The sequence below is a fragment of the Ammospiza nelsoni genome, chromosome 2, assembly GCF_027579445.1.
Source record: "Ammospiza nelsoni isolate bAmmNel1 chromosome 2, bAmmNel1.pri, whole genome shotgun sequence".
NCBI classification, from domain to species: domain Eukaryota; kingdom Metazoa; phylum Chordata; class Aves; order Passeriformes; family Passerellidae; genus Ammospiza; species Ammospiza nelsoni.
The window spans coordinates 110,295,510-110,367,598 of NC_080634.1; positions in this window are offsets into that span (position 1 = coordinate 110,295,510).

The window sequence follows — 72,089 nt, forward strand, 5'->3', positions numbered from 1 at the left end:
GATAAAGCGAGGTGGGGGTCAGGCTCTGCTCCCAGGCAGCCTGGCAGGATGGCAGGAAAGGGACTCCAGCTGCACCAGGAAGGCTCAGGCTGGACTTCAGGAAGGATTTCTCCACTGGAAAGGAAGTTAAGCACTGGAACAGGCTGGCCAGGGAAGTGGTGGAGGCACCACCCCTGGAAGTGTTCAAGAAGCTACTGGAGATGGCACCTAGTGCTGTGGTTTGCTGGACATCATGGTGTTTGGTCACAAGTTGGGTTCAATAATCTTGAAGGTCTTTTCCAACCTATTATTTTGAAGACCTCATAAATAATGCCTCCATGAACCAAGGAGCATCACAAAAATTTCAGCCCAATGCAAAAGACATAATTCCATGCCATCTTTAACAGAATTGCTGACACAGACAAATGCTTATAAAAGAAATAAAAGAAAAAAGTAAATATATTACAACAAAAGGTCCTTTTGGAAAGACTAAGTGATTGAACACTGCTGCCTTGCTCTTCAGTGTGCAGAGCTCATTATATATTTCACACAATTTCAAACTACTTTTTCATTACAGACAACATAACAGATATGTGTTACAACAGCAGACTAATTATTCCTGATATACTAGATACTATTTGATTTGAATTAAAAATATTTAAAATTGCTTCATAACAAAATGTAACAGGGCCATGTACTTTTCTGCTCTTAATTGTTAACACATTTTTAACTCCAAGAAGTAACATTATAACACAATTTAAAATGTCTCTTAGAAAACTAAAATACAGTTTGGAAAATTTTTCAGATTCCTAAGCTACAATTTAAATGAGCTTTTATCATTGTGAACTGTAATATCCAAGTCATGAGATTCTTAATTCTATGAGCAGTTCTACTAAACTTAGTCAAATCTACTTGTGTGAATGGAAAAAATAGAGAGCTGGTCTCTTAAAGCTGTTTGCAATTTTTGTTCCGGCAGAATTTGAAATAGCTCTAGTTTAAAGGATGAGCATTTTTTTCTGCTGAACTGAATATAAAAGTTTAATTTAGACCATTAAACTCAGACATATAGAAATGAAAATGTGAATTTTGAACAAAAATTTACAATCAGAAACAAGATTTGGGTTTTGAAGAGTTGTGTTTAACTTTATAATACTAATTAGTGCAGATTCCTGGAACAAGAATTGGGAGTTCTTCAGTTGATTGCAAAATGGGGCTAGAAATGTCCAGGTAAACTTGGGCAGCTGGGAGTAGGATAAGTGCCAAATCTTTGTGATTCTTTGATTTTGCCTTTGCAATAATGAATGAATGGAGTTCCTGAGTAGTTTCTAAGTTTCTTTATGTAGATGTTAAAGTGAAACATTAATTTTGCAAAAGATCACCCAGTTAGGTAACAAGAAAGCAGTGATTTTAATGAATTACTTTTTCAATGCCACTTTTAGCTTGACCAGATCTATATGTGGAAAATTACAAATGAAGAAAATAAGATAATTCGAACTAAGGACAAACTTCTTTCTTTCTCTTTCCAAAAGAAATGTTGCAAGAACAGGTAGAGAGCTGCAACCAGAAAATAATTATATGCACTGTCATTTTTGGACCACTCAAAATTGTATCACAGCCTGAATACCTTTCACAGATGCCTCCTTCTTTTGACTTCCCTTAAAGCCATAGATCCATTAGCAAAATTTTGTCACTTTTCTTGTAATGCCATGGGAAGTGAAAGGTGTTTTCTCCCACTTGGATCTGACTGGGGCTGTGTCAGACCCAGTGCAGCCCCTGCTCCCATCCCACAGAGGCCACCCCTGCAGCTCCCCCTCTGCCCCCACCTTGCCACCTACACCTCACACACTCTTGTATTTTGGCTTTCTAAAACAACAAAACCTTTTTAAGAAAACTGAAGACATTCTCAACTCTGGCACCGCAGTATTATGTGATCAGGCAACGCAAATTGCAGAAAGATTAAAAGATTCTGGGAAACTAACAATACGTGATTCAATTATGTCCTTTCATCTTTTTTATGCTTATATTGTTGTTTTATTTTTTGTTTGGTTTCCTTTCTATAAACTTGTCATACAAAAAAATTAAATGCATAAAGCAATTCAATCTTTTATGGTGAATGCCTCAAGCAAGAAGAGATGTCCATCAGCAGCCATCCTATTTCAAGCCTATTTATACATATGAACAGGTTTCATGTTTAATTTCAATGTAAACTATTGAGCAAACACTTCTCCATGCATTTTCTCTTGTTTTCCTTCAACGGTCTGCCTGCAAAGTTTGTCTTTTTTTTTTTTTTTTCCATTGCTAAAGGCTCTACAACAAATCGAGTTCTTCCCTGAATCCTGACTCTGAACATGATAAACACCTCTCACCCCCTGCCAGTTCTCCACCCTTTGTAAACAACTTTGTGAACAAGCCAAAATTTCTGCTTTATCTTTATGTAGGATGTTAATTTTGTTAAGAAAGCCTCAGGACAGTGGCTGCAAATAAGGTTGCATTTCCCTCTCTCTGGGGAAATGCAGTTCCTACAGAACACAACACACCTGTGTGACCCAGCAGGGGCTGCAGCAAAGTCAGTGAGTCTTTGTTCTCTGGATTAAAGCTGCCTTTAGATGTGGGGGATTTGGGGAACTCCTTATTTAAATTCTGAGTGCTCACAACCAGCCCAATAATTGGTTGTATATATCCCTCAGTTAGCTAGCTTTCCAAAATGCTTAAAAAACCCCAAATTAAAACCATATAGGAGGGGAACTATGGCAGAGAGAGAAGATAGGTATCTGGTCTGCTGCCAGTTGTCTCTGGCAACAGTGTTCAGTGATAATACTGAAGTGCACAAAAGCTAGAAGTGAGCTAATGTAAAATTAACATAACTTCTGACATCAGTAAATATTATCAAAAGCCTGCAGGATTTGTATTTTCACTCTCACCTGTCTTATAAATAAAAATGCAAATATATCATGTTCCCCTACCAGTGGCTTTAAAAGTGCTGCTTACAGCCTGCAGAATTTTTAAGTCTTTACTTTCCTTAAAATGCATTTTCCCCTACTTGCACACACACCTACTTTAAAAACCCCCAACACATTCAAACATTCAAATTCTTGTTAAACCCATTCTGTCTTTTTGCTAAGCCTGAGATCAGTATCATCAGGTAAGTCAGGACATGTTTAAATACAAGGGTAAAAAGTTAAAACAGCAGAATCCAAATATAATACCAGAAGTCTGACATTTTCTCATTTCTTGGATTAGTACATGTTTTTGCACAGGAAGATTCCCTTACATTATTTCACTTACAAATTCTGTTTGTAGACAAGAATGCAAAACAGCACTGAGGACAGAAATACTGGTGATAGCCAACAATTGCTTTCCATAACAATTTACTCAGTGAAAACATTTCCTAGGAAGCTGTTGCATAATTAGATAGAATTACAAAAATAAGCAGGTATTTTAATGCATATGTCATAAGGGAATGGATAATGGAGTGGATGACACTAAACGACAAAGTTTTGGCTATTATCATGCCTTTGCTAGATTTTTATTTTGACACATTTTAAAAAGGACCACAACCTAGAGCTTTTTTTCTATTAAAATAAAGCTTTCTAAAAATATTTAGTGAAATACTTTTTGTTTTCCAAAGACAGGACTGAAAATCTTAGGATTTGTCATGAAATTGAAATGCCTACAATATTTTTGAAAACCTAACATATTGCCCAGAAAAGTAAGCAGTCTGTAAGAGTGCCTTAAACAGTTTGAGTGTTTTACATTATTATAAATAGTTCTGCCTAAACTATGCAGAAATTCTATAATTCCAGGGTAGGGAAGATAAAAAACTTTTTATGGAAAATATATGTTGGCTAAGCAGAGAAGGATCAGCTAAATAAAAAAATCCAGAAAAAGGAGGATTAGCCACCTGCATCAAAAAGAAAAAAAAATCCATATGCCCTGCTAATCCCTGCATTATGAGCTCCTTGTTTGTAAAATACATGAAATTATAATGGCAGCATCAGAATCCATCAGTGCTGAAGATATCAGTGTTTATCCAGGAAAGTGTACACAAGGCAGATGTTGGACTGACCCTTGCTCAGTGAAATCTGTCTGATGGCTTAATTGTTCTTCTCTACTCATTTGAAATGTCCATGATGGAGAAAAATGTCAGTGGTGCACCTTTAAATTTCAGGAAAAGAGCTGTCCACACCCCTCCTTGGGAGAACACCAGATCCAGTCTGAGACAATGCCATGGCAGCATTAGTTGAGAGCACGTCTCAGACTTCTGCAAAGAGTGCAGATAAAAGAAAAAGAATTTGAGGAAAGCGGGGTTATAACATTGTTTTCCAAACAGCTAGGGCTTACTGTTTCAGGCAGGGTTCAGGAGGAGAGAATGGGAGATCATATTATCCTACAGTTTTCCTTCTCAAACTGAAATCAGTGATGGCTAAATGAACAGTACAGTGAAGGAGGAAAGGAGAGTAAGGAAACAAAACTAAAAAAAGTCTCAAAATCTCTACTGCTGAAAAAAACAACACATACTCCCAAAGCACCACTGCTCCGTGTCACTTCAGGTATTACTGCTGAGAAAACAATGCTGGAGAATACCAGGCAGGCTATGGGAAGGGAAAAAGTGTGTCCAGAAAACAATCCAAAGACTAAAAACTCACCAGAAAGTGTTATAAAGGACAAGAAGAGGAGAAGGGTGGGTGAGGTTGGCCTCCTGAGTTTGATGTATCTGAGTGAATAGCACTGTGTGTGTTTGGAGCAGTGCACATAGCAAGCCTTGGGGCATTTCTAGGCTATCCATAGTTTGCCACAGCAATTAAATGTGGCATTCAAGAATAATCCTTGAGGCAAAAGCATCACTGTATGCCAGTTAAATTATCATGGGTCAGTGAGCAACAGACAACTGCCTATTAGTTTTCTATTCTTAACATGAAGGAAGCATTTAATTCTCTGGCAACTCTTATTTGCCTTATGTATAAGAAATACATCTTGTAATTGCCATTTATTAAACTTTGCCTCTGTAAGCATACACAACATAAGCAAGGTCCATAAATAAAAGTAGTGTGCCATATCTTCCACTTTGCCTGAGAAATTACCTTTCTCCAGAAGACAGGGAAAACATGCACCCAAAAAAATGGCAGATAGAGGCTATCTACCTCTGGTGAATTTCAAAACTGTGAGGGGAAATCCAGCAACACACAGATTCATTTTTATTTAAGTGACAAGAGAGAGGCAATGGGAGAATGACTGTGAGGTCTCTGGAGCAGCCAATTGTTGCATGGAATTATTATGGAAATAATTTTAAGGGGAAGCTGAAAGCATCAGAGAAACTGTTTGAAGACAAGCACAGCTACAGAATATGGTTTTTGTTTTCCAGATACAGTTTTGTTTCACTGCTCCATTTATGCTCTTAGCAGATGGTGTTTTCTTCTCAAAGCTCCAGAGAGCCAAAAGTAAAAATAATATCATACAGGAGTAGTGCTTCAAGGGAATTTTTAGAAGGTTGTCTTTTTCTTCACCTGTATATTTCCTCATTTGTCTGAATTCATTGTCAGATTCCAGCTTTTGCCAACACATTCCCATATTAACCCTAATGTTCATATGGTCACTTCTGACATGTTCACTGCCAGGTCTGGAGTGGGTTTTCAGAAGTTTAGGAAGAAACCTGACTTGAAACGTTAGAAAGCAATTTAATTTCTGCTACCTTCCTAACTTTCCCATTTTCTCACTGCAAAGCAACAGTTCCTTCCTATTTTTCCTTTTCATTTTGATGTAAAACTTGTTTATAAAATGTTTTATTGCCTACATATCTTGCCAATACATAGATGAGAGTGTGAGTTATATGAGTACCACTGAGTGGTGGTAGCTGAAACAAAAAAAAAATACAGAAAGAATAGAGGAAGTAAAACAAACATGGTACAAATACAGTTTATTTTCTTATATCTTTACAACAGAAAAACCTATGTCTTCCCCATCTATTTTAACATTGTGTAAAATAAAATATTGCCTGCAATATGAATTAATACAGACTGGAATGGTTATCCATTAAACACTAATTTAAAAATTCTATTGCATTATGTTTGTATTACTGCACCAGCACTATCATAGGAAAGACTTTATAAGTTTCCAATAATAAGAACTTACTAAATTTGGAAAATAGATCTCAGCAGAAAGAGACTAGCCAGTGACAGTCAGAGGAATGGTTAACAGAGGCATGAAGGGGGTTTTGAAGGCAATATTCTCAGCCAGAAGCATCCAAATAGCTGCCAGTCTCAGGTTTCTGCTTCACTTTTTTCACTCTACTCCTGAACAGGCACTAAAGAATTTAGTGGTGCAGGAAAGAGCTCTTTTACAGTCACAGAAATGTGATCCTTAGTTGAACACAACACTCTGCTCATTGCAGAAGTGGGATACAGCATTCTTTTCAGAGTTTGTTGTGTTGTTTCCCATTGTCTTTTCCAAGGAAAGCAGAGATTTCTTATTGACAATATAGAATGTAAGAGACCATAAGCAAAGCTATGCAAAATGGGGCTCTGTTAACTCTCCAAAATGTTCTCTTTGAACACCCTGCCCTTCATGGTACTGCAGTTTTTATGGGGAAAACACACATCTCCTCTCTCTTGCAGGAGCTCTGGAGGTCTCTGAAATCTTTATGTGCTTGGGGCTGCCTGTTCAGCAGCTGGGTCAGTAAAAATGTGCTCATTCCTGCAGTATATGGGAATGTTACCTCTGTGAATCTTGCTGAGATGCCAGACTTTTTCACTGGGGTTTTGTCTGGAGATTAATCAACATCACACAAGGTCTGAGACAACCTGGAGCTGGAGGGAGGGGTCAGAACTGTCCTGTAAAGCCAGAGACTTTTTCCATCCCTTTTCTTCTTAAGCTGATGAGTTGCCTGAAAAATTAAGATAAATGTTCACCTCAGTGCTATTTCCAAAGTTACATCTCCCGAAATTTCAAATAGGACAAGCCTTTGAGGAAACAAAAACCCATTCTTTAATCTGAAGTTTCTGTCAATGATGGAACATAATCAATTCTCTCTATTTTTTCGTACATACACAGACAGATGCATGGATTTGATAAATAAAAACTGCTAGATTTTTAGAAAATTCACAGGTGACATTCATAATGAAATTCCTAATGGAACATGGGCTAAATTCTCTATCTAGGTGATAGGCTTTGAGAGAGCTGTGCTGTTGGAAGGATGCTGGATTCTGGGATACTTCCAGGAGATGCTAGGATAGATGAGGGCTGCTCTACTTTCTAACTATAATTAGTTTGTTCCTTTAAATTAAGTGGAACTCCTTACCTTTCCAACATAACAGAGCAAGAAAAATTTGAAGGTAATAATGCTAGAAAATATTTTGATTTTCACACTGAATTTTCTGTTTTCATACTTGAAAAATATTTTTTTTCTCACACTTTTCTGCTTTTTGACCATGTCAACATAGACTTGTTTTAATAATATTACAAAAAGCAGAAAAAAAAAATATAGTAGCCAACAGTCCATCACATTAATCAATAAGCATCCTAACTCACTAAGACTTAAGGCATATTCACTATTTCAACTACATTGAACAATTGTGTTTTAAAGGATACCAGATATTATGATCATTTTCATACCTCTCCACTTGCCCAATACTCCCCTTGAAAAGTTAAGTCTTTTGAACCTGAAAGAGTTCAGGATCGAAGTGAGAGAAAAAAAAAATCCTCACATATAATATTTCCAGACTTTTAAGTTCTACTTTCTGCTAAGGTCTTAAGAAGATTTATATAAAGCCTACAAGTTGTTCCCAGTTCAGGTCCTTGGCAGCATGTTTTAATTTTAAATCTGCTCATTATTTTTTGGGAGTTTATCAGCTGGACTGGGAGGTGGGAAATGGTGACACACTTCTTAAACTCCTGCTTCTGCCCTTCCCTGTCAGAATTAAATGTAGCTCTGCAGTCTTCCTGAAAGTCATCTGCTTCATTACTTGACAAACCTTATCCTTGCATTCTCTCTGGCTAATCCCCTGTCTTTCTCCTTTCATGTATCCCTAATGCTCTTAGGAACCCTTCTCAACCTCACAAATCTCACTAAGAGGCAGGAGCAGCCCATAGTGAGGACCCTGTTTTCATACTCATCCTTACTGCCAAGGGTGTCAAACTCTGGAGTTAATATTGCACTGACAGGGCTATTAAGGGTCTTTGAGTGGAATTTGCAAAGGGTTTGTTTAAACAAAAAAATTAATAAAAATAGGAGTGAGAACATTTTAAAACAAATTAGGAGAAGCAGCCATAAAAGGGTAATGTTTTATTTTACTGCTTTTCACTTTTCAATGTCTCCAACATAGGATTTCAATACTTTATTCCAAATTGTTCCACATTGGAAAGATTATTGCTTATTTGGGGGTTGTTTCTTTGACATTTCTTGGGGTTTTTTACATATTTCCTTTTTTTCACCTGCTCATCTTTTTTGTCCTTCTAAATTTACAAATTGCTAGCACATCAAACTTCCAGCTGGACATCATGTGCGTCTAATTAAGGTGACTTAAGGTGACCTCACATGGAAAGGAGTGCTGCACATGAGTCTTCCTGTTGATGCTGCATGGTATTCTAGGTTTGGGGCATTACCACCATCATCTCTGGATGCAAGAGGCACTTTCTGGATGCAAAAAGCACTTCAACATGTTGAAGTTAAAGGAGTCAGCAGAGGGTGCTTTTCCCTCTAGTTTTACAGGGTGTATCTTTTCCATATCTCTTGGAACAAAAACAATTCTGTGTTGGCACCATTTCTCAGCTGGACTTCCATACAAGGCAGATTTGAAAAATAACCAATTTTTCTTTTCTAATCATTATTTTAATCCTGGACCTTTTTTCTGACTCGCTTTGCAGTATGGCCCAAGAGAGACTGGCAATGCCTCATTCAGGAATGCAAGACTTTTCATATTGACTTGGTTTGATAGAGAACTTTTTTTAAATGCTTTCACAAAGGCTGGAAACTGAACCTGTAACCAGGACAGATAATTGAAAACTGTATAATAAAATATTGCTTACAAATATAAGTCATTATCAATAACTACTTTTATGAAGCTAGTCTATCATGCCAGAAGCTAAGAGCTTTTTCTACTGGTCAAGCACAGCACGATTTTATGGGTTTTAGCATTCAGTCTCATCAGTCAATAAACTGAGATGCAAAGATAATGCTTTCATTTTTAAGCTAATTATTGCCATAAACCACCCCCCCCAAACTTTCAGAAGATCCAGCTAAACCTGGTTTCCAGTCGTAACTCAAAATATTAAATATTCTGGATTGAGATGGGTGTCCTGAATAAGTGATGTATTGCTTCAGTATCATGTTTACCTCTTGTATCCAGAGTTGGGAGTTATGATCCAGAAAGTTTCCTTTTCCCCCTGCTATATAGTCTCCTGCAGTCTGTCACACTCTGTTCCCTTACAGCCCCTTTTTCAGGCATAATCTTCAGGTTAGTGCTGTTTTTTTCTTGCAGAACATCATGCAGTTCAGTAGCTTGTCATTCCTTGAAAAATAATTGTTCAATTGCCTGTAAACTGAGAGGGATTTTCTACCTGTCAACATACTAGACTTACTGAGATAGTGTGTTGACAATGTGCTTTTGAAGTAATGTATGCTCCCAGCTTTTTTGGCTTTCTCTCACCAGGCTGTCTTTGTACTTGTTTGCATCTGATTCTCCCTAGAAGTTCTTTTCAAAGAAAAGTGATATCTTACACAGCATTTTCGTGTCTAAAGAGGTCATGGAGCTGAGATAAGGGCAGATGTGACAGTCACCATATTGCCAGATACTGGGAACAGAGCCAGGGGACTGGCAGGCTAAAAAGCAACAATTTCTACAGCATTTACTAAAGTGCAAAGTTGAATAGGCAGGACTGTTGTAGAATTTCATCCCTGATGAAATGGGCACAGAGGTGAGTACATAACACTGTCATTTTAAGAGATGAAAAATCTCACCCCATATGTTTATTCTAATCATAGAATCACAGAATGGTTTGTGTTGGAAATGACCTTAAGGATCATCTCATTCCTATCATGGACAGCGACACTTTCCACCTCACCAGGGTGCTCAGAGCTGCATCCAACCTGATCTTAAATACACCAATGGATGAGGCATCCACATCTTCTCTGGGCAACCTGTTCCATAATTTATTGCTAGCTCAGCATGCTTAAAGAGGGTGCCAAAAGTTATTATGCAGCCTGTTGGGCTGCATGAGCAGACTACAAGAAACTCTAAACTTTTCACCTCCAAGTTCCCAGCAATTTAGAAAACCTTCATGTTTTTTGCTTTAGTAAAATAAATGCATACCTGGACACATATATCTATTTTTCCCTTTCCACATAAAAAACAAATTGGCCAATCTATTTCAAGGAACACTGGTATGTTTTTTTCTCCTGCTGCAAAAAACTTTCTTCTCTCTTCCTCAATACTGTTTTCTTGGAGTTTTATGATGTACGTTTTCTTAAAAGAGTCTTATGATTTTCCTGTACCATGTTATGTTCCTCATCACTCTCCTTAAAGCCAGCAGGTTGTACACCAGTGGCCTTATTAATACACATTAAAAAAAAACCAACCAAAAAAACTCAAAACCCCAACGGTATTAGAAAGAACTTTTCTCTGATCAATTGAACACAAACATTAATACCCAGATATTGCTGGCTGCCTGAAAGCCATTTGATAAAATCTATACCACTGGAAACCAAGAAGTTATTCTAAAGTGACAGCAGAATATTGTCAATGAAATACATTTTTAGAAGCTTGGGAACTTCAAAATGAAACAAAAAAAAAATTGCTATTGAGTTTTGAAAGTTTGCCAGGCCAAAACTTTGTATCATCATATGCACAATGCACATTAGTACAGAATTGTCAAACCACAGGATGTTCATAGACCCAGCTGGGCAGGTGACTGTCTTATTTACATTTATCTCATTTGCTCAGAAAAATGAAAGATACTACATCAACTCCAAGCCTGACTGAGCAGAAATCTATATACAGGATGAATACCTTCTACACATTTTGTGGGACATGAGCAGCTTTGTTGCAGATAGAGGGAAATTAAGTTCATTAGATGAGTTGAGATGCAGTGGTTTACAAGTTTCACATGCAAGATTCTTTTACATGCTGCAAAGGAAATAGACCGTGCTCTGTTATATACTGTGCCCTATTATGTGTATGGCTATATGCATAACACTATAAATTATTTTTTATGCTAAAGAAACTTTCAGTTTGATTCCACTTTAAATGTACATAGACATTTAGCATACACAGAGCTCACAAACCCAAGTACACAACCTGTGGCATTTAGGAGCAGAGATCCACACATGAGATGGCAGCATGGGAGAGGTGAATTACAGAAACTGGCTGTTGCAGTCTCTGAAGTTTCTACTTGGTCAGCATCAATGCAGCAGATGATCCATAACAACCAGTCTTTCATCAAAAGCAACATCCTCCACCTTTTCCTGCAGAAGAACTGCTTAGCATTGCAAAATCCATGGAGAAAGGCTGCTGTATCACTTTTTATGAGATGTCTTCCACATGCCCAGTCCATGTCAGATATCCTGGAGAAAGTATTATGTCTTCCCTGATGTTTTGTTCCGCAGCAAAGTGGTAGTGGATGGAAAATTAAAATAATAACTAAATTAGATGCAACCTTAAAGTAGCTTCTTTGCCATGAAAAGGATTTTGAGATGTGCTATCAGAAGATACAAAATAATTATTTTAATTTGGATAGGTACATTCTTGCCAAGTTTGAACTACTAATAGGGATTATTTGGGGGGAGGAGGGAAGGGGTGTAAAGTGGGGGAAAAGCATTATTCTTCATACATGTCTTACAAGAATCTACTTTCCAGACACTCCAGACAGAAAAGCTGGCTTGTTCAGTGCCAGTAGCTGCCCCAAACATAGCTGAGAAATAAGGGTGCAGAAGAGAGCTGCTCTGTCTCTGCAGCAGCAGTCAGAGCTGGTTTATCACTGCCTACTCCACTCAGGGAAGCACAGAACAGCATTACCCAGATTTCCCCTGATTGGGGAGCTATAAATCTGTCACAGCAGGATGCCTCCTTAAACTCCCTGTGGTATGGTGAGACTCCACTCACATTCCTACTCCCTGGGTCTTACAAATAAAAGTACGAATCCAGTCCTGGTAACAATTCATCCTCAGCTGCTGGGTATTTTCTCTAAGTGCTTCCATGTTCTTTGTAGTGTTAGCAATGGTAGTCAGTCCTCAGTACCGCTTTACAGACGCAAAAGTTTTCCATCTTCCTTCAGCTGCCTGTGGGGAATCAGTGCTGTATCACCAATATTCAAAGTCTACTCTTAGCAAATTTCCTGGTAAGGAATTTTGTCCGGCTGTACCTTCGTATAGTGTTGGTACAGATAACCTATGCAATGCTGTCATCTGCACATCTGTCTTTTCCTGGGGAGGACAGGGAATATCTGTTTTGAACTGTGATCATTACCACTGCCTGTGAAATCTTTGCCATTTTGTCTTCACCCTGATGCAGGGCTGAGTGAGCTCTGGTGATGAGTGCATTGCCCTCCATCATGTTTTGGGAGAGGATCATCACTCAGGTGCACTCACTAATGTCTCTCTGGAGCTGATGACAAGCCCTGTGTGGTCAGACTTAATGAGTCAATTAGAGTATTTGAACAGGCAGCACAGTTCTGAGATGCAGGGACTTGGCCCTGTCTCATTACAACTTGGTTGAAAATAGCCTCTGATGCAAGGTCATTAATTTTCTGACTCATGTAGGTGGACTACCTGACAGCTTCCTCCTGTTTGCTCCTGAAATGGCTGGACTTAGAGGGAGAAATGTCACTTGATAAACTGTTGGTTTTTGATAGCAGTTTCTACAGAAATGTTACCCCCTTCCTCTGATTTTCTTCACTGCTTTGGTTAAAGGAGGGTTGATCAAAGGTCTGGCACAGCAACCATTTGTCATGCAGACAGACCTGATAAATCAGTCCAAATGTAGGAGGCAATCAAACTGTGGTTAGATAACAGAATTCTGAGAATATGAGATTAATCACTACATCTTCATTGGCAGAAAAAGTCTTTGACCTGATCTGGTTTCTTCAGTTTTTGTGCTCACCTCTAACGTGAACTACTCAAATTCATGGTTTTATTTTTTAAAGAAAGTCTTATTAATTGGAAAAAAAACCCCATTCCACATTCAAGTCATAAACTATCAGTAGTGATTTAGCTCTTTATCTAACCTTCTTCATTTTAAAAGAGAATTCTCTCTTTCATCTTTGGAGGTAAAAATTAAAGTTAAATTACTACCCGAACAAATTTTGGAGTTTTAATCTTTAGTGACACCTCAAATCATGACGTATGAAAGATTTCTTGGCAAACTGAACTAGCCTTTCATCAAAAGAAAATCCTGTCTACAGAGCTGCACTTGAAGCATAGGATTGGTTATGTGCTTTTTGTCAGCAGAGCAATACAGTCTTTATAAGCCAACTACCATTATTATACTGTCCTGCAGGTGACAGGCTAGCAGACAAAACCACAAACTTTGCTACTTGACTGAATTTAAGTCACATCTACCTAAATAAATAAACAGTTAAATATCCTCTTCATTGTCACAGTGATTGCAACTAGGTCAACAGAAAGGCACTATTTAAATGGACTTCTTGAGGCCATTCTTTGTCTTTGGAATTAAGGGATTTCTCCGGAGAAAGAGAGAGGAGAGCAGAGCTTTGACTTCATCAAAGCAAGGCATCAACAGGCCAGTAAACAGGAGTAGAAATAGCAGTGAGAGAGACAAAGGGACAACAGAATGACAGAATAAGCTGAGTTGGAAGGGACCCCCAGGGATCATGGAGTCCAGCTCCTGTCCCTGCACAGGACAGCCCAAGAGTCACAACATGTGCCTGAGAGCATTGTCCAAGAGTTTCATTATTATCATTTCCCTCAGGCTGGTGCTGTGAGCACTGCCCTGGGGAACCTGTTGAGTGCCCAGCCACCCTCTGGGGGAAGAACTTTTTCCTGATATCCAACCTAAACCTCCCCTGACACAACTTCAGGCCATTCCCTCGGGTCCTGTCACTGTCCCCACAGAGCAGAGATCAGTGCCTGCCCCTCCTGTTCCCCTCACCCTCACAAGGAAGCTGTGACTGCACTGAGGTCTCCCCTCAGTCTCCTCCAGGCTGAACAGACCAAGTGCCCTCAGCCCCTCCTCACATGGCTTCACCTCAAGGCCCTTCTCCATCCTCACTGCCCTCCTTTGGATGTTCTCTAACAGCTTTAATGTCTTTTCTGTTTTGTGGCACCCAAAACTGCCCCCAGCACTCAAGGTGAGGCCCCCCCAGAGCAGAGCAGGACAATTCCCTCCCTTGCCTGGCTGGCCATGCTGTCCCTGATGTCCCCAGGACAGGGATGTCCCTCCTGGCTGCCAGGGCCCTGCTGGCTCACACCCAACTTTCCATCAACCAGAACCTCCAGGTCCCTTTCCCTGATGCTGCTTTCCAGCCTCTCATTCCCCAGTCTGTCTGTACATCCAGGGTTGCCCCATCCCAGGTGCAGAATCCAGGATTTTCCCTTGTTGAATTTCACATGGTTGGTGACTGCCCGGGCCTCTCATCTGTCGAGGTCTCTCTGCAGGGCCTCCCTGCCTTTGAGGGAGTCAGCAGCTCCTCCCAGTTCTGTATCACCTGCAGACTTGCTCAGTGTCCCTTCCAGTCTGGTGTTCAAGTCCTTTATGAAGATGAAGAGCCCAGGGCCGAGGATGGAGCCCTGTGGAGCTCCCTTAGTGACAGCTCCCCACTCTGATGTCCCCCCATTCACTGTAACCCTTTGTGCCCCATCTGTGAGTCAGCTGCTCACTCAGCACACGGTGTGTTTTTCCAGCTGGGGGCTGGACATTTTGTCCAGCATATTGAGAGAGATGCTAACAAAAACTTTACTGAAATCCAAAAATATGACATCAACTGGCCTTCCTTGGTCACTTGGGTTTCCTTGTCATAAAAGAAAATCAGGTTTGATAAATAGGACTTTCCCCTCATGAAGCTGTGCTGACTGTGATTAACGACAGCATTGTCTTTGCTGTGTTTTTAATACCTCCCAGAACAATCTTCTCTATAACTTTACCAGGCACTGAAATGAGACTGACAGGCCTGTACTTTCCAGGGTCTTCCTTTCTGCCCTTCTTGAAAATCATGAACACATTTATCAGTGTCCAGTCTGCTGAGACCTCTATGGCCAAGACCTCTCAAAGATCATGGAGAGAGGTTTAGCAATGGAAATAGCCAGAAAAACACTTTCAATCTGAGAAAGAAAAAAGAATTCAGAAATACTTTTGATTAAAATGGAGACCACCTTGTACAGAGAAAAAACATTTCTGGGGTTGCTTCTTCTTCCTTCTGTTTTTCTAACTTCTTCAGTGAGGTAGTGATTAAGTGTTGTACCTATGTTACCTGCCTCAGAGAGGACAACTGCACCAAAGAAGCCCCTCATCAATTTAATTTCCTAATGGACACTGCACAAGAAGTGAATTTTGGTTAATGGTTTGTGTCAGAAGAGGTAGAACTGGATGCATTCACAGCCTGCATATGTGCTGTGACTCAGAGACAGATGACCCCAAGGTACTGTCCAGGGTAATGAAATGTTGTTCCCCTCCTCCTAATAAATTGAGAAGGGAAAGGTTTGCGTTCAGCATCACATTTCTTCCACATCTCTCTGTTGTTTTTTGGGGAGACAAATTTTGCAGCTTCTGTAAATAGGAAAGTCCAAAGGCCTGTGTTTAACAACAACAAAATGTATTTTTCAGCAATACTGAGCCAATGGTTTCAAGCATCAATGCTTCCGGGGCTTGCATGCCTCCAGCTTTCTTTGAACTTTAATGAATGGACACAGGGCAGAGAGCCTGAGAAATAACTAATTTGGGGAACCTCTGAGTGTCAGACCCAGGCCAGAGAAAAAAGAAAGGAGTTTTGCAAGAATCTGTGTGGAAATTCAGAGCACCTCAGTGACAGCTGAACTTGGAAGGCGCTTGGGCACCATCACAGCCTCTCACACTCTGATCATGGGTGGGACTGGAGGGTACTTGTTCCATTTATGAAGAGTCGTCAGACAAAATCTGCCCAAAGGAAGCCTTGTTAAGGCAAAGGAGAGTTTCACACTTGATTCAGCGTGTATTCACCTTCTTTTGTTCCACTTCTGCTCTGATTTTGATTTGGAAATCCAAAGGCCAAATGAATATCATGTTTATCTAGCATTAAAATGCTAATTGAAGAGGGCCCATGGTGTCTTTTAACATTTGTCTACGAAATGCTCGCTGAAATATTTCTAGCAAAGAGCAATTCTTCCCCACATCAAGTTATTTTTAATGTTGAACAAATACATATTGTGTTCCCCATCTTACATTTCAAATTTGGTCACATATGAGTTTAAGATTCTAGTCCTGAGTAATACATGAAAATGTATTTAATTTCATTGCCTTTGCTTATTTCTTTGTGAAATTACATTTGAAATGTCTTTATGTCTTTTCTATTCCTTTCCTAATGACACATTTATTTGATGGGAGACCAGTGGATTGGTACAAAACCAATCCCAACAAATATGACTCTTGACTGCAGTTGATGTACCTATTTCTTAACCAGTACATGTTGGGCCACTTCTTCTTTAGCTTTTTAATATATTCTCCTCTTCTCACTCTGCCTGCATCACCTTTCTGGGTGGAACACACCCATGATCTTTGAGAGGTCTTAGCCATAGAGGTTGTTGTTATTGTTGTTTTTTTATTTTCTTTTTCCAATAAGTAACACTTTTCCCCCTGAAAACATAGTAGGTTGTCCTTTATGTAAAAGTCATAGCATAAATTTTGAAAAATAGAGAAAAATACACTCAGTGAGGTGATTATATTAGCAGAACACTAAGGTTTTTTAGGCAGTGCAGGTTACATATGACCACATATGCAGAATTCTTCAAGCAAGGCAACATACAAGTCAATTCTGTTTCTGTACTCTTTTATTCTTTTCTGCTTCTTTGAAAATCATACTGATAACCCATAAAACTTTTGTCAAGGAATGTATCTGATAATTTCATACAGCTTTGTTTTGTAATTTTTTTTGAGAAGGCCCATTCTTTTGCATTAATAAAGATTCTGTTCCAGTTCTGCTTTGCCATGGGCCACACACAGCAGAGAATCAGCCCCTGACATGTGCCAGTCTGCACCTTCATTAATCACAGGTTGTCTCCCATGGATGTCATCTATGAGGTTTTAAAGGAAACTAAATGAAAACTTCATTTCTCTCCCTGTGGCAGCAAAGAGGGGAGGGGAGGATTTGTTGAAAGAATTTGCTCTTATTCCATGAGAAATTTTGTTTTGCTAATAAACATACCTCCACTTCATAAATGCACATCATCTCTGCTTAACAGACATGAGATGATCAAGAGGATTGTCATCATTTAAAGCCTTTCCAGGTGTTTCAAAGGCAGATGGCCACCACTGCTGCTGCATCTTGCATTCTTTCCTGCTGTCTCCAGGACATCAACTTGCAGAGCTGAGCAACCTTCTGCTCCATACAGAGGGTGTTTGTAACTTTTAGGGCTTTGGGGTTTGGTGCAGGGTTTTGCATTTGTTTGTTTTTGGGGGTTATTTTAAAGTGGTTTTTTTGTTTGTTTTGTGGTTTGATTTTGATTTTTGTTTGGGTTTTTTTAAGAGGGATGGGAGCATAAAAACTGTCAAAATAATTTCCCTTTTAAAAATCACGGGGACCTGCCTCATACAAAATGTAGTGTTAAGTGAGTAATACTACTTCCAAAGGATTTTAAGTTTTTCACATTGTGTTTTGGTCTAGTACCAGAAAATACATCCCCTCCACCCTCAAATTTGAAATTAACTGAAGAACCCACCCACAGCTTTTTAAAAGCCAAAATAAAATCATTTTATGTGCATCAAACCATTTCACTTCCAAAAAACTAAAATGTGCACTGAGTTTTAACTGGTATACTGCAAACCATGTTGAAAGGAAATTTCAGTTTGATCAAAATGCTTTTTTTAGTGCATTTAAGAGCAAGCCAACACACAGCATTTCAACAACACTGAGAAAACATAGAAGTAGTCATAGAGGAATGGATTCACTGTACTCTATAAATATGTTTGTCAGGTACTTCACTAGTACATCACTAAGAAATAAAATGTATATTACATATTGGTCATAAGTGTTTACTCTTGCACTAAATAATTTTATATTTATTTCCAGAAGAGACTGCTCTGAATTACTCTTTAGATGGTACCAGATACATAACTACAGCCTGAACACATTTCAGTGTCTGTTTTAAGAGGGATGGATTTGGATGGTGATCTCCAGACTAGATCTTCATTTTTCTTTCATTTATTGTCAAATCCTGCTCATCTGATAGAAGAGCACTATCAAAAAAAAAAAAATCAATCCTTACAGCTTTAAAATACCCTCTTAAGTGGTGAACTTACATTTGCATCTCAGAGATAATAGCACATATTACAGGATGCTTTTGAGACCCAGGATATTTCCTTGAATGCATAATACCCTGGCCTTGAATCAGTACAGTTAATGATAGATCCTTGCTGACATTAGGTAACAAATTACCCATAAATAAGTTTTAAACAGGTTTTTACATACATTTCATGTCAGGAATGTGGCAAATTTCTTTTTGTCTTATGTCTTTATCACAGTTTCTAGTGGTACTGCATCCAGGCTCATTTTTTAAAGTTGCCATTTATTTTTAGCATGTGAACCTAATGGAGTTCACAGAATATCTCTCAGGGCTGCTGAACCAGCAGAGGCAGCACTGGATATGATATGTATGCCTAAGCTTTAGGGTGCATAATAAACATGAGAGCTTCATGCCCTGAAAAATAATCACTGGCAACACAGTGCATAAACTGCAAGCTAGAAACAGCAAGCTAGAACATGTTTTCTTTTGGGTTATTTCCCAAATGAGGCATTAAACAATAATACAGAATATAGTGTACCTAAGTGCTTATTACTTGAAATTTAGATTTACTTTTAAGAATAAAATATTTACACTCAGTTTCAGAGTATTATTTTTTCTTTTCCTTCTCCCATCCACGTGATTTAATGTAGCAGACTTGATTACAGTGGAAAAAAATCCCCACTGCATTTTTCTCTTTGACAGGAATATCATTCTCTTCCTAGTGATGATTCTTTTCCTTACAGCACTTTCAGATAAATTATGCACGTGGGACACAAAAAGTAGCAATGAAATCCTTTAAAAAGGTGACCAGAAAACCGTGCAAGGTTACAGCAGGACACCAGTAATTCCCAATCCTTGTCCTGGCCTTCCTGAAGAGTGAATTTCCTCCCGCAGGATGCTGCAGAGGAGCTGTGTGTGTGTGCCCAGGCTGCAGACACGCAGAGCCCTCTCTGGGGACTGATGGCTGTGCCGGAGCTACCTGCACAGTCATGAATCAGAGAGTGCCTGACAGAAACAAGGCAATTTAACCAGCACCCATTCCTCACACATCAACATCTGAATAGTGGCTATCTTCTCACTTTATTTCCTTATTCTCCTTACCAGTCTCACTTCCCCAATGTTTTTGTAGTTCCTATACCAGAAGCTCCATGACTCAGCTTGCACACCTCTGTTGCCCTGTTCTTCTAAATTCTTCTAAGCCTTCTGATGTTTACATTTTTGTAAATGGAGTTTCTCACGCACTTTTATGTAAATAATGTGTGTTTTGCATTCCTTTCTGGAGGAGGAGAAATTTGATGGACTGTTAGTTTGACCAGTGTGGCTAGAGAAGGGCAATTTTATCCTCCAATCCACAGTCACTTTTGAAAGTCTATAAATATTGGAGTCAGAAATAAACTACGTTTTTTTGCCTTGGACGTTTCAACATGTGTGTGTTGTTCATTTTGTATCCCATTGCAACACAACTCCACATTCCCTGTCTGATAAATCCCCATTCCCCTCCAATCAAAGTTACATTGTGCTTGCCTTTTCTTTGTTGTCCCTTGTTCTTTAAGAGCTTTTATTTGGGGACAAGCACCCCTTGATAAGCATTCACTTACATCTACATTCAAAACCTAAATGCAGACATATTCCTTTCTAATACTTGTCTCTAACAACAATTTCTTACTCTGTTTTTCTTACCAAAAAGTATTTTATTTAAAGAGTAAAAGAAAAAAAAATCTGTTTTAACAACTCTGGAGTTGACTGGTAGGAAATAAAGGCAGCAAACAAGTATTAGAGGCATTGCTAGGGAGGAAAAAAGACAATTTGAATAAGCTCCTGTACTATTTCCTTTGTGTTCACCAGACCCTACTGATGCCTAGAGGGCTACCTAGAACAGAGACTAGACAGTCTTTAAGGAATAAAGTAGGTATTTATTAAAAGGCCTTCAAAGGATACACCTTGGGCAGTACAAGAGCCTGGCTGTGGCTCTACCTAAGATGTTCCTCGAGTCACAAGTTTTCACACTTTTATAAGTTTTGGCTCATTTACATGTTGGAGTTAATTGTCCAATTACAGCTTCAGGTTATGAAGTCCCATCCTCACAGATTGCTCTCCTCAATTCTCTTTTGTTTGTACTTTTTGGACCTGAAGCTGCAGTGGTGTCCTTGGTTCTCAGGCTGGAAAAGGATTGTTTTGTCTGACTACACTGTGAAGAGAACTTGCTAACACTTCATATGAAGTTCAGAATCATACACTAAGGCAGTAAAGAATCTGAAAAATGTGAAAGCTAAAACTTAAGGCATCATTACCAACAAATGCTGCTTGTTGATAAAGGGTGAATTCATTTCCTGGGCAAACTTTTGCCACCAGGATGAGCACAAACACAGATTGCCTGACAACTGCAAGAGCTCTCCTAACAGATGAAGCACAGAGAGGACAAAATCTCTTTTGCAAATAAATAAAAAAAAAAAACAACAAAACAACCTGAATAACAACTAGCAAGATAGTTGTGCTGTTCACATTCACATCAAAGCCCACAGCAGAGTATAAATGTGTACACTGGACAATGCCAGTCCTGTCCTCTGCAGGCTTGTTTCACACAGCACAACATCATTTCTTCTCTAATGCAGCCGTGCTGTGTCTAATATGTGGGGAAACACAACCTCCCTTCCTATTCCTCAATTTGCCTGATTCATCAGATACCCCTGGCAGAGGGTGCCTGTCATGCATGCCAAGGCACAAAGAGTAGTCACACATTTGTCTTCAAAGCAGAAACTTATCACTGTGCCTAGGCTTTTAAAATAAAACAGGACAGTGTTGGACCATTTTCCTTGTAATCCACTCACTTTTGCCTCAGTCAGCTTCACAAACTATTGCTTGGTTATTTGACTTAATGAATCCCCAAAATGTACTGTTTTACTTGAGTGAGAAGCTTTATATACTACCATAATTATTATGGTCTCAGTATAACTGTGTCCAATTAGTCATTGAAAATCTATCTACATAAATATTTGAAGAGGTGCGTCTAGTGAGCTTGAAGGGAAAGAGCCAGCCAGCTTCTCTCCGTCTGAAGTTCCTCAGAGAGGCTAATTACCAACATGTCTCACCTCAAAAAAGCTGGTAATGAGATCTCCCATTTATATGTTTGTACAAGATTCAGCGTTTCACCCTGGGTACTAAACCTGAGACTCTTCAGTTAAAAATGGAGGGAGGAGGAGAGATCATTATTATCTCTCACTGTAACAGGGGGTCAAACACAAGAGAAACATGGCTGAAATTTTAACAGAGTAACACTAATATTAGCAAATGAAAAGAACAATTTGTTTGGGGTCTTTTAATTGATAAATACAATAACTTTATCTCCTCCTTGAGAAAAATAAATCCATTTAAAGGTGAAAAATTAAAGCAACCTATAAAATCTCAGTCATGGAGAGACATTGTATAATAGATGCCAAAGTATATGGCCCCATGTGTGACAAACAAGTAAAAAGGAGAGAGACATTTCTAATTATTTCAATTCTCACTAAAAGTCAATTATGCATCATCACCTTTCATGAACATTTGTAACTGTTGTCCATTTTGGATGTTGCAAACAAATAATGCCACTTGCATGTTACCTTAGTCCGATTGAGGTAAGAGAAATTTCAATGTGACTGGGCAGCAACAAGTTAACTGCTATCCAATACATCCATAAAGCAACAACTGGGAGGCCTTAAGCTGTGATGGTGTTCACAGGGGTCTTAGGATGAGGGAAGAGACGAGAATGTTGACTCCATGTTTCAGAAGGCTTGATTTATTATTTTGTGATATATATTGTACTAAAACTATACTAAAAGAATAGAAGAAAGGATTTCATCAAAAGTCTAGTTAAGAATAGAAAAGGAATGATAACAAAAGCTTGTGTCTTGGACAGAGAGTCCAAACCAGCTGGGCTGTGATTGGCATTAGTTAGAAACAACCACGAGACCAATCACAGATGCACCTGCTGCATTCCACAGCAGCAGATAACCATTGTTTACATTTTGTTCCTGAGGCTTCTCAGCTTCTCAGGAGATAAAAATCCTAAGGAAAGGATTTTTCAGAAAATATCATGGCTACATTAAGTGTTCTGGTTCCTCACCATATTCTCCAGAGTATTCCTATGTGGGACAATCAATTACTTTAGAAGTGGGATGACAGGAGGAGAGATAATTTTATAATGGTCAGGAAGGGAAGAAGGAGGAGAGCTACCTTCTAGTTGCAGATGATTACCAAGAAGTTCTTCCAGCATGCAGTGAGGTGCTGGGGAGCATCCTGGAAACAACCTGTGGCGAGGAGCATGGCCAGCCCATCTCTTCAGCCTTTTCTGTTCATCTTCGTGCCAAGAACAGCACACAAGCTGAAAAGGAGAAGCCATGATGTCATTTGATGGCCACTTATTAAAAAATAACATAAAGAATGGCTGTGAAAGCATGGAAAATTACATGTGTGCAACACCAAAGTATTTGTGAGATTCTTGTTGCACAGGGGATTGAAAGAGGTGTAACCAAGGAACAAGAGCAAAAAATGCTGCTTGATGTTACCAGTGAAAATTTTTATTAGTTCAGGACTGTAAACTGAGCTACTCTTTATGCCTGTAGCTATATCCTGATACACCTCAGATGAGCCTTGTGGTCTTATTAGCAGGACAAAAGGGAACTCTGCATTTTCAAATCACAGCCTCTGACTGACTGCAAACAGAAGCTGGAAAGGCAGAATAGCTCCCGTCTGCAATGTTTGGGTGGTTAAACACTTCCACAGAGCTGAGAGGGAAACGGCTGAATTCTCACACTTTCTTTTTATTCTGACCTTTATGAAACAGCCACACTGTGATCAAAGGCAGCCTCCTATCTTCTCAGACCAACAGTCAGAGCAGCTTTATTTGCTCAAGAGAATATATTTACATGCCAGTGTAGAGCATTTGACAACAGCTGAACTAACACATGCAGCAAAGTTTGGCAGCTGAAGGGCAAATAACTGATTAGCAAAGATGAATGGAAAAATGTTATTATTTGTGGTTGTTGTTGTTGTTACCAAACAATGCCAGCTGCTCATGACAATACTGTTTATGAAACTGGAGATTTTTCTCTACAATTCAAATTTTTGTGTGTTTTTTTTAATGGGAAAGTTGGATGGCATGCAATCAAAATAACCTTTTGCTTTAAAAAGGAGAAAATTAAGCTCCAAATAATTTCCAGTAGCAGCTCAAAAAAAGATGATATTTTGGTTCTGTCATGATATTAAAAAAGACAAAAAGGTATAAATAAAACAAAATTCACTTAAGCTTATGAAGTATAGAAAAATATTTTTCTTCTGTGATTTCCTGCATTATCAAAAGTAAATAGTACAATTAATCTATCATGCTAGAAGTGCATGGAATAAAGGTTTTTCAAAGCCTAGAAAGGTGTTTTATAGCCTGTGTGTTTCCATGGTAAAACAAAAATGCTATCAGACAGATATCCAAGGCTCTCTCAGAAATACTTTTAGCAGGACTTTAAACTTCTAGAAGGAGTACAAAAAATAGATTATAATGCTGTCAGAAAGTTCCCTTCTCTCCTCTGTGAGATCACTTGTATCAGCCTTTAGTACAGGCAGCATGTGAAGGGGAAGGGGCTGGTTTTTAAGGGTAGCACTGGCCCAGCACTCAAACCAGCAGCAGTCTGGTTCCTCCAGAGACTTCCCAGCAAGGAACACTGGAGGAGACTGAAGGTACATACTCTTTAAAATTAAGAGTACTTGCTTTCACTTTGGAAAAAAATTAGTTCAGTGCAGAAACAAATCTTTATCAGAGTCATAAAACCACTCGAACTTACATCCTATTATTATTATTTGCAGCTATAGCTGCAAATACCCCCAATAGAAAGAGCAACAATTTTATTCCAAGCTATTCAGAACACATTTTGAAACATCTTGAAAGTTTTAATAAACTAAGTCCCTGGCCATGCAAGGAAAAGGAATTGATTTGAGTAGTACCTTAGATGCAATGTTACAGGCAGCAGAGCTTGTTAAAGCATAAAAGATTTTGCTTGAAAGGGAGATCTGATGAAATATCTTTTTATCTTCAAATCAAAAGTAAGTAAGTAAAAAAAAAAAAAAAAGAAAAAAGAGAGAAGTCATAGCTTTCCAAGAATAGAGTCATTACAAGTGGGGAGTTCAGGCAAATTAAGGTACTTATTAGAACAACAGCATTAAGAAATCCAAGTTCCCTAGGTAGGTTTGATAATTAACTCTTTTGATAATATTCTAAAAATAGCCTTCTCTTCTCATGTAGCAGTAGATTTTGTTGAGCTGACATTTTCTAGTGAAATACCTTTCACAGTTTTCAATAGGTGCTCTGAAATAGCTCTGTCAGACCCTGTACATGCTGGCTTAAAAAGCAAAGCCCACAGTGCCGAGCTATTGTTGAACTCTCTCTCCTGTGAAGCAGCTGCTGCATTTTCCCTCTCATTAACACTGCTGTCTGTGCAGGGGGAGTTGAGGGATTTTGCAGTGCCTCCTTTAACATAACTCATACTCCATTCCTATTTTGGGGCTGGGATGTCCTTTATTAATGTCCATGTGAGACAAAGAGAGGAGAGAGACACTGGAATTTCATGAGGCACTTCAGGTGCTGACTGTACCTGGGTGCTCCAGGCACCAGTGACAGAGGACAGGACTTCCAGAGGATGCCTCAGAGCCAGACCCCTCTGCAAGCACTTACCCTTCGTTGTTCTCCACTCACTGCAATGGGAATCATGGGGAACAAGACAAACTACCTTATCTGAATTTTTAGGGACTGCAATTTGGGTAGTGTGGATGTTAGAGCTGTAAAAACCATTGTTAAGGGGCAATTACACAATCCAAATGACCCTGGAGCTCCATAATAAAACTTTAGGACTATCTTGTGGAAATCCAGGCTTTATTCAGGATAATTTTTAGGGATGTAAGAGAGACAAAAAAAGTTTTTGCTGTGTTTCTTCTTTATATAAACAAGCATTTCTCTTTTCCCCTTTGTTAGGAACAGACCAATATTTTCATCCTTCAAAAAAATTCCTCTGCTTCTTCTTTCCCTGTCCTGATGGCTAATTCCTGCAGGTAAGAAACTCTTCTCCCTTGTCTCATAGTGTTAGAACCACCCCTGGCCACTAAGCAGAGCTTCATCCTTGACACCTTTAGGGTCCAAGTTTGAGGCAGAATGCTTGGCACAGTAAAGCATGCCAGCACTTAGAAGCCTGAATGGTTTTGGGGTAGTTTACAGAGCTTTTGGGACACTAGTCAGACTGAAATAAAAGGGTTAGACAAAACCAGCTTCAAGCTTCCTCTTGGTCTCTTTATTTTGCATCAGTTTCTCAATTTTGTTCGAACACCAGATTTTCAAGGCAAATTAAACAAGAAGCATTTTCATACTGCCTCTACAATCATCTCACAAATTATGGCCTTAGATTTCTACTTCCTTGAATAGAGTTATAACTTAGGTGAAAATTGCTCTTATGCTCACTTTAATAAGGCTTCTATTGAATGTGAATTCATCTGGAGGCATGATGAGGCACAGAACCATTTCAAGCAGAGGAGTCGCTCATGTCTCAGATCAGAGGCTCAGAGTGTTCTCAACATAACCAAGCCAAATATAGTGCCAGAAATATCTTGGGAATGGTCTTTCCTTGTTGCTGGGCTCATCCCTTTGCAGTGAACCGTTTTCCTTCAGTGGGTGCTCCAGCAGCACTCCTTTAGCCAGCAGCAGAGCCAGCTCACACGTTCCTGCCTTCCCCATGCCCCTCTGCTGCAGCTGCTCATTTTCATCTGTCCCCCAGAGCTTCCCTCTGCTGTGCTTGCACAACAGTGTTCTGCTGCTGGGAAAAACACCCTGAGCTACACTCCCATCATTGCTGCAAAAAGAGCCACTGTGTTTGGTCTGGCAGTATGCAAAGTTTACCTTCACCGAGCATTCCTCTTCCAGCTATCTATGAAAAAGGACAGATTTCTGAACTTTTAGGCTAAACATTGCTATTCATTAGGTAACACAGTGGAAATTAATTTTATGTAACACAAACAAGAAAAACACTCAAATCTGGTCACTAGCTCGGTTTAGAAGCTATTTTAACATGCAAACAAATTTGGAGATGAAAAGTCTGGATGATGACACTCCCAAGCCTGCTTGCTGGAAATGGGGGGAGGTGTTTCAGATTGCTAATGAACTTGCAATTCTTAGTGGATATCATTGCATTTGAGAATTTAATTATAAAGGATTGGGCTGACACATTCAAAGCTACATTTGAGAATCAAATGTTCAGTTCTCACCACGATGAAAAAGTGAAATAGTAACAGTTTGCATAAATACTGCAGCATAAGCAACGAGGCCTGTGAATAGGGTGAGCAGGGCAGGGGAGAGAAGCAGAATATGCCTGACAATACAACAGTGATAATAATAATATTGGTATAGTTTGACAGAGCTAGTTTGTTAGAAAGTGTCAAGCTTTGACCCAACAAACACAGAAGAAACAAGAATTCCTTACGAAAAGACTGCACAACCATTCTTAATTGGATTCACCACTGGCTTAATTGTCAAGAGCAGAGTTTGCTTGCTAATCATTCTAAATTTGGAATTCAGCTATATGTCGCAGTACTTAAACATTTATGACACACTTCTTCAGGTGCTTGGGCCTGAAATAGAGTTACATGAGGCCTGAATTATTAAATACTGAAGTAATGTTCCTGTATAATAAATAAGTGTTTTCATAAAGTGACAGGTATTTTAATCATGTTTAATCATGAGAAATATCGTGGAATTGTTTGGTTTGGAGGGTAACTCCAAAGGTAACCTTGTTCCAGTCCCCTGCAGGAACACCTTCCCCCTTCCACTAGACCAGGTTGCTCAAAATTCCATCCAAGCTTTTTGTTTCCCAATTTATACCAAAAGCAGGAGTCAATGTAAGTCAAGTTCCTTTTCTAATTGGTTTTTTTTTTCATTTTGCTGTAAACAAGAATAGGTCCAAGTCCTTCCTCAGGGATTGCTCTCTGGTGAGCCTGCATAGCCGCCACCCCGCACTGCCGCTGCCGCATCCTTGCAGGCTTTAATATTTGCAGTTTAAAATAGATAAAAGATAAGCCCATCGAGGAGGGGAATTTCTCCATTACCTCAGGGAATTAATATAACATCTGCAATTAGGCACAGGAACTTATTTCATATATATGCATATAGATGTGTATAGAAATAAAGGTTGGGTTTAAACTCTGGATGGAGCACTATAGACTGAAACCACAAAATTACTCAGAATCCCAGCGAACTATGTTCATTTTCTCTTCTTTCACACCTTAACCTTTTACTTTATGAGTCAAAACCAGAAGCTTAAAATGTAGCAAGTTAGCCTAATGTTTTAGTTACTATTCTCTATTCCATATTAGCTTGCCTTTTCCCTTTGTATCATCATTGTCTTCTATATCTTAAAAAAAAAAATCGGAGAAATGCTCGGTGCCTTTTCCACAAAACTCACGCAGATCCTGGCTGCAGAAGCTCTACTTGGCCGCGGGATGGGGCTCTCCGCACACAAGTGACATCCCCTCCGCTCACAAGTGACATCCCCTCCGCTCACAAGTGACATCCCCTCCGCACACAAGTGGGTTGGACTCGATGATCTTAAAGGTCTCTTCCAACCTAAAAATTCTGTGATTCTTTGACATCCCGAAGTCGCCGCGCCCAGGGAGCGCTCCACACCAGGGACGGTCCCGGAGCGCCTCGGGGACAGCGGGGACGGAATGGGGAGCGATCCAGGTCTGCAAGAGGCAAAAACAGTGCAGAGAGAGCTGCTCGCATTTAATCCTTCAAAATAGGGCTCAGCAATTAGAGTTTGTGTCAGCCACAGAGAAATGAACAGGTGGTGACACTGGAAGTGTGTACTTCTTGTGTTCATGGCCCAAAGCAACACCTCCCGCCTATCTAGGAGCTCACCAAAAGGACTCAAAAGCAGAAGAACCATAAATAGCTCAGAAGTAAGGGATGTTGTAATTCTGCTCCTTCACCTGTTTTGGTCTGGTGGGTTTTTTTGTTTTGTTTTGTTTTGGTTTGGCTTTTTTTCTTTTTAAATCTGTGTCACAGAATCACAGTTGAAAGGGACCCCCAAGGATCAAGTTCATCAAATTCAACTCCCAGCCCTGCACAGAACAGCCCCTGAGAGCCTGAGAGCATTGTCCCAACACTTCTCAAACTCTGCCAGGCTGGTGCTGTGAGCACTGCCCTGGGGAGCCTGTTCAGTGCCCAGCCACCCTCTGGGGAAAGAACCTTTTCCTGATATCCAACCTAAACCTCCCCTGACACAACTTCAGGTCATTCCCTTGGATCCTGTCAATTTTTATTGTTCATAAAACCATAAAAATTGAGACCCATATGGCTTTTATTTTGCCCCTGGAAATAGGGAAATACGCTTATGCCCATTTTGTACTTGCTGAACAGAAAAACAAAGGGAGACTTTTGGTAAAGGTCACAGAGGAAGTTCATAATAGAAAAGCAAACAGTGTGAGCCTGCCAGGCATCGACCCCGTGTTTGCGCCACTGAAACACCCTCATTCCTAATGGTCTTCTCATTATTCATCTCTCCTGTAAAGAGAAGTCCTTTTTGCCCCTGCTGTTCAATACTACTCATATTCACCGTTTATTAAAAATAAATAAGCTGCAATTCCAGTTTGACCATCTAATGCTGTATGTGGGATAACTCAAGGCTGCAAATGTACCGAGCAGGCTGAGCTTGTGAGAGAGGAATAAACACACGGGGGAGCTGCACGGCCTGTGATGGTTTCTAACCTTAATAGAAGCAAACACAAAAGCAGCAGAAAACATTTGATGCACATTTTACCTGCAGCTTCTATTCCTTCTACTTTTGCTATGAACCAATATGGAGGAATTTATTTTAGTTTTTTTTTCTGATGAAGGTTAGGTTCCTCATCCACTCCAACCCAAACAATTACTTTTTTTATAACGTTTTTCTTCAGCCTTGGTCTCCACTCATTTTTCCTTGTACAGCCTTGTCCATTTTCTGATACAGCAAGTTTAACTCTATTAGATAGGATGCCACACACTCATTCCTTTTTATATTGATAAAATATCACTTCTATGTGTTGTCTTCTCTGAATCTTATTCCCTTCTCAAGTCTGCCATAAACTCCTACCATTCTGGGGAAAAAAAAAAAAAGGAAAAAAAAAAAAGAAAAAGAAATCTGTCATATTTTAACCCCAGTCAACAACAAAACACTGTTAAGATACTGACTCACCATCCCCCAGCTCCAGCAGTGGAATGGGGAGGAGAATCAGAAAAAAAACAAACCCAAAACTCATGGATGGAGATAGGAATATTTTAAGATTTGAAGCAAAGTAAATATTTCTAACAATACAGTGACAGTAATAATATTAACTCTAATGGAAGATAAGAGAGATTAATAAAACCCAGGAGAAACAAGTGATTCCCAATACAATTGCTCAGCACACATTGATCAATGCCCAGCCTTTCCCTGATGGCAATGTCCTCCCAGTTCATGGACTGGGCATGATGTTCTGTGGTGTGGAAAGTCCCTTTGGACAGTTCAGGTCACCTGTCCTGGCTTTGCTCCCTTTGTTCCCATCTCCCTGCAGAGCATGAGACACTGAGATGTCCTTTACTTGGGCTAAGCCCTGCTCAGCAACAACTGAAACATCTCTGGGCTATCAACATTGCTCTCATACTGAATACGAAACACAGCACAATATCACACACCAAGAGGATAATTAGCTCCATTCCAGCCAAGACCAGCCCAAAATCTCATTTCACTGATTCTAGAAATTAAATTTAGTTCCCGAAAACCTAGCTAATTAAAAACTGAATGCAAATGCAAGACAGCTGCATATAAGCTTTTTTCCAGCTCTCTCAGCGGACCTTGTGACTGCTCAGTAGACTTCTGTTTTCCCATTCTGCATCCTCAAAATGCACAATTCCCCTCACCAGCAGTGTATTCTTCCCTGCTAAGCTGTTCTTTCCATACAGAAACTTCCTGTGACAGACCTGTGTACCATAAGAAACGTGTATACTTTGGGGCTGGAAATGTAAAATCCCACAAATCACATATTCATATGTGATATCACAGAAATATTTCCTGAGAGAAAAACTTAAGAGTCAAGGGTAATGACTGCTCTTGGAGAGCCAAGACCCACTGTCACAGTGGGGAATCATAGGATGGTTAGGGTTGGAAGGGATTTTAAAGATCATCTCATCCCAGTTCTCCCGCCATCGGCAAAGACACCAGGTATTTCTTTTAGAATTGAAAAAAAAAGAAACTGTAAAAAGTTCCAGCTTTCAAAATTGTTTAAGGTTTACTTATACCTTCAGTAATTCAGCTTCAACAACCAAAACATACTTGCTTTGGGAAAACACCACAATTCCAAATAATGGAAACAGACTAAGACCCAAGGGCAGCCTCGGGCATGCACAGCCCCACCATGGCCAAGCTGCCAGAACTCCAAGTTGCCTGTGGGCAAATACAAGGACTGGATCTTCTGGGAAACCTGGGAAAATGCTTGGTAGGTGATCTGCTGGGAGCCAACAGTGCTAAGGAGCAGCATCTCTTTAGCAAGTGAACCCTTGAAATACTGTTAGGCACTCCCCTCCCAATTCTTGAGCATTGTGAAAATTACTTTTGTGGTCAGAGACCCGTTGCTTTAGGCAGTGGTTAGTATGATTCCTTAAAATATAATCCCTTCCACAAACTCTCTTAACTCTATAGAGAAACCTAGGGTTTTTTTCTGGTTTCTAGAGAAACCTAGTTTTTAAATTCTTTTTGGAAACCTCATACAATCTTGTTGTGTCTTGAAACTTATTTCTGATGTTCAGACTGACTTCATGAATGGTCACTGTATAGGCAGTGTCTTGTACCATCCTTTCCTCAGCAAGAACACCTGGCAGTAATTTACCACTAGTTAAACTGTTGCCATTTAGACTAAACTTACTGCTTTTGTGCCTAGCATAACTTAATTACTCACTAATTTCTCTTTTAAGCCCCAGCAGGTCTAAATTGGTAAAAATTTTCAGGATTACAGAAGTCTTCTATACAGTGCAAAATGTTTGAAACTGCTGCATCACAGGCAATATGAAACAAGTTGCACAACATCTACTTCTGGTCAATGCAGTATTCTAATTAACCCATTTCCAAAGAGTTCTTTCTTTAGGTTTTTTTGCCTCTCAGAAGTGCTGAATACTACTGATACCACAATAAGTCTGGTATTTGGCCAGATTTATTTCCCCTTTCTTAAAAGTATCTCCCACATTTTTTGTTTTTCAGCAGTACAGTACCACTCTCATTTGGATTTGCTGAAAGGTCTCTTGCCAGCTTTGTGTGCCAGCTCCTCCAGCTTTCTGTGGTAGAGGTTCCCTGATACATCCCTACTAAATGCAACGCATGCACCACAGAATTTTGCTTCTTTTCAAGCTGATCATTTTTGTTTCCACATCCTCCTTTTAGCTAGCTGTCCTGCCTTATCAAAACATCCTTTGAAAACCAAGGTAGTATTTGTGCTTGTTTATAGGAAATAGTAACTGGGCTCAATTAGAGACTGTCTTTACTGTATTTGTTTCCCCCCTTCACTATTAAAAAGTTACAGCATTCCAGACCTGTTATGAATTCTTTTCTTTACATTGGCAAGAGAAAGGTGAAAAGTTCTTTGTAAAAGGGTATATTGGATTTCTGAAGCTTTTGGTTATTTTTGCCTGGCTATAAATAAAAATAAATGTTCACACAATGTCCACTGGAAACCAGCTGGATCAAATGTCTTGTTCAGCCCCATCAGACCCCTGCCATGACTTGTGCCAGCAGATCACATACACTGCTCAATACAGAGGGATCTGACATCTGAAAGGTGCATTTTTAGTGCAGAGTGTTTGGAATAGTTCAATTACAAACAGTGCTTTTCAAGGATACAGCCACTCAGTGTAATGATTTCATCTGTTTCCTTGGGGGAATTATGTGCTGAATCCACACAGAGAGTCTGATTGCATTTACCACCTGCAGGTGTTTTTAAAGTCTTTTCCTGGGTTTGGGAACTTTAGAGCTTCACACATCCAGTGGGTCTGATTATGGGTTTTAGAGTGGGTAGCAAATTATTTCTCATGTATAGGCATTATTTCACCAAAGTCTCTCGATGGATCAGATGGCATATCAATTTTGCACATAGTTTACTACAAAGCCCTACCAACAGAGAAATATTTGTACAGTGGATCCATTATTATAACAGAATGATGAGTTTCTCAGTGAGCCCAAATCTACTTTTTAAACAGTCTGTGGAACCAGCTGTATGGTAATAAACCTCTCAGCAGAATATTTTGGGCTTTCTAAGAATTCCGTAACACATTTTGGAAGAGGTTTATTTGCACTTCTGCATCATGTCTACTCACATTTAAGTGGAGGAAGTTCTTTCCTTGGTACTACAAGATACATTTCCATCTGTTACTGTACTCTCAAACCATTATATGTTATGCAGTCGAGAAGCAGGGCTCCATTCTAACATTTTATGCTTCTGCATTAGTCTATGGTCTTTGAGCACAAATATTGCCTCAGTATTTAGATCTGTGACTTAACTTGTTTACTTAGATCTCTGATTAAAGAACAAATATTATGAGCACAACAAACTCTTGGAGACTTATTTTAATAATCATTAGGATGTCTTGTGTGCCTACAAAAAGTATGCAAATAAATACCTTAAGCCACTGATTAAATCCCTGCAGGTGTTGTAGTTGAAATTTACTTGTGGACTACTGCAAAGCCTGTAGAAGCAGCTGAACTTCACAAGAAAAAACTTCACTTTTGAACACTATCCTTCCTTTGTTTTGACTCCTGACAGGCAGTATTCTTATGACTGGGCAGATTGCAAATGTACCACCACAAAGAAGCACAGAAACATCTAGAAACTCTGAACACTACAGAACCTTTCTAGATCGTGAGTCTGGCAATATGTTTTAGACCCCTTTTGGGAACTTTAAGTACTATAATCCCCCAAAGACAGAACAGGTCTCTTGTAAGGATGACATTTAAGTCAGAGCTCTTTTAGCAGAAATGCTTATAAATTTGAGCATTATGAAATACCACAGGAAAAGAATGGTGATGAACAGTCTATATCCCCATTAAGCCCTTCATTGTAAGAGGCACTAAAATAGCTGTGACTGTGGGTCACTCTGCTGCTTAGCAAAGAATTTAATTCTTGATTTGCTAGATTCTGCAAATACGAATTCTCAAATTACAAAATCAGCTTTATTCCACTTTTCTAACAAGAGCAATTTTAACAGAACACTTCTGCCCATCAGACTTTGAAAATGTCTCTCATGCACAGCAGTGTACTGGGTACTTCACAAAACTTACACAATTATTAAAGTCTCTTTTAATTCTGCTTTTATAATGGATTACCTCATATAGCATATTTTATTACCGATTGCATTACATTGGAAGATGTTCATGTATTTCAGTTAATTTTTTCTCCCCATTCAGGAGCCTGGAAAAATGTGGAAGTGAGAAAAGTGGGCTTATGTGTCTTCTCTGTGTAACAGGCAGAACCACAGGAAATCTGCACTTTGGCATCCTTGATATCCACCTACTCATACAAACAACCAGTCAACCAGTCTGGATTCAGTAAATCTCTATGCAAGTGTGCAACCAGCTGTTCTGATACTGAGGGAGAAAAACCCTTTCTGAAATATGAGTGGGAATGAGAGTGGGTTCCTGCATATTCTGCCTGGGACTTTCCACATACTGTAAGTCACCTTTTCCCTCCCATGTCTGTGATCTCTCTCAGCTCTGTGCCACCTATATAGCTTCCCTTCTTAGATAGAACTATTTAAAAAAAAAAAAATCAGGGAAATTGGTTCCAATCCCTGCAAGTTCCTCTCTAATTCCTGTTAATTGTATTAATGTGTAACCTGGATGTGGTTTGTTTTACTGAAAGCAAAGTTGAGCAGATTCTGCATGGATATATGATATCTGCCACATCAACAAGCAAACTGCTTCAACTCTTTCATGGCTACATTCATTTTTCATTTTCATAACTTTAGCATACAGCTCAGAGGGTGAGCCACTACAGGAGCTGGACCTCAGCTTGGCTCCAGCTCCTTTTCTGAGTGACCCATGAGGCTGCAGTGGCACCTCCAAGCACAAAGGAGCAGGTCAGGTGCTTGTGGAACAGGAGTGTCCCTGTGGAGGTACCAGTTGCGGGTTTGTCTGGGTCAGGATTGAAGGCACTTTAGACTGTAGTTCATGTTTGGACTCAGGTGTTTATTATCTCTTACCAGTGAAGCAGTTTCACTACTGTGAGTTTGGCAGCTTTTCATTAGCAGGCACAAAATGGCCAACAATCTCTTGGTACAAGGTCTTTTAAGACTAAACTATCCAATGAAGAACTGACACCTGGATTATTTTCCCTTTTAACCCAATAACTGATCCCAAAGAGCTGCAATGAGGACTTTTCTGCCCAATGACAAAATGCCACCCAAACCCATGGAGAAGAAGGAAGAAGAAGCATGAAGAAGAAACCCAGGACAGCACCCTGTGCCCTCCATCTTGCTTCCATCCACAACACACTAAAAACCCCAAAACCTCAATTTCTCACCAAGTGATACACCTACACTGCTCTCTGTAATCTATTTCACACTTTTGTGGATTCTGGTCTATCTTGAAGTCTGGGAAACTTTCTCCATGAATGAGGGTCAAAGTCAGTGCTCCCCTGGGAGTCAGGGCAGCCCAGAGCAGACAGAGAAATATTCCTGGTGCCCTGGGTTTCCACATGTCCCAAGTCTCACGTACCCAGCCATGGGCACAGCTGCAGCCTGGCAGCTTTTCCCTGTCTTCTCCAAAACAGAATTTACAATCTGGTTTTGACAGCCTGACACAGCTTTTGGGAGAGACTGAGAGTGAGAGACTATAGATACCCATGCCTGACTTTAACCCCAGAGAGCAGCCTGGAATGACAATGGAGGGAAAGATAACCCTTCAGGACATGGTCTGTGTTATTCTTAAAGATGTGGATGTTGCTGAAAAAATAGTGAAAAAATAGTGGCTGAAAAAATAGTTAAGGATGAGCTGTGCTCAGATGTAGACAAAGCACTGTAATTCTCTAAAGTTACTGAAGATGAGTCCCCTTTAATTTCTTGTACTGTTTTGAAAACCAGGGGCCAGAGGAGACACATCCAAGCTGACTTTCCCACAGGTAGAAAAGTAGGAGCATGAGATCAGCAGTCACTGATAGCTGAAAGCCTGAGTTGTGGCCAGGGTTCACTGCTACTTGTGGTACAGAGTTTGAGTGTACATTTACAGGGACTGGCCCCAGCCTCAGCAGGTAAACTTACTTATTTTCTTTTTTAAAAGTCATATTTGGATTATAATACAATAATTATACATCTTATCTTGAAATTAATTTCAGTAGCACTCAGACCTTTAATCATGATCTGTAAGATTTACTGGACCATGAAATTCTTTCAACTTACTGAGCTATGTCAAGGCTATGTTTATTTTATATTTCCCAAGAGAGGCTATAGTGGGATATATTTCCTTCTGTAGCAGCAGACAATTTGTCCACTGCTAATTCCAATTTCTACAGTCCAACAGCTATGACCACATAAGTCAAATAGCTTCAAAAAGAAATTAACTATTAAAATGCAGTTTGTGTTGTGTCATAAAGATGTTATACAGATAATGGGTTAGAATCTTGGTTCTTTATTTCCACATAATATTTTTCATATTTCTATAATTCTTATTCTTGCCATGACCTAGCTTGGTGCATGGAACCAATCTATATATGAGTCATAAAACATATCAATGTGTCTATAAAATAAGCAAAATATCCTTAAAACATTTTATTCCTCTCTAAGAAAAATCATATGTATCTAAATAAATATCCTCCATTTAATAGAAATTGAATCAGAAAATTTAATAACAATATACTTGGACACCATATTGCTATTAAATGTATATAGCCAGTTTATTCAAAGTTCTTACCAACCCATTTTGTATTCAAAATTCATCATTCTTCATGCAACTTTACATTCTTATGAGTAACAATTTTAAGTCCAAATTTCCTCCAAAACTGAAGTTATCTTCGGTATTCACTCCAAGGTCATGTTTTATCTACTCACATTCACGTGAGTTGGAATAAACAGATTTTTTCAAACTGAAAGATGTAGTTGATGCAAGAGGTTCGACTGGTTCCTAGAGTTTGCAGAGCCCAACTTTTTCAAGAACCCAGCAAGGCTTAAGAGTAAAGAAACAATGCTGTGTGTTCCACAAAACTTAAAGTCAAATATTTAACTAAAGATTAGTGAAAGAAGTTTACAAGCAAAGAAAGGTACCTATAAAAGAACTTTCACTTCAATTTCGCAGTACATTTTTGTACTCTTGCCTGTGAGAAGCCATCAGAGAAAGAAAAACTCAGGTTACACAATTTGACCTCTTCCTAGATTGTATTCTCAGCTTTACAACTCTTTTTTTTACCCTGAATTATTCAAATATCTTTGAGTTCAAAAACTAAATTACAAATGTAAAGCCCTCTGCAGTTGCCCAACTGTTTTACAGCCTAATCTGCAGTTCCTGTCCTCCCTATTCTACTTATTCTGCTGGATCAATATAATATGCAGCTATTGCCCACATTATGAATTATTTGGGTGTCTCCAGAGTTTAAGCCAAAACTTTTTACTGTCTGCACGTTCTCTTCCTGTAGTTATCACCACATCCTTCACAACATGAAATATCATTCCAGTCACATGCACACATGGTAGAGTTCAGCATCTTCAGTACATTATCATTGTTCTGCAATGGCTTCACATGACAATACATGATGCATTTTCTTCAGTCCCATTTCCAAATATGCACTGAAATTTTTAGGGGTCTGTTGTCAGCCACAGTGAAGTGAATTAGCTATTTGAATTAGCCATTCTGAGCTATTTGTTATTCAAACACTTAAGTTGTTTTTCCCCAGCTGCTTGTGCAAAGACTTTTTCAGAGTCCTCCTGAATTGTTTGACTGAAATGAAATTATTTTTCCTCTAGATCACAAGAAATAGATAGAAGATGTGATATATTACAACACCTTGGAAAATAAATTGAATTTCATTTATTTCGCCCCCTATTTCTCCTTGTAATCTCATCACAGCCAACCATAATAGTAAAATTTTATTTCATGGGAAATTAAACATGATCTGTTTTACACAAAGAACAATCTGGGCAGAAGAACTTGCAGGCATTACCTGAATTCTGGAATGGCTGAGTTTCTCTGATGATTCAAGTAGAAGTCTGGAACTAATATTTTAAATGTCCAATGGATTAAAGTGCTTGTTTTACTGACATCTGAAGCTGTGATAGTCAGATCAGATGCTTTAAATGATCCCCAAAATCTGTTGTACAATTAGAAGGAATAAGCAAACCAGTTAAGGAGAGACCTAAATAAATCCTTCACAGAAATGTAAAAAATAAACCATGGGGTTTTGTTGGTTTTTTTTCCTTAGGTTTATAGAATTTCTGAAATTATCTTGCCAATATTCACCACTTTGTGTCTTAATATCTGGATATACACTGAATGACAGCTGGCAGTAATTGTGTAGTACATCACAACAACTGATTTAATCACTTAAGAAAAAGTGCCAATAAACACAAGTGAGAAATCTACTAGCAACACATTATTGTAATTCATGTGTTTATAACCTTGTGCAGCCTGAGAAATCAGTTCATACCTTCTATCATGAATATTATCTTCTAATATTGTTGGATAAGACAGATCATATATGATTGTGAATCCACTCTTCAGAATGAAAACAATAACTACCACTTCTCCCTCAGACTCTTGCTTCAGAGCTTGTAGGGCATCCTCAAAGATTCCCAAAAATTAAAAAAAAAATTTTCAAAAAATAGGGAAATTTAACACCCCTTTTTGTATATTTAAATTTTAACTTAATGTCATCAAGATCAGGCTGCAGTCTACTAAAAACATGAACCATCAGATGCCCATCAAATCACCTTCCAACTGGTTTACATTCAGCTGGTCAATTCCTGTTATTTTGACCAACCACAAAAGGTGCTGTCCAGGTGCTGTTACAAAACCCCAAATTCTATTATATGCCAATTTCAGTAACAGCACAGTTCAAACACCTCTTATTAGAATTTGGTATGACAGGTTTCTAAAACTCATCAGTTCCAAAGGTAAGGCAGAGAGTCAGGAAAAGATAAGCAGAAGAGTTGAGTGAGTTGCAGTCACATACTCTAAACTTCCATCTCATAATTCTGCTTCTATTTTGTCATCATGAGAGAGCATTGACCTACATGACTCACTGAATAAAAATAAAAATCCTCTGATTGTGGCTACTTCCCTGTCTTGCTGAAGTGAGCTCCTATGCAGCCACTTCCTTAAGAAAAGATGGCAATGATGGCTGTCTTGTGCCCTCTCTCCTTTTTAACTACACCCTCATAATATCTATAAAAATGTAGCACCTCTGGAACCTGTGCTGTCAGGTTAAACATGTGGCAAATTTGTCAATGGTTGCAAACTGGGGAAGAAAAGGAAGGAAAGAGGACGAGTGGAGACCAGCACTGTAAATTTCCATCTCTGGTTTCCTTCAGGAGATGAACTAGGTGTATCAGGAGAGAAGTAACAGATGTACTCAAAGATGAACTAATTTATACAATAGTCCTCAATATTAGTTAAAAATAATGATTTTATGACTGCTGAAAGCTCTTCATCTGTACTGAACCTACTTTGAAAATAGAAGGGCTTTCTGTATCTTTCCACTGTGACAGATAATAGTATCTTGAAAAAAAAAAACATTAAAATGAGCAGAAAATTTCTATTTCTTTCTGTCCTCCAGAGAGTTCAGGTAGCTCCTAAAACACCCCATAAAACAAATGTTCCCACCTCCCCCCCTCCACCAAAGAAAAAAATTACCAGGCCAATGAAAGCACATGACCCAAACAGAGAACAGCAGCTTCCATAACAGGTGAGTTTTCCCATGATCATAATCCTGATATAAGGTGTAATTTCTCCTCCTGCATTTTCTGGCTGCATTTTCTGCTTTTCTTCTTAAGAGATGTTTAGATAAAAAACTCCTTTGAAATTGCGCTAATTTGTATGCTTTGACAACTGAAAGAAGTAGCTGAAATCCAAGAATACAAGACAATCTCCAACTCAGCTTTCCAAAGAATGTTGTTAATAACCTACCACTTATTTTACTGAAAATAAAATAGGCACATATACTAAATAGTAAGCCTGAGGCCAGATTTTGCACATCTTGGTTTCAATTCTTTTCACAGCCTTATTCTGGGTTGGGGCGGGGGGGAAGTGATTTTTGTTTACCTTAAATGAGCTCATTGCAGCAACAAAACTTAACAACATTACCAACCCAATAATCCAAATTAAATTCACAGTGCTATATTCGCCATCCAAAAGTTTCCACATGCCTAATAGTAAATCCTTGTAATCTGAATTTTAACCTGTGGCACCATTACAGCAAAAAGAAGGGCTGCAAGGCCAGTAATCCCATAAGATCACTAAGATTTGAGAAGACCTCTAAGTCCAACCCTGAGTCTAACTCTACCAAATCCATCACTAAACAATGCCCTAAGCACCACATCTACATATTTCTAAATACCTTCAGGGATGATGACTCCACCACTTCCCTGAGCAGCCTCTTCCAATACCTGGCAACCCTTTCTGGGAAGGAATCTTTCCTAATATTCAAACTAAAAGAAACAGAAAAAGTAGTTAAAATTAATTATTAAATAATTTAAATGTGAAGAAAATATTTGGTATACATACACAGAAAAGATTAAGAACCCACATATTATGTTCATTCAGAAAATGAATCAACAATTGCCATTTTTTCCCCTATAGTTTCTTTTCTACATTAGAAAAGAAATTGCTGTTTTGTACATAGCAGGGGACCATTTCTATGCCTCAGGAAACATGAAAATGGGCTCACAGGTTACATCTTTGAACTCAGCATTTAAGGTACAAAATTCACACAAAAAAAAATCTTGAACTTGGACATATATTTAAGAGGATTATTCCATAATAGAAGGAGACAGAGAATGAGGTTTACTTTTCAAGAGGTTAAAGAGAAAATATGAAAGAGATTTACTTAGATATTTTAGACCTACATGAAATAACAAAGGAGAGCCTGAAAAATAGCACACACCAGAAAAAAAAACCACATTATGGTATCAGCACTGGTAGCCATATTCCAAGGGCCTAAATTCCTCCCTGGTCTTTCTGAGTCAGCATTTCCAGTGTTCAGTACTGCTTAGCTGGCTGCAGATCTTCACACAGACCTGGCCAGCAGCTGGTACCATGCCAAAATAAATAAACAACCTCAAGATGTCAAAAGGTATCATCAAAGTTTGCTGCTGTGAAGCTGCTTTTAAAATAAATAAATAAATAAACAAACAGATAATTATGCTGTGGTCTATGTTTTAATTGCATCTGTAGTTCTCTACTTTTCAGGGATATCAAGGAATGCTTGACAGCATAATGAGACAAATCCCTATTGTCCTCCAGGGCTGCAAGAGAGACTGAAGCAACACCTCAGATAAGCTGTGACACACCCCAACACACTTTACTCTAAGATAATCTGCTTCCCCAAGAAGAATACTTTGCCAGGGATTGTAAACAAAAATTATTCAATTCTGAGTCCAAAGATCAGGGGATAAAACTTGGTATCATAGTTGTGCCTGTAATAACAGAAACAAAATTAGAGTCTATCTGAGCTAGTGAAGATGGGGGAAAGACCAGAGGGCACAGAAAATGCTGCAGATGGCTCTGCTGCCACAAATGACAAGCTCAGATGGCTTACCAGAAAATTAAAGTGCTACTCTAACGAGGATAGGAGAGGCAGGTTTATAATGAACTTCCTGAGATACCTTGGAATAGGCTTTTTGAAGGAGCAGGGAACACAGTTAATCACTTGCCTTTTTCTTGGTCTCCTTTTTTCCCCTATGCAAACTTCATATGCAAAATGCACCTGTGAAATAACAAGCCTCCTGTTAAGTGTAGTTGTGGCATATGTGCTCCCAGCCCATCAGTATGCTTTTAGTGTGCAAACTAATTCCAAACAGCTTTAGGCTTACACAGGCCTCCTCTCAGCTCAGGAGCAGAAGAGAAATCCCTGCTCAGTCTCATTTTGCAGACTGCTAAATAAGGTGAGCAGCACCAAACTTTCACATCTCCCCTCTTTATACGCAAGGGACCACAAATCAACAGTTCTTGGTGCTGCAATCTGAGCCCCAGCAGTAAGAATTATAACCACTATAGGAACAACCCAACACAGCTTTGGAGGGGAGGAAGGAGCAGGATAAAGCTGACGCTCAGAAAGGTCCCTCTGGGCTGAGCTGCTGCTCCCCAGCCAGCGCAGGAGCAGGGCAGGCAAACTCCAGTGAACATTTCTTTATATGGCCTCACAAAACATTCATTCCTGTCTGAAGCAAGGGGAAAATTTTTATTTCATTCTCTGGGCCTCTTTTCAGCAGAGACTGCTGCTTTTGCCAAACTGATGAGCTATGAAATGGTTCTGCAGTACCCACCAATGGGATGGAATGAGGTGCTCCAGCTTTACTTTCACATGATGAGCATAACTAGTTAGAAATCAAAGGCTGATGCTAACTCTCTTTACTACAATTTTTCCTGCCATATGTGGAATTCCTGTATTGACATTGCCTTTTCAGGACTGAATTAAATTAGACTTCAAAACAGGTGAAAATTGTGTTTGTAAAGAGACAATCGTAACAAAATTAGTTTGTCTGTTGAGATCCAAGTTTATTTTCCTTTTTGTTCTAGCACTGACAACAGAAGTAAATTACACAAAAATTTATTTTCTCTGTCTTGGAAAGGAACAAACATTAACTGGCCATAAAGTAAACTGTGTACATTACTTTACAAATATATTTAATCTTGTTAAAATAAATATGTGTTCTACTTGCAAGGCTACTTATCCTTTCAAATAATGTTCTATTTTAGAGTTAAAAAATGTTATACAAGCTGTTCCTTGTCTATGTTCTTCTCATAATTTTTTTCAATTTTCATGTCATTAAAGATCACTACCTTAAAAAAAAAAAAAAAAAACACAACAAAAAACCCAACAAAAACACCTATGCATTTCAGTCCAAAAAACCCCCAAAATGTTGGATGAGTTTGTATGTGCTACAGATTTTCCATTCAGACAGAATGATAAAGCATTTTTCTGTTGAATAAACAAGATGCTACTGTTTCATGAGGACATATTTTAACTCTTAATGTTTTCCAGCTAACAATTAAACAAGAGAACTTGGCCCAGAGACCAGCAGTTTGTGTTGAGAGCAATCATGGAATAGCACCCACATATTCTGTCCAGAGTCCCTTACAAATTATATGAGAAGAAAAAAGGAGAGACCTCACCAAGATGTGTATCAGGCATTTTTGCTTTGTTTTACTCTTTTAAAACTGTTGTGGTTTCACAGGTTATCTTTCACTGCTTTGAAAAACAAGATTAGTAACACAGCTTTTGGTAGTTTGCCCAAGCATCAGATCTGTTTCTATCTTTTTCATGGAATAGCAAAGTCAAATATATTGCACTTAAAGACTGAATGAAAGAAGAATACTGGAGGAGTTGGAAAAAAGAAAAGTCTTCTTTAGCTGTAAAAGATACTGAGAAAAGGTCAGGAATGTATCAACCCCTGCTTCATTTCTCTGTTAGTTGGCATTGTTGATGATGTCAGTGGACCAGTCTCTCTTTTAATGTGAAGATGGGATAATTTTGGTAAAGCTGCCTCAAGAAATTTTAATTCTATTCAAAGGAAAGGCTGCTTTAATACATTCATCTCAAAAAAAAAGAAGTCTCATTGCTAAGGTTACTGTTGTGTGTTAGAGGGGAAAAGCTGGAAGTGAGATCTGGAAGCTCAGACTTTGCTTTATTAAGCATTTGGAAACAGCTGCAGACTGTGGTGCCACGTCTGTGCAGCCAAATCTGGTATAAAATTTGGGTTGTACCCATAGGTGAAAAGACTGGCAGGTAAGAATTCATCTCACAGTTGGTTCAGTTCTGTTAGTTTGGTTGTATTATCAACCCACTTGCAGAAATTTTGCATTGGATTTTCTAGAAGACCAAAATTATCCAAATTATTAAATACACCCAACAACACCACACAATGTGTGGTACAGACACAATCATTCAACTCCACTGTTTATATTGTACTTGATTACTCCAATTATATTTTTTAACAGTACTACATGGTTACTCTGCTTAGACTTTAGTTCAGGATTCAGTAGAGCTGGCCCTAGTCTGTCTCTCTAAAAGAACATTCAGCAGTCTTTTTTCTGGAGAGTTTTCCACTGAAGCATGAAGGATACCTATTTTAAGACTATTTAGGTGAAAGCAGTTCCACATAAAAGTAGAGGTTTTTGAGGGGTGGGTGGGTAAAGCTTTGCAAAAGCAGAACACATTTTTATTAGGAACTCACGTTATTGCATTATTCATTACTATCACTTCAAATACCAGCAAAACAATCAGACAGCTATGATGTGATTGTATAATATTGATAAACCCTGATATTTCTTTTTCCTTTTCCCCCACTCTCATCCATCTTCTCTCAAAAAATTACCATAGGTCAGGTTAACAGTTGTTTAGCACAGGCATACCTTATACTTCAGTTCACATTATTTGCAATTACAATACTTGATTTGAAGATCATTAAAACAGTTCTCCTGTGAACACACACACAAAACCACGAAGCTAGTGATTACATTTTCCATCATACCTCTGAGAATACACTTTTAATAAAAATACATTTAGCATGGTAAATACTGTGGTCAAGGAGGGATTGTCACAGAGTGCAACTGCACAACCGTCTCAGGCAACTTGGAAACTACTTGGCAGTAACCTCACACGTGTACAATAAGCATATAAGGGTAAATTTAGTGGAACAGTACAGCTTCAGCAGCATCTCAAGAATTCCAGTAAAAAGCACAGCTTGGAAATCCCTTGAGCTGCTTGGGTGAAGTTGAAGAGTTGCAGTTCCGTGTCTGTGGCACCATTCTGCATGAACTCACGCTTCAGAGTGCTGTGTGAACAGGATCAGCATCACGCACAAAGGGTGTCTCAAAGAAGATGCCGTGCCGGCGTCCTTGTGCCTTGGGGTCTCTGCCTTGTGCTCCTTCCCTGATGCCCTTTGCATTTAAGGCAGAACTGAAAGGTTAAAGCCATGGAAACAGGAGGTGATGCATTTGCAGAGCCTTCACAGCAAGAGCTGAGCAGCTAATCCAGGTAATCCACAATGGGAGCCCTTAGGTGCATTTGTAGCTCTGTATTTAATACTGTAATCAAGTCACCAAGTTGTTGTAACAGAATTATAAACTGGTATAATAAAAAATAACAATCACTTGGAGCATAATTAGTTAAGGTGATCCTACGTCTGTTTTACTTGGTTTATAAATGAGTCTATTCATAACCTATATGAATAGCAAGAAGCAATTGTTAATAATGTAGGTTAATTGGATCCTACTTTTAGCCAAATAGCCTTTGCAAAGAATTGCAGTTAACCCTCTGTCTCCAAAAAGTGTGACATGTCAGAATGATTCAGTTAGTTCAGAGAAATAAGTAATCAAGTCACTGAATTTCTTCAAAGGATCTAAAATGTTAGTAATTTAAATTAAGGGTGATGAATGAAATTGGAAATGTTGAGAAAATTAATTTCTTACACAAAGAATAAATGACAGTGAGCTAGAATAACCTGCTGGATTTCTGCATAGATTTAAATGAAAATATATTTAAATGAAAATTTTAATGAAATTTCTGTGAAAAATTAGATGAGTTTAAAATTACATGCAATGTGAATACAAACAGATTGAAGGGCAAACTCAGAGCAATTTACTTGCAATGGTAATCTGTCATAACATTTTACATTCTTACATTTGCCAACCTTCAACTTGCATGTCTTTTGCTATGAACTTTGCAGAATATAGCAGCTGTGTGCTCATAAATAATTACTAGGGAGAAAAGAGCAAAGTAATCTGAGTCTTTATGCAGTTCATCTATTTCTTCTTTAGGCATTAGTTCACCATGGAGAAGTGGAAAATAAATACCAGTTTAAAAAATGATAAATCAATATTATGTACACCTAGACTTATTGAGGAAATGCAGCATGCAGCTGACTTGACTCAAGATGAAGGGATGATATTAAAAATCTTCAGTAGCCATGAGTCCAGTAAGAGCTGATAAAGCCACAGAATGACCCAGGGATGGGCAGCAACAGTGCAAAATGAAACTATAAATTGTTCCTTAAAACTTAACTATGTTCAGTGCTGTCCTCTCCAGATAGAAAAAAAAAAAAAAAAAAAAGCGTGCAGATGTGCCAATGGTTCAGTTGTGATTTTATATAATTCCAGACAGATTCTTACTGGCAGAATTTTATTCAAAAGTGTAACCAACTGGGAGAGCTGCAAGATGCCCCAAAACACAGCCAAAATGATATTGACTGATGTAAAAAAAAAAAAAAAAAATTAAAATCTGTCCCTCCAGTGCAATTGAAGATATGTACTAGAATCTTGACTAATTAGAAAGACTGACTTTGACACAGGAATTGACTCAGAAGGACATAGGAAATTGTAGCAAAACACCTGCATTTAACCTTACACCTAAAATAACAGAGTGTGGGAAATGTAAATGTGAATTTCAAATTTGACTCTCAGAGTGGTGACTCCCATAAAATACATCATCAGAAGCAACCAAGCTTTTAACCACATACCTGTGTGGAAACAAATTCAGTACCAAGATTAGGACTCAGCAGGCTCCAAAGAGTTGGATTGTTTTTGGCGGTATTTTGTTTGTTTTTTGGTTTTTTTTTTGTTTTTTTTTTTTTCTGAAACTTTCAGATATATTTCTTTCTCTTAAAATAAAGGGAAAGTAAATTATTTTTCTCTAATTTATATGTACATTGATTACTGAAACAGGAGCATGGCAAAACAAACGATATCCACATGATTAGCTGAATGAGATTGTTCATTTGATGAGCACAAATCAATACAGGGGTCAGGAAGCAAATGTTAATTCCGCTTTATATGCTTGTCTGAACCTGCTCCACATTGTTATAATAGAGTGTTAAAACACTCTGAGAGATAAGGCTATACATTCCCTTAAGGCAGTTTGAAGCTGACCCACTTCTGAGATGGAGAAATTCAGGTCTATTTTGTTGCAAGATTTTTTTAATCCATATCTACATCTTGAGACATAATGCCCAGTGCTCCATCCCCTCCTTTATCTGCTTTTGGTGTTTTCTTTCCGGAAATGCCAATTCTTTTGGCTTCACAGAAGCATTCATTGAATGGGGAGTTTTTGATACCTCTTTTAGGCTTATTTATAAAAAATCTGGGCTACCATACCATCTTTATTCCCCGTGGAGTGTTTTTAGTTCCTTTGCTGCAGTGCTTGTGTCCAGAGTAACTGCCCAGGCAAAAACTGGTGAAGGTCAACAGTTGAGGCAGTAAATGTTAAAAAAAGTCCAAAAAAAAATGAAGAAACAAAACCCCCCCACAACACCACCATACCCACATGCAAACAGAACCAGAAATAGACTCTCTCAAAAAAAGCAAGAGCAATTATCTGTCCTGAGTAATTAGTAAATTCATTGTGTAATGCTCAGGAAAAGAGGAATGCAGTTGTTTCCCAGAAGGAGGATCTCTCTGAAGCCCTATTTCTTGACCATTTAAATAGCACATTAGAGAGAGAAGCGGAATTTCTTTATCTTGCAATTTAATTAGGTGCATGTTTAAGAAAAACTAATTATTTGTCAGACCCTCGATTTGCAGTCCTCTGATATGAGTGCATAACTGCCAGACAGCTTCCTAATTGCCTCCTATCTACTCTTCAATCTATTTCATGTCCAAAAGAGAGAGGTGAATATGTAGCTCCTTCAGAGCTGTTATCCTCCATTCTTTCTATTTCTTCTGTAAGCTTGCTGGAGTAGAATTGCTAAATAAAGCAGTTCAGCATAGCAGACCAGAGCAGATTATTGTGCTTCTGTGCTTTACATTTTTTGTTCTTTTCCAGGCACCTTATGTCACTTTTGACAGCGGTTCTTACTATTTTGCTTGAACAACCAAGGAGGGCTCCTGCTCTGCTGCAAAAAAGAAGTGTTAATAAGGCTACCTCTGTAATATTTTAGTGTTGGTCACTGGAAACCTGACAGAGTAATTGGAGCTGGGAGTGACATTTTTACAATGAAAAAAGTCAAATGCTACAAACACTCAGTGATTTCTTCCAGGCTTTGGTTTTACTCTGAAATATGCAAGATAATTTTTTCCTAACTATAGTATTTTAAAGCCAGAAATGAATCATAATATCCATAATGTGCAGACATACACTGTAATTTAACTGGTCTTTAGTACAATGAATCTCTAGTGTGAAATTTTCCTTGCTAATGATCAGCATAAGATATGGCTCTTAATGTAATTATGAATCCAAGCCTTGCCATCTATAGGCAACTGAGTAACAAGACTCATTATACAGATATCATTAGAGTTCTCATTTCATTCACTCATACCTATAGGGAAAAAGCAACCATTATTATAAGCTACTCACTTTTTCTATCACCAAAAGGGACCCCAGCACACATTGAATCACATATTATAGGCTCTACATTCTCCTGGGTAAGCAAATAAACTGTTCCAGCATTGGCAGTTTCTCTTTCAAATGGGTTTTCATTTTGAATAACATTAAAGAAAAATAAGGCAGTCTAGATAAGGAAAGAACCTTTCCTGATGCCAGAAGCAAGCAAGCCTTTCAGCCCCTTTGGAGAGATTCCTCCCTTTGAGGTGCCAAGCTATCTCCCCATCAGTTACCTGAGGGCTTCACTAACAGGACCCTTTCCCAGGGATGTTTCACCAAGGCCTGGGAGCTGGCTCCATCCCATAGAGTTTTACAAAGAACTTGAGCAGCTGCTTTCCAGAGCCTCCAAGGTCCCCTGAGATACTGTGGGATGATTCCTCACCTCACCTGACCCAGTAACCCGGTGGGGAAGGTGTTAAATCCTTCCCATCAGCAGGAATGCAGTGCTTCCTTGGAGTGAGCCCTGGGCTGATAAAAGCCTGTGAAGGCCTAGAACAGAAGCATCAGCTACTGATTGTCACATAATCCCATTTTCAGCAGCAGAAAGTCTGTCCAATAGCGGGCCTTCTCTAAAAGATTTCAGAAATTCGCTCTATAGAAAGCACCCCTTCCCTGCTGGGTGGAAAGCAGGTGGTTTTTCCCCTGGAAGGAACTTGGAAGGGGTGGTGTGTTTCCTGTGCACACCCTCTTCCCAGAGAGCCACTGCCAGTCCCAGACCAGAAGTTTGTGCACAGGTCAGGCATCTCCAGGACAGACAGGTTTAAGAGCCAACAGCTCTACAAGATGGGCAGAGTGGGCATGTGAGGAAATCAAAAGGAGGGTACTGGGAAAATAAACGCTGTTCTGTCTGCTCAGCCTTGGTCTATACCATGTGTCAAGATTACAGTTTAAAAAAATACAAAAACCCAAAATACGTGTATATAATACAGGCACACCAGAAATATTTTGCCACTCCCAGGAGACTGAAGAGTGTTTGTTAGTAGCTCTGCCTGAAAATCCCTGTGTGACAGAGGCCAGTCCTGTGATAACATTTCATCACCCCTATGATGACAGTGATGACACCAAACAGCACTTCTAGAAAAGAAAAAAGAAGTTATTTCTTTACTTTTTTTTTTAATCTTCATAACCATACTTTTACATCTCCTAAGAGGACAACTGACCTGCTTAGCAGTTAATATCTCTTACCTACGAGGTTCCCTGCAACCCTTTTAATGATTCACCTAAAAGTAAGAGTAGCTTCCTCTAACAGAGATGGTATTACAAAGCTCTGCTCGAGAGACTGTGCAGTGGGAGTTTTGGATTAAGGCTTCTTTAACATGTAACAACTAAAAGAAGAATGCTATTAAAAAGGAGCCAGAAGCTGGATGGATATGTTCTTACCTATTTACATTGTCATCCCTAAGTAAAATTAACCTTAAAGATTAACTCCAACAATCTGGTGGTTGGGTTTTAAGGGGGAACTGCTTTTTGTTGATTTTGGGGATGGGCTTTTTCCCCATCAGAGCACTGGAATTGGTATTTTGCATACTCTTTTTATTAAGACCAGCTGGACTGAGAAAGTCACTCACTGCTGACTCAATAGAGCAGTCCTCATTGCCTACTGTTCAGACGGAAAATCTGTGTTGCCTGTTTTTGGGGTTTTTTTCAGTTTTCACAGAAGACAAAATTTGAAGTGTGGTGTATATTTTTATGTACTGTCTCCCTGAATCCAACATTTCTGAATCAGAAGCTGAGTAAGTACAGAAGGATCTTCAGATGACTTTTAGCCAACCAAATGTCAGATAACTCTGGTGGATGATTGCTTAATCTTTTCTGTAAAATCTCAAGTGATGTAGACTCTGTCACCTTGTCACCTGTTTATCCTCACCCTTATAGTCAGTACTTTCTTTTTCCTTTTTTTTTGTCATCTAATCTACATCTTCTTTGCTGCAAATTAAGTTTGTTAGTTCCTGTCCTATCCTTTGGAAAAGTCTATTGACTTTAAACTTGTAACAACCATGGCTTTATATAATTGAAGATTATTATTACAGTTTTATTTGTGCATTGTCCTCTAAATTAACAACTCCAGGTCTTTCTATCTTTCTTTAAACTTTTTTCGAGGACCTCTGATCCATTTTTTTGTCTGTTCGAAATTCTTTAAAAGGTCACTAACAACCCATACATAATACTTCAGCTGCAGCCTTATTAAAATGGAAATGCTTTGCACTCTACAGACAGTAAGATTTGGGTTTTTGCAAGCAACATAACTCTGTTGATTACTACTCAGTCTGTGATTCACCTTACTCACCATCTCTTCTGGTACTTGAAGATCTTTCACTGTGTACATGTTCTTAGTTATTTTTTTTGTATTGTTTACAGACAGTTTATGCAGTTCATGACTGGACTTCATGTACAGAAAAATTGCCTGGAAAGTGAATATGTAAGCTGCCCACCCTGTGGCTGGAAAGGGGAGTCCTTGCCAAGTGACCTGTCTGAAACCTCACAAAGTCAAGCTGCTGGGAATAAGATATTTAATTTCTTAGAATATTGTTGTCTCTGGGTGACTTCTACATACAGTCAAGTTTGACAAACAGAGGGTACCATTGGTGCATTAAAGTGACCAAAATTTATACAGGACTGTTAAACTAAGGGAAGAATGCTGTAAGCATTAGCATCACCAGTATATGAGTCTTCATATTCAAAACATTAATCTGGCCTCCCATATATAAATTTACTAAGGATAAAGTGATTTTACCCCAGTACCATGAGGATAAGTAAAGAAATAAACAGAGTGAGTGCACCCTAATAATTTCGGATTTTACACAAAGAATAAACCCTTTCATGTTTACAGCACTGAATGATTGATGCTCTCAAATTCTCTTTTAATACCCTCCTTGAAGCATCTTTTGTTATTTTATTCTATTTCAGCAGCTATTTTATTCTATTTCTGCTTCCCTTCCACCAGTACTTGAAAGAGTAAATGTAGATCTATTAAAAAGTGGTGAATTTAAAATAAATTGCATGCTTCCATAAAGAATGCTCTGGCACTATGTTTTTGCATTAAATTGAGGTGACTGAAAGCTTGTATCACAGACAGAAGACAGCATCTTGCAATGTGTTAAATAAAAATATTCTGGGTCTACTGACTCAGACATACTGAGTTCCTGCAGAAGAAGCTTCATGCTATAGTGAAGCACCAAGGAATTGCAAGACAGTGTTGGGATTTGAACACGTCTGAGAGCAAAGGGCACAGTCAGTGTTACAGAGCTGATAAATAATGAGGGTGTGTGGTGAGTGCACCCCAAACTTGAGCCTCTGGGCTTTTGGCATGTGAAATGAATGGTTTCACTGAACATTTCCATCAGTAGGGAATGAGGATACAAGATATCCAACAGAATTAGAATCATGTCATCACAAGGGTAATTTTCTTAGGGCTGAGAAAATATTCTAGGAATATTTTATTGAAATTTATATCAATTTATCAAAATAAACAAAAAGTAAGAACTGTTTTTTATTTTAAAGTGTTTTCTCAAAAAACCTTCAACCTGTGCCTTATTTGTTTTGCTTCCAGGGATGGCCCATCCACAGCTCCTCTGGGCAAACTGTCCGATACCTCACCACCCCCACAGTGAAGAACCTCTTCCTAATACATCATCTAAAATTAAATACTATTAATAATTCCTTGCTGGTGACACATTTTTCATGTTAAATTCATCATTTAGCAACACTATGACTGTGTAAGCTGTAGTAAAACTGTTAATAATCTGCCTCCTGAAGAGCAAGCACCACACCCCATTAATACATTTTAAGAAATATAAAGACTAAAAAACATCTTGAGAGAAAGCTCTGAAATTGCTAATAAGTCTTTCGAGTAGTGAGGTAACCTCCTAAATTCAGAAGTTTTCCAAGACATCTTGGATTAAACAATTATAAATTGACTTTGTCAATTGGATGTCTGCCTTGAATATACACAACCAAAATTAGCCATTTTGTTAGTAATGTTTGAACTGTTTTAGGAGGAGCCAGGAGAATCTCCGAGACAGAAAATAATTAATGTAAATAATGCATGGGAAACATTTACACTGATGCCTTCCATTGAAGACATGTGATTAGCATTTCACTCCTCAGTTGGCAGTTTTAGGTCACTGGCCTAGTCTAGCATGAATAAAATCAGCGAATGAGAAATGACAATCATGAAGCAAAAATTAAAGAAAGGCAGTTTGGAAAAGGAACTTTTGCTACATCAAGTAAAGAAGATTAAATTTAATACCTCATTTAATGTCACCATTAATCTGTCATTGCACTGGGTCAATATATGCAGAGGCAAATGGAGACAAAGAGGACACCAAGGGCAATAGGACTTATGTGCATTCCCTTCATTTAGAAAGTTTGACTTGGAAAAGATTAAACAGACAAAAAAAGATTATTCCTGCCCTTTGTGGAGCCCTTGAGCTCTGGAGTCCTCCCCAAAATAACTGAGTAATCACAGGTTATCACATCAGGCTCGGAAGCAAAACTCTTGGAGAAGAATCACCTTAGCACAGAGAAACCCTCTTGCCAGTGGTTTCCAGGTTCTTCAGAGCTGAGGAAATGGAGAAGCCCTCCAGCTGATATATTAAGCCAAAAACCAGAAATAGCTTCTCATTATCAATGACTTGATGTGCTCTTAATTTATACTGTAACTTAACTCCCTGCAAGTCCGGGTGTTCCATCTATAGATAGATATAAACACACACATACACATATGTATACACACAAATATCCCCACTTATGAATAAAATTTAACAACCACATCTGCCCACTCAAATTCAGACACATCTTTAGATCACAATGTCCTAAGTGTGTGTGTTTCTAGAACAGAGCCATGCTGTGCCATCCAACCCAAACCATTGAGTGATTCTGATTCTATGCTACCTTAGCCTGTAGGTGTTTATGAGTAGCTTCCAGTGTTAATAATACTAGAAGTTATTATTAATAATAGTAATTTATTATTAATAGTAAGTATTAATTATTATTAATTGTAGTAACTATTTATAGTAAAAATATATCTTTTCCTATATCTTAAAATAGTGTACTTTAATATCATTAATTCCTGAAAATGCAAACCTGGGTCTTATTTTCCATTACTTTTTATAGGGAATGGCTATTTGAAGTTATTATTAGGTGTTTGATCACAAGTATAAATGACTACTCTAGCAGCACAAAAGGTCCCCCTAAATACACATTTAAATGGGGGTTTTTAGGATGTGATGGTGATAACGTTAAATTCTGTTTTACATAGAAGTGTGGATACAGAAAGAAAAAAGATTTTCTGGAATTAACTCCAGTAAATGTGGGGTAATTGTGGGCAAATAATGGTAGTAAACAGTTTGTGAAAAGGAGACCTAAGTAATTTTTAACGGCTTATCACTTGAATTTTCGAGGATTTGTAAATATTGTTACATGTGTTTGGTCTTGGACATCCTGACCTCTTGGACTTTGTAGAGTTAGAACTAAGTTCTCCAAAGAAACAAAATATGCGACTTCTAAACCTTTATTGATTCATTTACCATTAAGAATTGCTACACTGTTCTTCTAGTATGTTAGGGATTAGGTGAATAATAAGACTCACATTCTACAGATGAAAAAATTGAAGACAAAGCTTGACTTATTGATTCCCATTGAAATTGCAGGGCCCTGCAGAGCTGGTTGTTGAGGACCACGTTCACACTGATGGATTCTGAACATCTTTGGGGTCTGCAACCTCTCTGAGCAACCTGTTCCTGGTCACCCTCCCAGTGAAAAGCTGCTTTTTCTCCTGTTCAGAGGGAATCCCCTGTGTTTTAGTTTGTCCCCCTTGCTTCTTGCTCTCTTTCTTGGGCACCAGCCCAGCAACTGCAGAGAGCAGATATTTATTTTTTTTTTGCTACAGCAAAGGAGAACACTCAGCCAGGGTCAGGAAAAATAGACTATGGCAGACACTGCAGTCACCTGCATCAGTGTGGGAAGAGAGCACTGGGTTCACTGTAACTGAGTTGGGACGCTCTTTTCTTCCGCAATACTCTTTAAGCCAATTTTAAATGAGAATGATAAATGGCTCTTTTGAGACAGAAAGGGCTACTTTCTAAGGGAAATAATACTGGATCTTTGCCATTTCTGAATAGTTAAGTGGTTAGAAGGTCAACCAAATAGTCTTGAATTTTAAAACCAATCCTTAAAAGTAAGTGAGAAGTTCAACAACAACAAAAAAATCCATTAAAATTAACTTTTGTGTATGATATAAAGTAAGCCAGAAATGTAAACAATCATATATTCTTAATTCAACTTTTTTATGTAAATACTTGACTTTTACCAGATACCATTTTATTGGCCAGAACTGAAGCCATGGGGTTGTTGGGACCTTGGGACCCTCACTGCTGATAAGCCAGGGGTGAAGCCAGGGGGATGCTGCTGGATCCACAGGTGGCAACTATCTTCTGCTTGTTATCTCTCTCCTCCTCTTTTTATCCTGTTTTTCCTCTTTTTATCTCTCTACCTCATATTTTGTTGTTAAATAAAATCTGTATTTTTTACTTTGCCATGTGCCCTTGTTTGCCCTAATTTGGGCAGAGGCTGTAAGAGAGGGTCTGAAGTTTCCCTCATTTACCTCATGACTGTCACAAAGACAGAGACCAAGAGCCTGAAGACCCTGACTGGGGTTCTGGCCTGGTTGAGGTGGATGCTCACCAAGTGATTGTTTGCAACTGTGCTTGCAGCTGTTGTTTGCAGTGCTACCGTGGCACACTGCTTGAGCAGGGCCTGGCAAGGAGCAGCTTGCTCTGTGCGCTTGGACCTGCTTCACGATATCACAACAACCCAGGAATTTTCCCACCTCTTGGCCAAACAAACCTCCTGGGGTAATGTGGAAACACAGGGCACCAGGAATATTTCTCTGTCTGCTCTGGGCTGCCCTGACCCCCAGGGGAGCACTGACTGTGACCCTCATTCATGGACAAAGTTTCCCAGACTTCAAGATAGACCAGAATCCACAAAAGTGTGAAATAGATTATAGAGAGTAGTGTAGGTGTATGACTTAGTGAGAAATTTAGGCTTTGGGATTTTTAGTATGTTGTGGATGGAAGCAAGATGGAGGGCACAGAGTGTTGCCCTGGGTTTCTTCTTCATGCTTCTTCTTCCTTCTTCTTCATGGGTTTGGGTGGCACTCTGTAACTGGGCAGAAAAGTCCTCATTGCAGCTCTTTGGGATCAGTTATTGGGTTAAAAGGGAAAATAATCCAAGTGTCAGTTCTTAATTGGATAAAGTCTTAAAAGGCCTTGTACCAAGAGATTGTTGGCCATTTTGTGCCTGCTAATGAAAAGCTGCCAAACTCTCAAACAGTAGTGAGACTGTTTTACTGATAAGAAATAATGAACACTTGAGTCCAAACATGAACTACCATCTCAAGTGCCTTCAATCCAGACCCAGAGAAACCAATGAATGGTATCCCAGAAACTGGGACCCCTACAGGGTAACTTTGGTGATCCCCCATGGAAAATCCTTCATCTGCCTCATGACCAGTGTCACAGATGGAGAACTGAAGTCCCCTCCCAAGGACTGAGACTGAGACTCCTATAATTGTGACACAGGGGCGCTGGCCTGACTGAAGAGAGATGTTTGCCAAATGTTGCCACAGGTGTGTTCACTGGACTGAGACTTGTTTCCCATAGAAACAAGTCCTGAGCAATGGGTCCCACTCACTGCTGAGATTGATTTATCCTGCTTTGGAACATGGACTGTCTGTACCCATTTTCAATAGACTTATTCTCCATTGTCTTTTACCTGTATGCCCCTTGGCAGAGGACTGTAATAGACCCCTGAGTTAACCAAGACTTTGAGACTCTCCCCGATGTAACAAGATGGATTCTATTGGCTGGACCATGAGGATTTCATGTCCACATTGGTAGATATCCCCATTTTCCCTCTCTCTCTCTCTCTCTCTCTCTCTTCCCTTTATCTCCTTTTCTAATCCCTCTATCGCCTTTGCTGTGGGCACTCAATAAAAAGTGCATTTGTTTTGATTAATACTGAAACCCCCTCTCTGTGTTGTTTTTGCACTTTGAAATCAGTCAATGAACCATCACAAGCCCCATTTGTGTGAATGGATTTGTAACAGGTGCCTCTCTCACTAAGGGGGTCTTAGCAGGGTGTGAAGAACCCACATGGCAGAGCTTTTACCAACCTGCTCAGGGAATAAGCCACCCAACATGAGGGTCAGTGTTCATGGTGCACCCAAGTCTCTCTCAGGCTGTGAAACAATGAAAGCTGCATCTGCAGTAAAATGTTGGGACCCTGCTGAAATACATACCTTGGCTCAACTAATTCCTCCTGTGCTTAGCTGTGCCACAATGAAAGGCTTCAGGCTCCCAGAAGGAGCCAAGCAATCCTCCTCATAAATGTTTCATCATTTTGGCCCCCAGTAACTGAAGTTAATAATATCAGTACTAAGGGTTTTGAATTCAAGTGCTTTAACTAAAAATTCAAACAAATGCCTTTTAGCTGTCTGCACCTGAGGAAACTGGAGACTGTAACCCAGTGTTACCCAAGCAGCTGAGACACAGTCCTAGGGGCTGCACTTATGACAAAAAATGCCAGAGAATACATCCAGAATTTGAATCTGACAACAAGAAAACCATAGTAGAAGCTTCCTGTGGATTTAACAGCATCTTTAGTCAAAGAAAATGTCTTTCCTGAAAGAAAGGTGAAATAAATTAAACACAGGATAATTTGCAGTATAATCAGCTAAATGCCAGTAGGCAAGTTATTTAACAAGCACTGTGTGACTCTCAAGTAGCTGATTCTTTGTTCTGAAAATGGACAGAAGAAAAGGAATAATCCCAGGTAAATCTGGTAAGAAGCCCAAAGAAATTTCTTGGGAAAAAGGAAATGCAGCAACGAATTAGAAAAAAAGTTGCTGTGAGCTGGAGTTTCTCATTCATCTCCTGTGAATTATGAAATAAGGGGAATTTTTGATAGAGGAAGTGAAAACTGTCAAACATAGATGTTGGAAGCTAGGTCCTAAATGCACTTAAAGTATTTACACAATATGTGAGGCTAATAAAGGTTATAAAGTCTTAATTTTTAGACCTGTTTAAAACATGTAGATCTCTAACTTGCACTTGCTATGCAAGTTTATATTATTGTCAAAAAAGCAGAAATATTTCCAGCTTAATTGCCATCATTGCAAGAAAGTTCTCTAATTCAAATATTAACAGTGAAGAAAAACCCCATAGCAAATATACTATGTTTTACCTGGTGTAAAACTGAGATTCAAAAAACCTTCAAGGAGTCTCGTTCTTGACGTCTGGGCTCCAAAATGTCCTGTGCCTTTATGTGTTAGCAAATACCATCTTCTACAAAGCATGCTGCCAAAAAAGGTAAGAAATGCCAGATCCTCTTAATAGTTCAGGCAAAAAAAAAATCTTAACTCCCAGTACCTTAATGTCCAGGAGAACCTGGACATAAACCTTCCAATGTGACATTCTATTGGAAATAGTAATATATTCCAAAGTTCCTCCAGCAACAGTCTACCTTTCCCCAAGTTAAAGACCATGCTGTGTAACAGAGGTTCTCTCTTAATTTTTCCATATTGAGCAGAGATTATGAAGGTGTACTCTATGCTTTGAAAAGTTCTCTTTGCCCATGTTACTTTCTCCATATTCAAAATCATAATTATTTTTCAACAACTATCTCGTGTAAAAGAAAGAAAATACAATATTAAGGATTCTCTGTGAAGTTCATAGCGGGATTTATGCATTTATAATAAGAGGCTCTGGGTCTGTCTGCACAGGCCTTTGCTGACCTAGCCAAGAACCTTGTGCACTGCCCAGTGCAGCAAATCCTCTGGGAGCAGGTACTGAGTGGAAATTTATTCTACATGCTAGATGTGGTGCAAAAAAGATTTGAGGAAAGGTCAAGTAAACACAGTAAGGCACTGTGTAAATAGTGTTTTTCACTGTCTTGGTAAATTTTGGAGCAAAACAATGAAAATATGGCTTTGTGGTTAAGACCCCAACCAACTGCATTCTTCATAATATCTATTTTAAAGTATCAACAGTCTCATGTTTGACAAGATGCTGTCCAACTTACATCTCCTTTTGTGTGGGGAAAGTAAATTTTTGTGGTCTTGTACTTGGTTCAAAAGGAAAGCAAATATAAGATTCATAATGGAGCTGCCTTCATCTCAGAGGTGTCTTTTATTGAGCAGCTCTGAAAATGGACTTGAGTAAGAGGATGAAAGGATTAGTTCATGATATGACCTCCTGTCTCCCACTTACATCTTGTCTGCATGACTGCAAAAGCTAAAAATGCTTTATCTTCTAAACCCAAGAGGAGCTTCACAATTAAAAGCTTTACTCTCAAGTTTTCCATTACATTTTAATTTTATAGTTTCCCTTCACCTTGTCCATCAAAGTTCTCTCTGTTTCAAATTTCATCAGTCATTTGTCCATGCATTGATATCTTCATTGCTACTTTATTAACCATTAAAGAAACATAGTAACTTAGCTAAACTCCTTAGGTGGATTCCATAGGGCTGCTGTGATATATAAGTTAACAGAAATCACAATTCTTGCATATTCTGCCTTTTAAATGACACCAGAATTACACTGTTAATCAAATGAAATAGTATATTTAGCAAAATTAGTATCAAAAGAGACAGAAGCAGCTTCACTTGTTCTACTGGCCAAATAAAGCAGACAAATTTCAGTGTCAGTTTTAAACTATCCTCTTCATGCCTTTCTGTCCGCTTGTCTCTAACATTTTCTTCGTTCTGTGAGGAAAACCTCTAATTTGCTCTAAAATTATGCTCAATAAACATCAAAGTTGCTGGGATACAGTGCCTAAATGCATAAAGATCATTAGCATCACTCAATAAGCCTCTCTTGCTCCAGCCATGGTGTCTTGTTGGACAAAATAAATCATAGTTCAGGCACTGCAAGAGTTATAGCAGCTCACTTTTCCAGCAGGAGCCATTATTGCCCATTTACCCATATCTGTGATAAGTCTTTTTTGAACAGGAGTTATGTCCTCTTTTGGAGTCTTAAGGAGCCATCATGAAGCCATCTGGCCTTGGAGCAGCTCTTGGGCTCTTTTCTACTTCAGTGCACACGAGCAATTCCTGTCGGGTCTCAGCCTCACTCGTGACACGTTTGGGAAATGTTAACTGTGTCTTACAATTTTACAGTAATGTTTTTCAATCTCTTTATTGAGATAAATACAAGTTAGGACAGAATGCTTGCGGTGTTTTTTAAGGATCTCTTGGGTCCCTATCTGCTGTTCCTGCTGATCTTTGTGCTGACAGATGGCCTGCTTCTCCATTCCTTTTCAAAGCTTCTATGTAAATGTTATAGGAGCTGTATACCCTTCCTTGTCTCTTCTTCTCGGAATTCATTTTTGGGAGTTTCATCTATAACCTGTTTTCCTCTGTTATGCCTAAGTAATTTTAATTTATGCATTAATTAATCTTTTATATATGTAATATTCCCTGCGTATTCATGGATACGTGAATATCATGATGATTTTTGACTGTAAGTGTATCTGAACAGAGGCATCATCCTGACCTGCAAGTACCCCCCACATTAGTGGCCTGTGGAGTTTTCTTTTGCTAAGAAAGAAGTGAATCTCAAAATCATAGTCTGTCTTCAATCTTGACTGTTTCTGGCATTCCTTCTTTGCTCTTCAGCCCATCCTCCTGTTTTTCATAACAAACTTCCAACTTCTTTTTGTCTGTAAAATCTGGCATGTATATTAAACAAAAAAATCCATGGATATTTTTTGTTACCTTCTGACTTATAAAGGAAATAGATTCAATCCCATATTTTTCCACTCATGCCACAGGTATTTGAACATGCTATTTCTTTGTTTCTGGCAAAGGCAGCACTTTCCACTTCTGCTGAAATCCTTGCTGGATTCAAATTGCAACCATTTACTACTTATTTATGCAAAACTTATTGACACAGCAATAATTTCAATTATTTTATTCATCTCACACTTGCTTTGTACACAGCATTTGCAATGCACTTGCAAAATACAGTTGGATTTTCTATGAGAACAATATTAGATTGCTGTGTAAAATTCCCTATCTTAAATCCCCTTTTAATGTGATTCCTGGTAATACTATTATTTCAAGGCACATATTTTAAAGTTTTGAGTCACGGTTCTTTGATTTTGTCTTTTATCAGCATGAAATAGATAAACTGAAAACAGCAGAATTACTCAGTAGCAACATAAATTTAGGAGAAGTAAGTAATAATTAGTCTTTGACTAATGGTGAGAAATAAAAAAGATACCATTGAACTGTGTTCATTTTACATTCATGAAGTAACAATATTATTAGGCACAAAAATCAGCACTGTGTCTTGCAAGCATATTTTTCCTGCTCTGTGCTATTTTCTTTGTCCCTCTGTGCTATTTTCTGTGTCCACCCTTGTTCTGTGTTGTCTGGTCCAGCATTACCTCTGCATGTTCACCTCTCCCCCCTCCTGACCTCACTTCCATGGCGATGATAAGGGTTTGGATGAATTCTGCACTTTAAATCCCATGACAGATCAGACTGGCTGAATCATGGAGGTACAAAGACACACACACTGAAAAATACCCTGAGAAATGCTTAGGAAAACAAACATCATACATCAATATTAAACCCAGACACATTTGACAAACTGTAAATATGGGAAATATTTGTGCTTCATTTCTAGAGCACTGGTTACATTAACATAGATATTGCACTTAAAAAAAACAGATTCTGAAAACAACATGCAGCAATACTACCAAAAATCAAGTAGTACAGTTACATGTGCACACTGAGATAACAGTTTAAAAAAAACCCAAAACCTTAATAATTTTTTCTTATGGAAGAGATTGTCATTATTATTTTCTTTTCAACATTGACTTCTACATAAGAGACATGATTTTAAATGCTTTTATCAGGCCTTCTGAATTAATAGAAATGTGTACTACCTAACATAATTAGTATTTTTCTCTTATCTGCTTTGCCATTAATTTTTTATTATCATGGCAAACTAAGGATTTACTGGCTGCACTGAAATTTCAGAGCATCATTAAATCATAGTGTATGTTACACAAGTTATTTGAAAAAAAAAAAAGTTTTCCTAAATCTTGAAAAAGATGGCATGTAAATTAATGTTTTGCTCCCTTTGAAGGCATAGGGTAAATATTTCAGCAAGCATAATATTGAAATGTTAGAACTCAGTGGTAGCATGTGTCAAAGAACTGTACCCTGCACACTTTTCACTTTCCTTATTCTCCTTTCCAACTGCTTCTTTTCTTCCCTATGTGTTTCTTTATGATTTTCTCAAATCCAGGATTCACTTCCAATCCAAAAAAAAAAAAAAACAACGCCATAAACCCACCATATTTGAAATAAAATATGGAAACAAAATTTAAGTTAATCCTTCTCTTTTCCAGGCGTAATTGGCTAGAAGCACCTTATGTCAGCATGAGCACTTTTGACACTCTCCCCTATTAATTTCCAATCTCCCTGATGTAGGTCAGTCATATCAGTGCTGCCCTTTAGCCAATATTAGCAGAAATAGTTTTTACTTGTGTTACACATTTGCTGCTTTGTTGTTTGCTAATCATTTCTTGTCTCCTTGTTGGGCAGAAGTTTATTTTTTCTATCTTCATATAGATTTTAGTCAAGGACTATGTAAGGAATGGACAGGACATAGGTTCTGAATATGGTTTAGGATTTAAAGAGTGCAAATGAAATGGATGAAGTCCATTAGTGCTGGACTAAGCATAATACAAAGCACATATTTTGCAAAAGTCTGGTATTATTCAAAGCACACATTTTGCAGAAGTCTGGTATTATTACTGATAGCATTAAGCTCCCCTTAGGGAAAAAAGAAAGTATTCAGGTTGATGCCATGTTTCTGCAACAATCTGTTTAGGCCAACAGAAGTGAAACACTGCTGGACTTTTATTGGAGGACAAGTCCAAGCTCTCGAGGGATGGATAATTTTCACTGAGTTATAGGGAATGAAGCTTCATTCCAGAATGTACTGTAGGAGACCTACAAAATATAGGAGACCCCATAAAGTGAGCTTGCACAGTGATGAAGAGACATCATCATGCTGAGAGTAACAGAAAGAAAGCAAGAGAAGTAAAAAAATAGCCAGAAATTTCTACAGGGATAGTAAAGCAAAGAACCTTAAAAAAGTGATAGGTTTGTTCTATAAAGAAAAATCCAGAAATAATTCTGAGTTACCAAAATTCACTGCATGGAATCTTCATCCTGAAATTTTACTAAAGGAGAATGGGAAGAAGAATTGTCTCTGAAATTCAAAAGAGGTGGGAGGCAGGAAGGGAAGAGAGAAAGAAAAGGACAGTCATGGAGATAAGAAAGTGTGAAAGAAGAAGGGGAAAATATACAAAGAAAATTATGAAATATAAAATTAAAAAGAACTCTTAAAAAAAATCTTTTAACCTCTCTGGACATTTTGGAGAGTGAGACTGCATAGCTTTTGAATATAAAATTCTGATTCATTTTTACAGTTCTCCAGGGAAACTGTTCTGATGCTGTGGTCTTCTTACATTCAAAGGACAACTGTCAAGAGAAGCTCTTTACTTTTACGAGCAGACATATATTGTGTAGATCTGAGAAGTTAATTTTATATAAAACCAGCATCTGATTGTACCACAGGAGCAATAGGTCTTTTCATGGCATTGCATTATTAACAACATAACCCATTTCCTCTAACAGTAGTGACTTTTTTAATCTTCTAGCTAGCTAGAAAATCTTTTCAGCTATCCAGTCATCCATTTTGAGTCCCATAGACCCCCTATTGGCAGTGACTAAGATTTGTCCACTGATAAATTTTTGTTACTTAGTAGATGCCTTTTCTTCACAGATATTTGGATTGTCTTTATTACTGGTGGTCTGAGTGGGAGCCGTGTGGCCTAAGAGCTGCTGCTGTTGCTCAGGACTGACTTCATGCTCATTTTAGTAATATCACTTCTTTACTTTTCAGCTTAGAGAGCATCCCTATTCAACTAAAGACTATAATGCCCTTGCCTTAAGAATTATGATCTCTATGGAAGGATTTAGAGTAGACAGCATCGTCGCAGACATTTTTTCACAGAAATACTTTCTTTCAGATTTGTGCATCTTCTGGGAAGCAGAGGCCCCAGAGGAGAACGTAAACAATGATTATCAGCTGCTGTGACATGCAATAGGATGCACCTGTGATTGGTTCGTGTTCCATGTGTACAGTTGAGAGCCAATCACAGGGCAAGCTCTCTGGAACACAGGGACAGAGAATTCTCTTGTTTTTAGATTCTATTCTACTCTTAGCTTAGCTTAGCAAGCCTCTGCAACTTCTCTCTATATTCTCTTTAGTATAGTAATAATGTATTATATAGCATATATCAATAAGTCCAGCCTTCTGATCAAGAAACAAGATTCTCGTCCTTCTCTCTCACCCCAGCGACCTCCTCAGGTCGCTGTAATACAGCATTAGAGAGCTGTGAGCGGTGGTGCTGAGACGCTGATCCCTGAGAGCAGCCAGCTGCACAACTCCTGCCTCCCAGGAACTGCCCTGGCTGCTCAGCAGCACTGCCTGCCTCACACACTTCATGCCACTGAACTTGTAAGGGGTGAGTAAAAGTATTGGATGAGCAAAAGTTGTGTAAGTGAAATAAGAATGGCCTTCACAGTGGTCACATTACTATGAACTGGGAAGTGAGGTGTTCATTGTGGCCCAGCAGTACCACCCAGCCACCCAGAGATCAATTGTCTTCCCCACAGAATTCCTTCAAAGCCTGAAATTGAAAAACAGGAAAACCAAAGACTAGAAAAATGCATTTTGCAATTAACACTATAACAGTGTAAGAAATATTTCTGTGCCTGATGCAATGAAATGGTTGACCAGAATTTGCTATTGTAACCAGTCCCAAGCCAAGCCAAGCCTCTTCTTAGAAACTCAAATCTACCCTTTGAAGAAGTAAGAATGAAAAATGGTGCCATATTGCCTAAACTTCTAAGATCTCTAGAACCCAACTGAGGTTTCTGGTAGATATTTCTTTCCCTACATATACTTCCCAAACAGGACCAAGAATGTTATGAAAATGTTAACAGCATTTTTCCTGGGACCAGAGCTAAGCACTAGAAATCTCATGTGAAAAAGCTGTCTCTGAAAGCTTTCCAGCTCATTCCTGCAGATTCAAATGACTTGGATGGTCTTAACACAGTCATCTAAGCTTTCAGCTGTTTATTCAAAGCAAACAGAAACCATGAAAATTCTGAAGTTGTCCAATGCTACTTGCATGATACAAGCACATTTGGCTAATCTTTCCCATATTTAACATTGCTATGGTCAATTCCCACAAGAAATTTCATTCTTGACATGGTTCAGGAGCATTTAATCTGATCTGACAATGTTCAGTCCTCTTCCCAAGTCCTTGAATGATTTATTTTGATTTGCCTTAGTAATGTGTCCACTGGTTTTTGATTAAGACATCAGTATTGTATGTGACCTACATACTTCCTCCTCCTTTTGCATCTAAAGATCGAGTTTTCCACAGACCATTGAGAGTCCTATCTATCTTAAACAGATCAAATACTCTAGTAGCTGCTCCTGGCAGTTGCTGTTAGGAGAAACATTTGGGATTTAGTGCACTGTAATGACTGGTGTTTTTTTCAAATTTCTTCAGTGACTTATACACGGAAAAATTAGATGTAATCTGGCATACTAATCATTTTCAATAATACTTTCATTTGGATTTTAGCAGACTAAAGAGTTTTAAGCAAAAATAGGTGTAGAATTCAAAATGGTTGATGGTTAAGATCTATGAACTAAGGATTGTTTTCATAATCAACTTTCTGCTTTGAAATCTTTAAAGCTCCTCATGTACAGTTCATGGGAAGCCTGAACCTGACCCTTGGTTCCACTCAAGTTAGCAATATTACCAATCTTGCAGTACAAGCATCCCTTTCTGATGCTAATCTCAGTAGACATAAATCCCTAATGGCAAAAGCCCAATTATTGAAATATGATGTATATCCTTTAATCTTTGCAGTAGAGCTATGACTGAAGCATCACAATCTCGTGATACATTTGTAGTGAAACAGAGTTCATAATTTAATGACTACAGAATTTAACATCTTTTTAAACAATGTGTTGCTATGTGAGAGCTCATGTTCACACTGAAATCTGCTCCTCAGTGCATGGGCAAACAGCAATATAGTACACCAGGAATAAACATGTTGTTGTCCAACCTAATTACAACTAAAGATGGTCAACTACTCTGTTGGCACACAAAGAATTAAAATTAACATTACTGAACCTTCCAAGCCCTTTGTGGCCTTCTGTGCTCTCCATAATTTTAACACATGCTCATACATAGTTTTTTGCCCTGGTGGGAATGGTGCTGATTAATAGAGGTAAACTCAAGCCAAATCCATTGAGTTTGGCTTTAACTTTCTAATATGTTGCAGAAGGCCATAGATAATTTCTACTGAACAGGATTAAAGAGGTTAATCTGTGCCAGCAGTCAATGACAGGCTTGCAAGGAGAAAAATCCAATGATGCTAAGCCTTCAAAAAGCTCCTTATTAACTGCATTGATGGCTGACTTCTCATTAAAGATTACTAATTCTGTCATTCTTGCATTTCCCCTTTGACCTGAGTAGTTAGTGAGTTTTTAGAACTTCCATGGTTTTTCCCACAAAGAGAAGAAAGCTCTCTGCAAGGCAGGCAACATCCAAGATGGTTTTCAGCTGGAGACTTGAAGAGAAGTCCTCCAAATTAACAGCATTTTCAGAACAATACCCTTGCCTCTAAACAAATCAAAGTCCCACAAAATAATTGTTTCCATGTTGGGTTTGGCCACTCAAAAAAATAGGATATCTAAACAACCTTAATGAAAGTGCCCAGAAAGTGAATACTCCCACATTAATTATGATTCCCTCACTGTGCCCTTGGTGACAGCTGCTGCTCCTCTGTGCCAGCTTCTCTTTGCCACTGGCTGGATGTCTCAGGCCAGCTCCTCTGCTGAGGGCTGCACTGGAGGGGCAGCAAAGCCTCCTCCTCACAGGAGTCTTTGCATGTATAGACAAATATTCCCATAACCTTCTGTGGCCAAGCTCACAACTCACACATTTTCCCTATTTTCATTCTCCAAAAGCATGTACTACTGAGATATGAATGGAGACAAACTAAAGGAAACATGTGAATTCATGGCAGAATGATTTTGCATCTACAAGAGGGCTTCAATACTTCTTTTAAATTATAGAAGTGATATAAAATGATAGAACAGGCCAGGGGAGAGCAGTGGATCCCTGCAGTGGTGAGGGCTGGCCAGGCTGATCTGCTGCAGAAACGCTTCACTGACAGCTCAGCCTGGGAAGGACAGAAAAGTGGCACTGAATGCCCTTGGTAATAGCACGTTTTGTCAGGACTGTTTTCCGAAGGCAATTATCTGAAGGCTGATCTACATTGGCATTAGTGGATGGAAAGAAAAATATTTTCAGCTGAGACTAGAGCCAAATCTATCCTCTCCTGCCACTGCTTTGAGAGACAGCTGCCAGCCTGAGTAGCAAGAAGTGAAATATGCACCAAAAGCCAGGACAGCCCCATGCTGGAGGTCAGAGCAGCAGCACAATCAGGAATTTATGAAGTGATGCATGGTTTTGCAGAACATTTACAAAGAGGAAAATAAATCTGATCTGCTAAATAAATTGCAGTTCCAAAATATTTTCTCAGCCCTAAAATTTACTCTGTCTGAAACAGTGCCTACAGAGAATTCACTCAAGTAGCACAAATGTGCTGGACACACCATGGGCTTGTGGAATATTTTTCAGTGTTTATGTTGGTTCAATACAAAAGTGCATAGCCTTAGAAACAGTTGATTGAACTGCATTGCCACTGCACTTTCTAGAGACCTTTTCCCCCATTTTATTGCAATTCTGTGCTCATTGCTATGGTACCCTAGTACCTGTGAGAATAATTATAACACTGTTCCATTGAGCACAATGTTCAGAAGTATTTCACTGAGACTTTTATTTGGTGTTTCCAGCCTCTAGCTTTCTCCACTCACTCCTTACATCTGGAGAAATTGATATCAATCTGGTGTGAGCCAGCTTAGCATTTGCTCTTTCTGAATAGTATTATTTGATTTTCTCTATTTACATTAATTAGGTTTATGCATTATTTTAGCTTAGTAAATCATGAAGAATAAGTGGAAATGGAGGGGTTCTCTCCACTGTTTTCTTTTTAAATATTTAGCACTTAACTTCTAAAATTAATTGATAGTCTGCACAGAATAAAATATATTCTTTAATATCTGCTCTTTTAGGTGGATCTAAATACATTGTATCTTCAACATCGTCCATATATATCCAAAAACTGCTAACAGAAAAATTCTTTCTTAAGGAGTCCAGCACATTTCTCTTGAGATAATGAAGGCATCTAATTGAATAATTACAAATCACATTGGAATAAATGGTGCAGCTCACTAAAGTATCTACTAAATTCCCTTCTATCTGCTTTTATCAATTTCATTAAACAAAGTCTCCATTTGTTAATCTTGAATTATATCTTATAATAGCTAAAACAGAAACAGTGAAATATTTTTCCTATTTCCCCATCCTAATTTTCATGAAGCACTACTTAGAGGGATGGGATTGATCAATTCTCTGATAGCAGCTTTCTTTAGAATGATTCCGATCCAGCTGAAGGATAACTGCCTTTCCCTAGTTTGATGATGCTAAACAACACATTATTTTCACTAAGCCTTCCCAACCTATTGTTTACAACCATGCCTCCTTCTGCCCTTCTGGTTTTGAAAGGAAGAGTCGCTTTTAGAAAGTAATTTTTAATGGGGTTTTTTTGGGGGGGGTTGTTTTGTGCTTGTTTTTTTTCTGGAACATTTTCTTATTTAGAGGGAGCTGTAAAAAGAGAAAAAATGGATCTGAGATTTCCACAGACCTTCTAAGATTATGTTGATGATACTTAGTCACCATCATTGTCAGCATGTTCAGTAAAAAGGTTAAAGAAGGTGAGAAAAAAACCAATTAGTCTCTCTGCTGTAGGATGATTAAAATCCCCATGAAATAGATGAGATTATGGAAGTGGAATGAAAGTGAATGAATGAACATGTAGCAACAACACACAGGTTATTTCAAAGAGCATTTATGAAAGACAACGCCAACATCACCAGTTTTCTGAAGCTGTCCATGGCACTTAGCTTACTTACATATAGAAACAGACCATGCTTTATTTCTCACTGTTAGATTTCGACTCTCCAAGGCTTCGTACTGTTTTCAAACATGCCACGATGCATCTGCTCCATGTCTCTTGCAGAGAAGCTCTGCTCCATGACATGCAGTTAAAACAGACTTTTTTTTAGCTGATATTTCACAGTCAACTGTATGGCCGAAGGGCAGTTCTGATCTGGTCTGAACTCTGAAGCAGGCAAAAAAATGCCATTTTTTTTCTTCTCACCAGTATTGTGTGGCATTCTTCCCTCTCATCTTGCTTAAGCTCCACTCAGAGAATCACAAATTACCAAGCTCCACTGCTGCTTTCCAGTTTGAGGCACACGTTCTGTAGTTTGCCCTTCCTCTTCATGTGAGAGATCTATCCCTGCACTCATGATGAGAAGAAAGACAATGAAACCTTGCAGTTGAATACTCAGAGCTGGGAAAATTGGAGAAAACTGGTGTTAAATTTGAAATTTGAAAATAGTCCAGTGGGTGAAATGTCAGGTAGAACCAAATAGCATCTCATAAATATTCATGGCCCTGCACAGAATGAAAAGGAAATTAAAAGGTTAACATGAAGATATTACCTCCAATAACAGCAACACGTGTCATGGAGGTACATTTTGTTAAATTGTTTTCACAGAGTCTATGTTCTCTTTTCAGGCCCATTCAATAAATACCTTTTCTTATAACTAAAAATGACCACAGAAATCCACAAAAATGGAAGCAGGGAGCTCTTGTTCCCAGCAAAAGGAAACTTCTGAGGGAAAATAAATGACTTGCACAACAGGAACTTGTGGGCTTGCTAGAGACCATATACTGACCTTAAGTTGCCTCTCTTTTCTCTCTGGCCTCTGATTGCTATTCTTGTGTAATTATCAGAGATATTTTAAGTTATGCTAGACTTTTAAAAAGTTATTGCATTGATAACAGCAAAAGCATTCTTCTGCAAGCTTTGCAAATGAATCAGGGGATAATAGCACAAAGAACTTTTCACCACTAACTCATCATTAACTTGATCTGGTCACAAACATAATGACAGAAAAATGTTGACATCCAATTAACAGCGCATTGTGGCATATACATTACGAGTATCTGCTTTTAGCCCAGATCCTTTTCACAAGATGAGAAACAATCAATTTAATTGGACACCCAGCTTGCCAGCCTTGATAATCTTTAGCACATAATCTTTTATTTTGATTGCAAGCGCTTTAGGGGAGACACTGTTTGTTACTGTGCTGGAAAAATTCTGCACCACCATCCTGGTGAGCACTGTGTCTCTCACAGACTTGAAACAACTTAACTGTGCTATGCTTATAATTGGAGACAAACAAAAGAGCTGTTTTTAACAACTATCAAACCACTGCCTTTGAAGAAGCGTATGATGTGTATCTGTTATACCTAAATTATTAAGTACTCACACTAAGTGCAGAGGTTCATCTTTTGATTCACACAGATTCTGAGTTTGTCCAAAACAGTTTGCTTGTCTGCTATTATCATGTTATCCAAAGTTTTTTTGGAAGCAAACAAGTCTGTCTCTAACAGAGTATGAAGGAAGAAGTAAAATTGCCAATTTCTAAACCTTAGAGGTCTACCAGTGTTTTTGCACTAATGGGACATAATGCAAAACTTTGAGCAGATTCTTACAATGTTCCAGTCTGAGGGGCAGAAAATTGGTGGCTCGCAGTGACTAATCCCATAAGTACTAACCAAACTGCATACATGACCAAATGCTTAATTCAACATGATTAAAATAAGTAAGCAGCAGAAATTAGAGAAACTGAAAGAAATTATCTGCTGCATGCATGGGAATATTCTCAGATAACATTTGTTTTCCTCTCCACAGTTACATAACTTATTAACTATGGTACTCTTAGGTTTGCTGAACACAAGAGGGCTGATAAGACGAAATGGTCTAAGCCTTGCTTGACCTATGCAAAGAAATTTTTCTCTAATCAGAAGATCTGATGAAATAAAACCACATCTGATAAATATCAGAGAAACATGACTTTGGTTTTATGGCTCTCACAATGAGCTATAGAATGAGTTTGACTGATCAGACTTTGGGCACTATATGAATTTCACACTGACTGACAGAGAAACAGAAGGGGAAAAAACAAGTGGATGAAAAAAGTGGTGACCGAGTAACAGTGAGCCAGGGAAAAGGGGCAACCATTTCAACATAAACTTGTGACTGCAGGAGTCTTTAATTTTGGAAAGTGAGTAACAAGTGGGTGAAGGAGGGAAATAAAAGCAGCAGTGAGATGAGAAGGGCAGGGCTACCTACTGCAAACAGAGAGGGAACATAGAGGGAGGAGAGGTTAGCTGCGCTGAAGACACAGGAGCCAGGACTGCAGAATTCTTCAAATTCTTTTTCTTTTTGAAATCCATTTTTGATGATACTACCAGTAATTAAGGTCACCACACTAGGGCATTTAGTGTTTGCCATGAGGAAAATCATCCTGAATTTGACAAACAGTAATTGTGTTTGTCTTTACACCTCATCAAAAAAGACCTAGAATTTTTACTCAGCTGCAGGAATAATTTTTCTTGCCTCTCTGAAAAATCTGAAGAGTGGATGCTCTCACAAGATTTCCAACATATATATCCCTTCAGAAATATCAGCAGAGACTATTTCCAAAAACTCCATTTCAGTACTGGAGGTTTAACTTCAGAAAGTATAAATATGAGATGGAGGATATGATTACCAAAAAACCATGCACTTTATAGGCTTACTAATTTAAATACAGTGCCACAATACATGTTTGGAACAGAGTTTGCAACACCCAGCCTAAAACATAAGTAAAGAAAACTTATATCTGCTACAAAACACTTATTAGGTATACCTTAAGTGGCATCTGTGTACACAATGCTTTTTCTAATGTAACATTTGTCTACTAGATTACTGTTCTGACTCAGAAGAGACAGGAGAGGAAGACGGCACCAGAGCACAAATTAAGTGTTATTCATGGCAAATAACACACAACTCAGTTTCTCTTAAGTTAAAATGGAAAATTGTTGACTTGAATAGGTGGAGGACCTTCAACCACTGGCATTTTGTGAGGGTGATTCCCTCATTTCTTTCTAATCATCTTTTCTCCCAGCACCTCCATCGGCACCAGAGTGGGTTCACAGCTCAGCAGCTCCATGGAAAGCACATAAAGCAGCTCCTCAGAAGCCCACTGGAAACAGGGGTCAGCCTGGGCTCTTAAGAGAAATATCTCTTGAAAAGAAAGTGGTACCAAAGGATTTGTTGGCAGTGTTCCTGTTAAAAACCAACAGAATAAAAAAAATTGCTTTTAAATAAGAACAGGCTTCAGACTACAGATTCAACTAGATCCTTATTCACAGCTTCAGCTTCAATGTGTGATTTTGCACAGCACACAGAGGATCTCCAAAAGACATCTCTAGGTAGGACATGCAGGGTACATTTTTAAAGCTGGTTCTACAAAGGGAAGCACAGCTCCTGGGAGGGAACAGATTTTGCAACCACAGAAATACTTTCTCTATCTTTAATGAAAAAGAAGACAAGAATGTAGGACAGTAGCTTTGCATTAAACACAGCTTTTAAATATATTTCTTTCTCTGATCAGAAATAGCAATTAAACATTATCATAGCCTCAGTTGAACTCACTGTTCATATATTCTACTTTTCAATGCATTAGGAGCTTTTTTCCCTCACTGTCTTGACAACACAGAGCCTAATGAAGTTTTAGTCCATGACCTAGGCTCCTGGATTCTACCTACTGATGACAGATAGGTGTGCATTTCTATCCAGCAGAGTATTTCAATAAACACAATGTTCCAGTTTAAGAATATTGGCACAAAACCTGAAACTTATCCTTTGAAACACTTCATAAACGAGATTGTTGTGAGGATGAAGAGGTGA